Genomic DNA, 72,089 nt, shown 5'->3' with positions numbered 1-72,089 from the left:
ATTTATCTATTTTACATGTTTAAACTTTAATCCTATGTTGATAAAGGTTATGCAGTGAATAAACTTGCCTTATTATTTATAATAAATTTTTTATTATAAACCATAAATTGCATTAGATTACAATTATGTCGTGTAAGTGTTCAAATGATTAGATACTTTGTTAAATGTATGGCATATAGCTCAGCCCTATTTGACTTTTCAGGGACTGATGATGTGCCACCTCAGCAATGTCTTGAAGTGTGCATTTTGTTGTAGTGGGAAGTTTTGGTTCAAGAAAATTTTAGTTGTGGAGGCTTAAAGCTTTTGTGTTAAGAGTTTTGACTTTGTGTTGTTGTATAAGGCAATGCCCTGAAATTTTTGTAAACCTTTCAGGCAAATTTCTTTTATGTGTCCTCTAGCTCATTGAACTTGGTAAAGGGTCATGAAATGTGGTTGAAGTATAGACATTGGAGTTGTAATTTTGAACCCTAGTTCAATAAGAAAGATGACATTATTGTATATTACTATGATTGGCTGTGGTCAGTTCAAGCATGATATTTTGGGGCATTATAAAGACATATGTCCCCACTCACAATTGTGGTAGAATTTTTTTATAATAGACAAGTGAGTTCTACGTGGCTGTCTAAGAAGTACTTGGAGACATTAAAGTCCAATCCATATATTCTAGTGTAGTCATTCAAGCAAGCTGGTAGTCTTCACTAAACCCAAGCTTTAACTTCAGAGCATTGCAAAGGGTGAACAAGCTTACTTTCAATGCTGCAACTGGTAGTCAACCAAGCTTCGTAGTCTTCACTATACCCAATCTTTAACCCAGTCCAATCCAGTACTTGGAGTTCTACTTGCTCTGATGTTCACCTCTTGCAATGCTGCTATGAGCTAAACCCATCTGAAGGTCTATATAGTGGGTTAGCAACATATGTGTGAAGGGGACAAAAGTTTGTGACCTTGTCTTCACTCCTAAAACATGGACCAAATTCAAAGGGGAAACAGTAGTTATGTATTTTGCTTAATTTCAAACATTAGTGTTTTTGTGGATTTGACCTTTATGTTGTGTTGGGATACGTTGTTAGAATTAAGGCCAGGACATTTCAATGTTTTGTTGGATTTGGCCTTTTTTTTTTTTGTTTTTGTTTTTGTTCAGACATGATAAATTGTTTGGACCATGTTTTCTTTGTTTGTAGCAATTATGTCTGCCTATGTTTGCCAATATGTCTTGTTATAGGTTGTAGCATGTTCGCCAAAATGTGTGCCAACAGTGAAACAAAACTTTATGCACCAAGTTTGCAACAATGTTTGCCAAAAGTGAAACAAAACAATGCTAACAAAACGTTATAAAACAAAACAACCACCCAAATCAACTACAAATTAACCATTATAAAATAAACTCACAATATATATTACTAGTGTGATTCAAAAAAACATTGATGCAACTTCAATAACCAAAATCCTAACATTGATATAGTTTCAATAACAAAAATCCTAACAAAAATTCCAACATTTCCAGCTTGTATTTGCATACAATTACATAGCACTGGACTTAACAAAATAAAATCCTAAGCTCCATTCCCAGTCCAGAAGCTTCAATAAAATTTAGAAACAGTATAACAAAAGGACATACCAATCTTTTTTTCTATACACTTACACCTTATTGAGGACATCCCAAAATCCTTCGTCTAGGGCTGTTCTCCGACCAAGAAGTCTTCAACTAAGCTTCTATTCTGCATCGGCATAGTATACGGTCCATCTTCTTCCTTCATCTTCCATAAATGTTGGTGTCTGTATGTATATAATGGAGATAGAGACAACAAGTATGGTTTTGTAGGGAGCAACCTAGGGTTTGTGGTGAAAAGATGAACGTGCCCCTCAATAATTGCTACAGGGAGCATGTGAGGGACATGTGATGGCTTTCCGTCCATCTTTACAAATGGGAATAAATTATTGGACGAATTTGACACACCCCGTTAAGTTAAGGGGCAAAATCGAGCAAATTAAAATGACAGGGACCAAAATGACGCACAAGTCAAACTACATGGACTATTTGTGTGATTTTCCCTTAAAATTTATATTTATTACTGACCATACATTGTGACTTTACTTACAATTTGTTTTAATTTTGTTTACCACTCAATAGTAATGAAGTCTTATTGAGTAGTAGTTATGTTTGATTGAGTTGTAAATCAACTTTGATGGAATAGTAAGTGGAGTATCAACGAATAGTAAGATGAGTCTCATTGACTAGCAAGTGAGATTTAATTGAATAGTAAGCAAAGTTTAATAAAATAGTAAGTAGAGCCTCATTAGATAGTAAGTGTGATTTAACTGAGTAGCAAGTAGAGCCTCATAGGATAGTAGGCGGTGCTTGATTGAGTAGTAAGTTAAGTCTTGTTGAGTAGTAAGAGGTTTTTGATTGAATAGTAAGTCAAGTTTGATAGAGTAGTAACTAGAGTGTCAATGAGTAGTAAATGAAATCTCATTAAATATCAATCAGTGTTTGACTGAATAGTAAGTGAGATTTGATGGAGTAGTAAGTGGAATTTGATTGAATAATAAATCAAGTTTTATGGAGTAGCTAAAATAAAATTTAATTGAGTTGTAAGTAAAGTCTAATGAAGTAGTAAGTGGAAACTCATTAAATAGTAAGTGAAGTGTAGTGAAGTAATAAGTGGAAGATTATTGAATAAGTGAAATTTAATTGAGTAATAAGTAAAGTCTAATGAAATAACAAGCAGAAGCTCATTAATAGTAAATACGATTTAATTGAATAGTAAATGAAGTCTAATAAAGTAATAAGTAGAAATTCATTGAGTAGTAAGTGGAGTCTAGCGAATTAGTGAGTAGAAGCTTATTGAGTGGTAAGTGGAGTTTAATTGAGTAATAAGTCAAGTTTGAATGAGCAGTAAGCGGAGTCAGATTGAGTAGTAAATCAAATTTAATTGAGTAGTTTGTGGAGTCTCGTTGATTAGTAATTAAGATTTAATTGAGTAGTAAGTCAAGTTTGATTAAGTAGTAAGTGAAATCTCATTGAGTAGGATACTGTTGGCTTTTTTGGCTTTCGAAGGTTAATTATGTAATTTAAAGTGGGCCAGCAAGAATCAATAAGTCCTTACAGAATTTTTAATTGCTAGCCAATTATTAGACGATTGTGTTGAAGCTCTATTAGCCTCAATGAAGAGAACTTTTACTGGTGGCTTGTTTAGGAGAAACTTACAAACAATAACAAGTACAAAGCACTGTTCAGAAACTAAATTTCATTAAGCAAGTAAGAACTTACAATGAAATGACCCAGCCTTGAAAAGGTTTATAGCAACGACTACTTGAAACTACTCCTAGGAAATGAAGTGCGGTACAGAAATTTAAGAACTGGAAATGTAAAACTAGAAAGAAAATATGAAGTAAACGACTGGTTTCTGGATATGAGTTTAGGTCGTTCTTCTGTTGGCCTTCTCTTCTATTTATGCTCTCCAACTGTAACCGTCGAAGTGGACTTCTAACTATCAAAATACCCTTCCACGATCATTGGTTATGGCCCTAAACAATCTGCTTCCACGATGCCTTCTTTGCAGTTGGGCTTCCCTCTTGAATTTGAATTTGAATTGTGAGTAACTGTTGGTCTACGTCATCTCGCGCCTTCTAACTACTTCCATGTGATGTAGACCCACCATTACCAATATGAATTGCCACGTGCCTATCGCTGATTGGAGACTTGCATTAACTCCCCAAATTACCCTTTATGAGCCACGTGTTAAGCTGCGATTGGCCTGTACAAAATATATGGCCAACATTACCCCCGTACTAACATACCCAATACTTGGTGATATTAGTGGACTAGTGCACTTTGTCCACGTCCTAGGACATGCATGGACTTGGCTGGAGTATAACCTTGTTCTTAGAAATGAGGCACTGAACTTCATTAAATTCTTCCTTACGCTTTGAACATTCCCTCTAGTATTTGCGAATATGAAGAGATTAATACATCTTCAATGGCCAATCAAGCCTTTTCCTACATTAATCGAGCATATGAGGAGGTATTTGACAATGATGACTGACCTCAAAAGAACCTTCATGCATTTATTGGCTACATTTATCCATCCCCATTTATACAAGTTATGGAAGCTTTTGCACCGTACGAGCCTCTAGACCAAGCATTTGCACAAATGGATCTTGAAAGCTCTTCCTTTTCTCAAAAACCTTTTGCATGGGATGAGGTTGCTTCCTCTTCCTCTGGAAACATTGGCTGGGATACTTGGTCAACACCAGTTCAACCTTAAATAAGGGAGCGGATTCACCACAGAATTGTTGAATTCGATGATTCTCTTCTGGTGCCTCATTCTTTCTGAAGCTTAGTAGTATATCGCTACGTACCCATTGATCACCGTCGCTGTTTGGAGGACAACCTGCTCTCGGTGTGGTACACCTCTTCCCTGCCAATGAGAATAGTATAAAAAACTCGCAACCCAATTGAAGCATTGGGATTCAGTCCGTCATTTTTGGCTAAGAAGGCAAAATATTGCTCTTCTAATTGTCTGGAGTGTGTGAATGATCCCCAATTTCTTCATTCTTTTGGGATGGATCCTTCTGCACCCTCTCTTCCTGATAATCCCAATTGGATAGGGGAATTAAAATTTACTCTCTTTGAGGGTCAACATTTTTCCTCCTATCAACCTCCAGTTCCTCCAACTGCATTTCAACAGTATAAAGCTTAACTTCTGCTTGCCCTCTTCTCCTATCTTCCTTTCAAAGTCCTTGGAGATGATGTTCCTTATAGGAACTTCTTATGGGATTGTGATATTATATCTCGAGGTCATGCTCTTAACCCCATAGCCCAAACAGAACTCCATACCTTTTTGGACCAACTTCCTCTTCTACTCAACTGGCATAAAATCTCCTAGGCCACTAGTGATTCTTTGGATGAAATTGACGCCATTCGAATTCATACTCAGTATGAAGCAGAGAACCTCCTTGAAGAATATGATGCCTTCAAGAACAAGGACTCAGTATACTGGGATAATGTAGATATGGATGAGATGGATTAGAGTTTGAAGGAGACTGAGTTTGAAGTGAAGGCTGAACAACTTTTCCACCAAATAAGAGTGCATCAGCTGCAAAAACCCAGTTTAGATAAAACTGAGGATAGGATAAAGAAAGAACACAAGTTTATAAAACACTGCTGGACTAAATTCAATGAACTTGTTACTCTCTCTATCCCTTATCATTATGAAATTGAATTTGTAGCCAAGTAGGCCCTCCAATGTAAATATTTTATATATCAATACAACTGGGTTCTTCAAATTTCATTTGCATGATCTAGTCTTGTATTCCAATTGCATGATAAACTGTATGGTTAATGTGACCTTATTCCTTATTTTGTTCACAGTCTATGAATAGCAACTTGGAAGCAACCAATCTTGCTTTGAAACCTGGTTTTAAATGCTTCGAATCATGGAATTTCTTATAGGAGTGATAGTATTTGTCTTAGGTTTTCACATTCTAATTGTATAGTTAATATAATCTGTGTAAGCAACAATTTTGACTTAACCAATCTTGCTTTGAATCATAGTTTAGGTATTTCGAAGCACGAAGTTTCTCTTAAGAATGACAATATTTGTCTTCAAAAGGATCTGTTCTAGTTGGAAAGTTCACACTAGTTTCTGGTTCCTAAATTTCCACATTACTTGACCAAGTATTAACTTTGCAGTATTTACTTACTTTGAAGTCCAAAAAATAGGCAAGAACCATTGTAGCTCAACATTTTGTGCCCCCTTTCGGAAGATGAATAAGCCTTATAGTTTGGACTCCCGTGGTTCTGAATCTGATTCCACAAGTGCAATGTGAAATAGATAAACACCAAAGAGTCCAAATCCAACAAATCTTTTGGAAAATTGATTTTGAATCAAAATGCCAAAAATGGACTGCTTTTCCAAATACAGAGTCGCCACCTAAATATTTTTTTTAGAAAATTTAGGAAACCAATGACTTGTGCCAAAGGCCACGTGTCCGTCATCACCAAGATTGTCTTGACTCGAGAACTTAGGTACGAGAGGGGAATGTCATGAATTGAGCACCCCTGCTTGCCTAATCAAAGATCGGCCTCTACTAATCATGATGTGATTCTTATTTACATTATATGCTCTTGTTCTGATTTATTAGACTAACTTACTATGTGATGCACACACAAGTATAGATTATTTTGCAAGAATTGGAACATTTGATTTCATGTTTGTTTTGAAAAGAGTTTTGTGAATGTGCCACTTGAAAAAGTGGGCTCAAATGTACGTCAATCAAACTATCCCAATTCAAGCAACCAGCTTTCATCCACAGGCATTCAAACAGTTTATCATTTAAGCAATTAGCCTCATGGCAAGCATGCTAGATATGGCAACAACCACATTCATGTGATATGCTAAAACAAATAAAAGCTCACCTAGTACTCCAAGCCAAAAAAGATAAAACAGTTAAAATAATGTATGATCCTAACTATGCAATATGACTAATACAACGCATGCGATATACAATTACTAAGCTCGGCTACTAATATGGCATATGACTCAATTTGATAGCATGCGGTCTAAGCACATATTCAAAGAAGTATTTAACTAACAATGCAAGTTAGAATGATGTGCCGAGCCCAATGCATATAAGACAATGGATGCAAGGCATAAGAGATGCTAAATAAAACATGATGCCCTAAACTAACCATCATATGTAGGTAAATAAAAGGGAGAAAGACGTGGGGTTGGAAAACATACACATTATTACAATTGTGCCATCATACAGGAGGGTCCGAATAAACTAACTAGCTAAACTAATTAACTAGCTATTACAAAACGAATTAACTAACTATGCTAGCTAGTTATTACAACATCACAACTAATTAACTATTCTAGCTAATTATTACATATTGGAACTAACTAATTAATTACGCTAATTAATTAATTACAAATTCTAATTAGCTAACTAATTAATTACACACATGAAATAAAGTAACTAAATTAACTAACCAGCCCAGGGAAGTGAGGGATGCTCATGTATGCGCGGATTTCCACCCGAAAAGCACACAGTTCTGTTGCCAGAATGCTTCTGTTACATAGTAGAACATCTTTCACCTCAGCCACTACTCTGTTTTGTTCCAAAAAAGCTGCCACTCAATTTGACAAAAGTGGCCGACAGGCCAGAAATGGTGGCCCGCCGGCCACAAACGGTAGTCTGTCGTCTAGAAATAGTGGCCTGCCGGCCACTGAAGCTTTGTTCCCCCTGCTACAACAGAAGGCATACAGAGCACAAGCAGGGTATTTCTCAAGGTATGTTTGTACACCTTACCCCTTCTTATAATCAAAATAGCTCAAAGGAGTGGCAAGCTCAATTCACAAGTCATCAATCGATGCACTTTCATTGCATGATGGCCTATGAACCAAGGTGTAGAATTTCATTAAATGCACAAGAAAAGACTCTAAAAACCCCCTATCTATCATGGATTGATCAAGGGAAGTGGTTGACATTGACTCTTGAACCGTTTACATCACTAACAAGTATGAAACAACTAAAGACTCAATGGTTTCAATTAACGTCCAATTGAACCCAAGTTGCTTATTATTGTGCATCACTTTTAGTCCTCATTTTATTTCTCGATTTTAATTACCAACCATTCCTTAGTCAATTAAGTCCAAGAGTGAGTTTTAAGTCCTCTAATGGAAAGGAGCACCAAACCAAGAGTTGCTTTAGGCATGAGAGAAGTGTCATGCCGTTGGTAATGAACCCCCAAAGGGATTAAACCATTAAGCACAATACCTAAATCTCATGCTTAAACAAACAAGTACCTTGAAACAACTTTCAAAGCAAATAAAAAGCCAAGAAAGGAGGGAGGTTGCAGAGGTAATTAAAGGTGATCACACGTATGGAAAGCAAGAAATAAATGCTATCAACTCAAATAGGTTGGTGGCTAAGGCCTAAACCACTAGACCTATGAGGAAAATTAAACTACAAGCATGCAATACAAGGCTCAAATGTAATGAACAACCAAAAACAGACCTAAAACAATGCTAAATAAGTCCTAAAATATGTTAAAATTAAGACAAAGAAAGCTAGAATAATAAGCTAAAACATAGAGCTATGTAAGCTAGTGAACAAGACACAAGGAAGGGAAGCTAACCCCTCCAATTTTTGACTTCACAACATGTTTTTAGCCACTGAAATAACTTTGAAAATCAGTGTTTAAAAGTTCAAAAAAAGATATTGTAAAGGTGGAAAACACAAGAGTAAAGGCTAGAGAAGTAAGGTGGAAAGAAAGGTGAAACACCCTTCCACCCTTTAAGGCCTTAAACCACAAGTTTCAGCCCAAAAATACAATGTTTATATAGCTCTAAAACAGTAGGAAAAGAATCAATCAAAGCAATGAAACAAGCTAAGCCTTATACCTCTTGAAGAGAAGAACACTTTTAATTAATAATTCAACACATACACACCCTCAAGAGCTCAAGTTAGGCTCAAAAGTATCTCAGCTCAAAGATGGCAAGATTTGGTTAAGAGTGTATAGGTAAAAACTCAAGAAATATCAAGAGAGAGAGAAAGTTAATTTTGCTCTAATTTTTTTAACCCTAAAAAATGGAAGGGTAGGTCCTGGCTTGGGCCATCCTCTCGAACCACATTAACCTCCGCTGCTGTCGGTAATACCACTTCGGGTTTGGCTTGATCCATTGGCACAATGTAATGGCACGGATCATATACTCCCTCAGTTAAGTCCGCAAAGCTCTCAAGAAATGGACTAACACTCTCCTTCAAGGCTAACCTCCCTTCTTCTACCACTGTCACCACCACGGGTTCAGGTTGAAGTATAGACGTGTCCATCATGCACAAGTCCGTGCTTTCAGGAATGAACACAACCGGTTTGGGTAGGTGGGAAGGGGTAATATATAAGCTAGGGTCATATGGGATGGCCAGTGTATGTATTAAGTTTAAGTGCCGGGGTGGAGGGCCTTGGTTATGGGGTGGAAGAGGGTTGGTGGTTACATTTGGCTTTTGGGGTGGTGCTATCACCTTGTTATCGATGAGATCTTGAACCTCATGACGCAGCCTGTAACATTGGCCGGTGTCGTGACCGTGCTGCTGGTGAAAAGCGCAGTATTTGGCTGGGTTGTGTTTAGGCTGGAGAGGATCGGGTAGTGGGCGTTGTTCTAACGGCTTAAGTTGCCCCTTTTTGATCAGCACCCCTAAAGCTTTGGATAAAGGCATATAGAGCGAGGGAAAGACCCTTTGAGATCGGGCTTGGCTATTTGAGGTTTGTGGATTTGTACTGGCGAAAGGGTTAGCAGTTTTGGGTGTCGTGGTGACGACATTCAGATTAGATGGCTGTGCAGTTGTGCTTCCACTCATGGTTGCATTGGAACTGCGTGTGAAATGCCTCTTAGGCTGCTCCTTCTCATCGGTTATCAACCCCTGTTTCATTGCATCTTTAATCTGACTGATTGGTGATGAAAGTGTATTTAATCGCCAAAGGTATACACATTAGTTACTAAAAAAAATTTAGTCACCAAAGGTACACCCCTTGGCTACTTAAAAAAATTTGGCCGCCAAAGGTATAAACTTTAGCTACTAAAAAAATATTTGGTCAGCAAAGGTACATTCTTTAACTACTAAATATAATTTAGTCGGTATTTATTGTAGTTTTGGCAACTAGTTATGTTTCAGTCGTTAAGAATAGGATTTGGAGTGATTAAAAAAATAATTTGGTCCCTAATTGTACAATCTTTAGCAATTAAAACATAATTTTATTGGCATTTATTTCACTTTTGTCGACTAATTGTGTTTAGTCGTTGAAAATAAGATTTTGGGCAACTAAAAAATAATTTGGTCCCTAAATGCACAATTTTTAGCTACTAAAAATAATTTAGTCGGTAAATGTAATTAAAGTGTTTGAGGGAGGACTTAGAAGTTTGGAGGAATTTCTAAATTAATTTTATTTTTAATCTTTGACGACTAGTTAATTTGATCGATAAATATGTATTTTTCAGTGCCTAAAAAATATTTCATCAATAATAGAACTTGATTTTTTTTTTGTTTTGTTTTGTGGGAAGACAAAATATTACCACTCAAATTGAATTTTATGTTTAATTTTATCATATATATTTTTTATTTCTATGTATCTTTGCTCAGATATATACACCAAACACCAATCGAAGAAAAAAATAGAGAGTCGCTTGCTCTCTACTACCAATCAAAGATACGCGTATTAGGTTTTTGTTGGGCCAGGGGGAGCTACATATTGATGCAAACAAATACACACAAGATAGAAAAACAGAGTTTACGTGGTTCGGCAATTGCCTACATCCAGGGGCAGCGAAAATTTTATATATTTTGGAGAAATACAAATTCACTCTTGTTTCCCTACCACTCTCTTCTTTTTCAATTCAATATTTGCATATCAAAATACAATAGCTTACCTATCTATTTTTAGGCTTCCACCGAGGGTGAGATGCGTAGGCGGTGATGAAAACTTCACCGCGTTTCGAACGCGTTCGAGAAGCTTCCGTGGATGACCTTTACAGAGTTTCAATCCAAATTGAAGTTTGCTACTTGCTTTTGGATCATTTAGGAACTGCTGGTTCTTTCTTCAAGCTAGAGAAGAGAAATCATTCTTCACTTTCCTTTTTCTTTCTTCGTAGAGAAGTTTGAGCCAACTTCCTCACAATTCTCCAATCTTGGTGAAAAGATTCTCCATCCAACCTATATAGTGAGCAATCAACACTGCCATGCACCCGAAGGTGCTTACATTTGCTCCAAATGGATTAAGCCCAAACTCTGTTTGAACTTAACTCCAATTCTGTTCTTCTTTTGTTGGGTTTTCTTCTGCTAGGAGAGATGCACTGTGCTTTTGACCCTAACCCTCTCTTGGGGATTCTCCATCCCAAGACTCTTCTTTTGTGTAACCATAAAATGATTAGACTCATACCACTGCCGGGGTGATTACTTCATTTTGTAGAGAGATTTCTTCTTTCCAATGAAATTTCTTTTCTAACTACTCAAAACCTTCTAGGTTAAGATAAGAAATTTTTTTCTTTCAAATCATCATTCTTTTTAGTGAGTTTCCATTTGCAGCTGATTACCTTTTTTTGTTTGGCAATCGTTCCACATTCCAAGTCTTATTCTTGTGCAGATTCTGTATTTCTTCTTCTTCTTCTTCAGCTACATTTTCTTGCTTGGGGTTCTTCTTGGCTGCTTCAGTTGTTGAGATATCATTCGCAACTGTTGGAAATACACAAGATACCATATTTGTGTATCTTGCTGGTTATCTGGTCTCTCTATTCAACTTTCTCGTAGCAATAGACTCTGATTGCTGCGATATTGTTGTGACTGGCTCTTCTTCAATTGCACCTTTTTCAATTCGTTCTTCTGAGTCTACTGGTGCATTAAACTCCACCTATGGTGTTCCAATGGCTTTGTTTTGTTCACTAGAGTCTTCAGGCTTGAGTTGCTTAAGCATTTCAAACTCATTAAATATGACATCTCGGCTAACTATGACCTTATTTGATTCTGGGCACCAAAAGCTGTACCCTTTTACTTCATGACTAAAGCCGAAGAATACTTTTTTCTTGGCTCTAGGATCAAGCTTACTTCTTTACACACGATAGTAAGCCGGACTACCAAAGATTGCAATTAATCGTAGTCATTGGCATGAGTACCGAACCATACTTCCAAAGATGTTCTTCCTTCATTTGCAGTAGTCGGCAGACGGTTGATAAGACGGCTGGCATATGTCACAGCTTCAGCCAAAAATTGCTTGCCTAAACTAGGTTGAGCAAGCATACAATGCACCTTTTTCTAATGAAGTACTGTTAATTCGTTCTGCCATTTCATACTGTTGTGGAGTTCGTCTTTTAGTGATGTGATGTACTCTACATTTTTTTCTGACAGAGTTACTTCAATGGATCAATAATGTTCTCTCCACCATTGTCTGATCTTAAGGTCTTCAATTTTCCGTCAATGTGGTTTTCCATCATCTTCTTTCATGTTGTGAAGTTGTTCACAACTTCATTCTTATTCTTCATAGTGTACACCCAAACAAGATGAGAATATTCTTCAATAGATGTGACAAAACAGTGCTTACCTTCTTTCAATACAACTCTGGAAGGCCCCCATACATTGGTATGCACGTAGTCCATCTTTTCTTCCATACAATGTTTTACTTTCTAGAACTTGACTTTGGTCTTCGTGCAATTTGTGTCAACTTTGTCAACTTCTTCATTCTTTCTACTGTTGGTGGCTGCTCTATCCACAACTGTGCTTCCTTGCAAGAAGTATAGATTTTTATTTTTGCTCCCTTCATTATTACCTGAGTTCCTGATACCACTTCAAGATCTTCACCTTTCAAGGTAATCTTGAAACCTTTGGATGCTAAAGTGCTAAACGAGATGAGATTCTTCTTCAATTCTGGTACATACCGTAGTTCTTTCAGAGCTCGAATTGTTCTATCATCCAGCTTTAGTTGGATGCTTCCAATTCCTATTGTCTTACATGCGGCGTTGTTACCCATAAGAACTGTTCCATTATCTAACTTCTCAAAGTCAGAAAACCAGTCCTAATTGGGATAGATGTGGAAAGTACATCCATAATCCATAATCTATTCATCAGTATGGCACGAAAACGATGGATAAATACAAACACAATCTAAATCTTCATTCTCTTGAGCAAGGCTGACTATAGATGTCTCATTGTCATGATTCTTCAGACAATCAGCTTTCTAGTGTCCTTTCTTTAGACAAATGGCATATTCATCTATAGCGGGTATTTTTCTGGTTGACGGTTCCTTAGACATGGAGCAGGATCTATTTTTGCTACTTCTATATGAACCCCTCCTAGATTGCTTCTTCTTCTCTAATCTTCCTTGTACAACTAAGGCTCCACCTAATGTGTCTTGATAGTGCGCCTTCTTATCCTTTTTCCGATACTCATTTTTAACTAACGTGTTAGACACATCTTCAAACTTGATTTCTTCCTTTCCATAGAGCAGTGTGATAACCAAGTGCTCATATTCATCTGGTAAGGAATTCAGCAGCAATAAAGCCTTGTCTTCATCTTCAACTTCAACATTCAGATTGAGTAGATCGACAAGAATCTTGTTAAATTCATTCAAGTGTTCGGACATCGAACTTCCTTCTTTATACTGAAACCAGAAAAGCTTCTTCTTCAAGTATAATCGATTCTCTATGCTTTTCATCATGTGCTTGTCCTCCAACTTCTTCCAGAGATCTTTGGCATTCATCTCCTTCATGACAAAATACTTCTGATATTTTGCAAGACATAACCGGATAATACCATAGGCTAGCCGGTTGATCTTGTTCCAATTTTTGTTGAACATTTCCGCAAGTTTGTCCTCCAAAGCGATATCCAATTCTTGTTGGATGAGCACGTCTAAGACTTCGCATTGCCACATGCCCAAGTTAGTTTTTTCATCGAACTTTTTTACCTCGAACTTGGCATTGGAGATTGAACTCCTTCTTCCTTGGTTACTTGATGAAGCTATTTCTTCAACCATTCTTCTTCAAAATTCTAAAACCACTAAAATAACCCTTTTTCAAAGACAACTAAGACAGTTTGGAATATAACACCCTTGATAACCTCACGAAAATTCAAATTTGAATCTAAAGAAATGGATAACATGGTTGCATTCGGAACTGTTGATTTAGCTAAGGGCTACTCTCTCCACTTCAAAAATCGGCCTAAAAGTGCTCCCAAAACTGACCAGAACCTTTCAAGGAATATTTTGTTACAATAGAGAATATTCGGTCAGAATATTCTATCAGAGAGGGAATATACCATTTCTGATTGGGCTGCTGATGTGGCAGTCAACACTGACACGACATCTGATAGGCTGCCAGTGCTGACATGGCAAATGACATGGTGATGATGTGGTAGTGAGATAGAAGTGTGCTGGCTTAAGGTCAACGATGATGTGGCTCGGTCAACCTGGCGTGGCGTGTTGAGTGGCATGGAATATTTCATAGAATATTTTTCTTCAGCTTGGCTCGGCTTCGCGGCTTGGCTCGGTTTGTCTTCTTGGCCCGAACGGTTGACTTTTTCTAGCCAACTTTGATCGGCGATTGAGAGAGCTTCTGGTGTCCGTTTGAGGTGAATTTTTTTTTTCAAATTGCTCTACTCAACGAGATATATTCAATGGTATATTGAAAAGTTCATTTTCACAACTTTAAAATCTGGGCAGTGTTGAAAAATGCCCCTATTTTATTGAAAATTCACTCAACTAGGCTTTGATACCACTTGTTGGGCCAGGGGAACCATAGATTGATGCAAACAAACACACACAAGTTAGAAACATAGAGTTTATGTAGTTCGACAATTGCCTACGTCTATGAGGAGCAAAAATTCTATATATTTTGGAGAGATACAAATTTACTCTTGTTTCCTCACCACTCTCTTTTTCTTCAATTCAATGTTTGCATGTCAAAATACAATAGCTTACCTATCTATTTATAGACTTCCACCATGGGTGAGATGCGTAGGCGATGACGAAAATTTCATCGAGTTTCGGACGCATTTGAGAAGATTTCAAGGATGACCTTCACAGAGCTTCAATCCAAATTGAAGTTTGCTACTTGCTTCTGGATCATTCAAGAGCTTCTGGTTCCTTCTTCAAACTAGAGAAGAGAATTCATTGTTCTCTTTCCTTCTTCTTTCTTCATAGAGAAGTTTGAGCCTATTACCAATCAAAGATAAAAGAAAAATAGGTTTTCTTTATTTGTTCATATCTACCCTCTACATTGCCAGATTGAAATCGGTCTCGTCATCATTAATAGCAGTGTGGAGCACCATCTTTAATTTTCTTTGTTCATGACGCTCCTATTCCCCTAACTTCTTAGCCCAAAGATCAAACACAATTGGGTAGGCAATGCATTCTAGTAGTTCATTGCAATAGTAATCCATTTTCTCCCATGTATCCTTTCCCTATATATATATTATCAATCTTAACAAAAAAAATACACAATTTATTTATTAAATGATATATAGAACATTTACATTTATGATATTCAGTTTTATGGGTCAACGGACTGAATCAATCGATTTGTGGGTTTCCATCTTGAAAGCCTACTTTTTCATTTTCAATTACAATATCAATATCATTTAAAAGAAAAAATGTATACCATTAATAGTTTTAAAAACAGTTTTTTACCCCAAATCGATTAAATTTTGTGGAACGATGGGTTGCTTTGATCTGAAACAACAAAAAAAAAAAAAAAGAAGAAAGAAAATGTATTCACTCAGAAGAGAGATAGAGAGACATGGAAACAAAGAAATAGAGACACAGAGAGACAGAGTTTGCCTTGTTTCATCCTTTCACCATATTGAGAACCACCACTCCACCGGATTGGAGAATTATTGAGAGAGAGAGAGAGAGAGAGAGAGAGAATTCTTGCTGAGTGAGTGGTTCGTGATGTCACCTCTAGCAATTGAAGTATACTTATAGAAAGAGTTTTCGGTTAGGAACTGAGTTAGTTGGCAAAGGACGCGTAGGAAAAATGAAAAATAAAAAATATATATATACTTCTTATAATTTTACAAATTACATTTTGTCCGTTTGAGGTCAATTTTTTTTTTTTGCTTTCAAATTGCTCTACTCGATGAGAGCTATTCAATGGTGTGTTCAGAAGTTGATTTTGACAACTTCGAAATCTGGAAGTCTTGAAAAATGCCCCTATTTCACTGAAAATTCACTTAACCAAGCTCTGATAGCACTTATTGGGCTAGGGGAAGCCACAAATTGATGCAAATAAACACACAACATAGAAACACAGAGTTTATGTGGTTCAACAATTGCCTACGTCCACGAAGAGCGAAAATTCTATATATTTTGGAGGGAAACAAATTTACTCTTGTTTCTTCACCACTCTTATCTTCTTTAATTCAATGTCTGCATATCAAAACACAATAACTTACCTATCTATTTATAGGCTTCCACCGAGGCTGAGATGCGTCAGTGGTGACGGGAATTTCATCCTGTTTCAGACGTGTTTGGGAAGCTTCCATGGATGACGTTCACAGAGCTTCAATCCAAATTGAAGTTTGCTATTTGCTTCTGGATCATTTAGGAGCTTCTGGTTCCTTCTTCAAGCTAGAGAAGAGAAATCATTATTCTCTTTCCTTCTTCTTTCTTCGTAGAGAAGTTTGAGCCAATTTCCCCACAGTTTTGTCTTTACTACCAATCAAAGATAAAAGAAAAATAGGTTTTCTTTATTTGTTCACATCTACCTTCTACATTGCTGGATTGAAATCGGTCTCGTTATCATCAATTACAACGTGGAGCACCATCTTTAATTTTCTTTGTTCATGACGCTCCTGTTTCCTTAACTTCTTAGCCCACAGAGCAAACACAATTGTTTCGGCAATGCATTCCAGTAATTCATCACAATAGTCATCTGTTTTCTCTCATGTATCCTCTCCATATATATATATATATAAAATCAAAAAAATACACAATTTATTTATTAAATGGTATATAGAACACTTGCATTTCTGATATTCAGTTTTGTGGGTAGACGGACTGAATCAATCGATTTGTGGGTTTCCATCTTTGAAGCCTGCTTTTTTATTTTCAATTCGAATATCAATATCATTTAAAGAAAAAATGTATACCATTAATCCTGAAGCATTTGAATTTTGTGGAACGATGGATTGCTTTGATTTGCAACAAAAAAAAAAGAAGGAAAGAAAGAAATAAAGTGGATTTACTCAAAAGAGAGATAGAGAGACATGGAAATAGAGACACAAAGACACAAAGAAATAAAAACAGAAAGAGACAGAGTTTACCATGTTTCGTCCTTTGACCATTTTGAGAACCACCACTCCGCTGGATTGGAGAATTCTTGAGAGAGAGAGAGAGAGAGAGAGAGAGAGAGAGAGAATTCTTGCTGAGTGAGTGGTTCGTGATATCACCTCTAGCGCCTAAAGTATACTTATAGAAAGAGTTTTCGGTTAAGGATTGAGTCAGTTGGCAAAGGATTGTAGACACCCCATTTTTAACCGTTCTCAAGACTCGGACGTCACCGTTTGAACACTCGGTGATCATCCATGTTCGTGTTCGTTTTGAGATCCCGAAGGACTCGGCTGCACGCCTTGCCTTAGGATCTCTCAACTTGACTGTTTTGTGCTTGGTTGTGGACCAAGAACTTGTTTGTTTTTGCACCTGAGGGTAGGAGGTGGCTTGTTAGCCATCCCCTAAAATCCACCAGCCATGGCATGAAGCAACCGGCCTTGCTTTTTCTGCTACCGACCAAATATTTGGTCAGTCGGCACTTCTGTTAGGTGTATCGGCTCTTTGAGTGGTCGACCGACCATTTATTTGGCCGATAGTCTCTCTCTCTAACTGATACCTCCTTTTTGCCTTTTTCAGGCATTGTGCATGCCAGCTGTGCCAGCTGGAGTGCACGGACCTCTCCTCCATACACAATTTGTACCCATTGCACCTTTTTGGTCTAGCTTCTTGAGGAAGCTTGGACCTTTGTCTTAGCTTCCTCAAGAATCTTGGACCCCTGTCTCAGCTTCCTCAGGAAGCCTTGGCCCCTTAGCCTTAGCTTCTTTAAGAAGCCTTGACCCCTTTTGTTTAGCTTCTCTTGGAAGCTTAGGCCTTTGCCTTGTCTATATAAGAGGGCCCTCCGTTTCCTTTGAGGAGGTTGAACAAAAATCAGACTTATACATCTGATATATAATATATATCACTCTCTCTATATATATATATCTCTCTCTCTACGTTTGTGTGTGTTAGAGGGCTGAAAAGTGTGTTTTGGTCTTAATTTTGCACTAAGACACCTAGTGTTACACCTTGCCTTGGTTATTGCGCTATTGAGAGGTTGTTCTTGGAGCTTTTGAGTTGGTTTTGATCAGAAAAGGGGGCTGGAGTTTTGGTACTTCAAGTGTTCTTCAAGGGTGAGCACTATTGCTTTATATTCCCCATTCTTGCACTAGCTTTTAACCTACTTTGCATGCTGTTTTGAGCTTTGTGTATAACATATAAAAGTTCTATTTTTTTGTGTTTAAGATACTTCATTAAGGTCACTTTGGTGTTGGGGGTCGTCCACTCCCTCTTAGGCCTTGTTTGGCCCTTTTTGTGCTTTCTTTGTTGAGCTTCGGGAACCTTCGTGTATTGGCATCCTCACCACTGAAATCCAGAGGATTTTGGATTTTCAGTGGTGAAGAAGAGGTTTTTAGGTCTTGCATAGGGGAGAGACACCCCTCTCCCTTTGTCTCTCTTTTGCTTATGTTTTTGGCTCATAAGAGTAGCATGCATGCTTAGTTGTTTTTAGCATCATTTCAGTAGGTATTTGGTTATATTTGGTCATATTATACCTTTGTTTTTAGTTGGTTTGATGGCCCATTTCATGCATTATATGCTTGCCTTGTAATCTCATGTTTTGGCCTAACATGTATCATGTTGTGAGATGACATTTTAGCATGATTTTGGTTTGACTCCATGAAGCTTTTAGTCCTATTTCATCATGTTTAAGGTCTGTCTTGGGTCTTTAGAGTCATGTTTGCCATGTTTTGTATAGCCCCTTTGCATTCTAGCTTGTAGGCCTTGAGTGTGTGAGCCATAAGCATGTTGTGGTTGGGTTGCTTCAGTGATTTGGAGTCATTTCCCATGCTATTTCAGTCCATAATCCATGCTTGTAAGCTTGCATTCATCATCCCTTTCATGCTTTGAAGAGTCGTCCTTTCGTGCCTTGAAATGGGTCATAGTGCATGCCTTTTGTTTAAGTCATTTGGGATGCCATTCATGTGGATTTTGGGGTGTATTTTGACGCACTAAAGCTCTGTTTTTGGTTGCATAATCCATGCCATGTGTGGTCATGATAGTTGTAATGGAATGCTCCCTTTTATGCCTTAGTTTTAGGCCCATTGGTGTGCGTGTTTGCATGAGCATTTGTCCATCATTTTTAGTATGTTTGGTCACTGTTTTGGGGCATGGCTAAGGCCTCCAATTTCAGTTTAAGTCCATCCTTGTATATAAATTGCATGATTGACATGTTGCATTACATTGGTTACATGCTTACATTGTATCATGTTTGCATGTTGTTTAGCTAGTTGCATTACATAGTCTCGTTGTATGCTTGACATGTTCATATTGCATTAGTTTGGCTTGCATGGTTAGGTAGTGTCATGTTGCATTAGCTTAGCATACTCATATTGCATTGCATTAGTTGCATTACTTCGCATTGCATATAGCATACATACATAGCGTTGTGTTTGGTTTGGGTGTCAAGCCAAACATGAGGAGTGAGGTGTGTTCGTACTCAAAGTGACGAAACACGTCTCAGCCCTCGGTCGCCGATGCCCTTGATCTCAACATGATAGGGCGTGAAGCATTCATTCGTTTTGTTGTATTCATTTACATTGATTAGTAAACTTGGTGCCTTTGGCCATCATGCATCGAGATGCGTGATTGGTGGCCCAAGGACCAAGGGCCACACTCCCTTGAGTCCATAACATGATAGGGAGTGTGGCCATGCACACATTGCTTTGAAATTTCCTTGCCATGCACTGTTTGTCCACAACTGCAGTAAAAACAGGATTCTGCAGGAATATATGGCCGGTCGGCCACTTTAAGTGCCGACCGACCATCAGAGTCCAGCCGGTGACCCAATTTTTGGTCGATGATCACATTTACATGGTCGGTGGTGCTTTTAATTGGCCAGTGTCATTCCAAAATGATCAGGGAATGGTTCAGAGGTGCCTCAAGAATTTTCACATCCCTCAAAGGTGCAGAACAGTGCAAACAGAGGCAACAGTGGCATGGTAACGGGTTTCCGAGCAAGGCAAATCGAGCATGCATCATCCACGCATTCCGAGACAGAGCTGCGGCGGTCTCTTTAGTTTCATATTTAGGCTGTTTTTTGTATTTAATTTTAATTAAATAGAAGTTTTGTAATAATTAATTAGCTACGATAGTTGATTCATTATTTGGCCTGTATTATTCTTTCGGACCCTCCGAGCGAGGGCAATTGTGTAATAAGTATATGTGAGTGTGTGCTTGTCTTCCAACCCCCACTTTTTTCTCCCTTTTATTTATCTTCTTTCAATGGTTAGTATTAGGGCATATTTAAATTAGCATACCTTATGCTGTGCATGCGTGCATTCATTCATCTGTATTGCATGGATCGGGCTCGGCGCATCATACTAACTGCATGGTATTTCAATTCCAAGTTGAATACATGTTATCTGTTACATTTCATATGCCATGTTTAGAATAGCCGAGGCTATCTAGGTTGCATTTTTGCACGTGTTGCATTAAGCATTTCAGCATAGTTAGGATTCATGCATGGTCACTAACTAGTTTCTGTTTTGGCTTGGAGTACTCGGTAAGTTTTTATGCTTTAGCATGCTTGCATGCGTGTGAGTGTTGCCATGATAGCATGCTTTACCATGAGGCTATGTGCTTATGTGATATAACTGCCTGAGTGCCTGTGGGTGAAGGTTGGGTTATTTAAATTGGAACAATGCATTGATTGCGAGTTTTAAGCCCACTTGTGAGTGGCAAATCACCATGTTTTCTAAGCCCACTTGAGGGTGGCAAAATCCACCTTTTAGCCTACTTCCGAGTAGCAAACTACTTTCAGAAACAAACATGAGATGTTTTGTTCCAACTCAGGCGATCCAGTCTATACTTGTTTTGCTGTGTGCATCACATAGTAATTCTAGCTAATTAACCAGAATAAGAACACATGTGTTTTTAAAAACAAGATATCATGTTTAGTAGAGGCCGATCTTTGATCGGGCGAGCGGGGGTGCTCATAGCTGACCTTCCCCAATCGTACCCAAGTTCTCGAGCCGAGGTAACTTTGGTGATGACGGACACATGGCCTTAGGCAAACGAGTCAGGGTTTCCTAAATTCTCCCATAAAAAAATATTTAGGTGGCGACTCCATATCTGGCAAAGCAGTCTATGTTTGGCACTTCTTTCTAAAAATCAGTTTTCCAAAACGATTTGCCGGATTTGGACTCTTTGGTGATTTATCAGTCTCGCATTGCACTTTGCGAGATCAGATTAAGAACCGTGACAATTTGAGTTCGAACTGTAGTGAGCCCCAAATGAACAGAATGGGATTCCCTCCCGAGGCGTTCGGGGACATCTACAGTTTCTGGCGACTCTGCTGGGAAGTTTGGAGAACTTAACTCGAACTCATGATTTCTTGGCTTGATTACACTTATGTGTTTCTTTGCATTGCATTTGCATTGGTGCGCCTAGGACACCGTGTTTGCCATCTGCTATTCCTGAACGGTTTGCCGAAGGCTCGCTTTGTTAAGCGTGCCATAAGGCTGACCGGTTACGGGCTCTGCCACGATGGGAACACAAACCCCGATTTTTATCAGGGCACCCTTTTGACCATTCGACCTAGTGCATATTCGGAATCCATAGTGACCATTCCAAGCTAGGACAGGTTACTTACCCGATTATAGGTTGTTTGAAACCGCTGCGTGCGTAGTGAAACCCTAGCTCCTGACGAAATAGGACAGGGAAACCCTATCTCAATATAGGGGTGTTTTGGCTCCCTTTTACTTGCTATGTGCTTTTAGAGTGCGTCTCTACAGGAATGCATGTATCAGTTCACAAGTTTGGGCATCAGGCTTGCGGGCATCAGTTCAGTATCTTGAGAATCAGTTATCTGCGGGTTTTAGATTCAGTTTTGGGGGCAGTGATTTGGGGAAGAATGATCAGTATTTGAGAACAGTCTATTCAGCTTATCAATTGTGTGTTGTGATGCCCAACTACGTGCTGTGTGTTTATTTACGCTGTTGTGCTGTCTATTTGTCTGGTTATTTATTTCCTTATTATTGCTTTATTTATCTTTTTGCTAGGTAGTTTAGCACAATTGCTTCAGACCATGCAGATATTCCCCAAGCTCTCTAGATTAGAGGTCGCCGACTTAATCGATCTGAGGATCTGGTCGACGGACAACTAGTGTTTTATTCCTTACCCCCGGTTATCAGACGGAGGTCGAGAAGACGCAGTGTATCAGTACCGAAATTGCCAGATCCGTGGTCTTTGAACAGTCGGGTTGAGATTTCTGAATCTACTATAGAGGCAGATACACCAGCAATTCAGATAAATCAGGACAGTATGTCAGGGATGGAAGACATGGTGTGCCAGCTCCAGGAGAGCATGAAAGCCATGCAGGAGGACGCTATCTGCCAAGTAGAATTTTCCAAACAGCAGGCTGCAATCATGGCCTAATAGACAGAGCTAATCACCCGGTTACAACAGCAAACCGGAGCATTTGCTTCATACTAGGCTCCTCCCCCAACAATAGTCCCAATACCTGAGGAGATGACGAACGTCCAGAATGCTCAAGAGGATATAGACATCCCAACGGGGCTGGCTCCACCCCCGATTCTACCTCAACTATCCAAGGCACCTACGCTTATCAATCAACCGGACTCTCCCTTTGAGTTCGAGGTGGACCCTACAACATTGAAGTTGAGCAAGCTCGAGAAGTTGTTCAAGAAGTCCCAAGGGGTAAAGTCCATCCCAGATATCGAGGACGGGTATACCGATGCGGCTGTGACGCTGCCAGATCGGTTCAAGATGCCACAAATCGACCGCTTTGACGGGTCCGGGGATCCCATGGTGCATCTACGTTTGTTTTCGGATATACTAAGGCCGATGGGCCTCACCAGACTACAGAAGCTTTCTTTATTCGGCCGGACCTTGTCAGGTGTAGCGGCCATCTGGTATGCAAAATTGGAAGACGATGTCATGAGGAATTGGGATAAGATGGCCGAGGCTTTCGTCGTTCAATACTCCTATAATACATAGATCGAGATTACAACCCGTGATCTTGAGACAACTAGGCAGGAGCCTAAGGAGAGTTTCTCTGAATTCGTAACCCACTGGAGGGCCAAGGCCTCAATGATGACCATAAGACCGATGGATACGGATCAAATACGAATGGTTGTGCGCAACCTCCAACCCAAATTAATACAGAAAATGATCGTGCTTCCCTTCCCTACCTTTTCAGATCTGCATGAGATGGGAGTACAGATCGAGGATGCCTTGAAGCAGGGCTTGATTGACAATGACAGAGAGCAACCCAAGAGAACCTTCAACAACCGCAGTACGAATGCAGACACAAGCAGTGCTGCAGCTGCCAGATCTCAGGAAGTAAGCATGGTCACCACCAACACCCCAAGAACCATTGCAGCTATGCCATTCACCGGTGCATCTGGTAGTAGTTCGCAAACAGCTAAATACCCACCCAAAAGCCAAAGAACCTTCGCTCCATTATATATGCCCCTGTCCAAAGCACTGGGGGTTTTAATCAAAAAAGGGCACTTAAAGCCCCTAGAGCCGCAGCCATTGCCGGAAAAACTCCCCTCTTCCCATAACCTGGCCAAATACTGCTCGTTTCACCAACAGCACGGTCTTGACACTGACCAGTGCTTCCGATTACGCCATGAGATTCAGGATCTCATCAATAATGGAGTGATCGTGCCTCTAGAGAAATCCAATGTCACAACCAACCCTCTCCCGCCACACAACCAAGCTCCACCCCCCAAACGTATCAACTTTATCTAGACCGGGGTTACGACATACGACCCTAGCATATACATCACTCCTTTCCATCTACCTAAGCCAGAGGTGCTCCCTTCTGGCTGCACTGACTTGTGCATGTTGGACATCTCCAGAACCCAACCCGAACCAATGGTGGTGACTGTCGAAGACAGAACAGGGGAGACTTCAGTATAGAGTGGGATTGTTGAGTCAGAACATGAGGAATCTGGGAGTTTTGCTGAGGAGGTATACAGTCCGAGTGACTACATTCTGTCAATAGGCCAGGTTGGGCCAAATGTGGAATTGCCGGCAAGGGCAGAGCTTTGTGTGGTGCAGGGGGATGGATTTGGTCAAAGGATAGATGACTTGGCGGCTATGGAGGGGGATTTTGCTGACCTCCAGTTCTTCAATGAACAAGATCTAGAGGGCATGGCAGTCAACTGGTCTGATTTTGAAGAGTCAACAGAGGTTACCAGATGGCTTGATGACTTACCAGACGTCGTCGAAAAATCTCAGTTGGAACAAGGCCAGGCAGGGACAACGACATCAATTGTGGCCAGAAAGGCCGGAGATCAGAATACATCACCGGAGAGCGCTGGTGTCGATAATTTCGCTCGGGATTTGGGCATTTTGAATGCAGGGATTGTTGAACAACAAACTGTATTGATGGAATTAGAACAAGAAGGAATCGAAGAGTTTGAGAGAATCAGGAAAGCCAAAGCCCCTGTGGAGACTAAAAGTGCTGTATGCACAGGAACGGAGGCTGTTGCGAATGTGTGGACAGAAGGTACCATGAGTACAAGGACGGTGGTAACAGAGCCGGACAGGTGTCTGTTGGCTGCCAATGGAATGTGGTGGGAGGACGATAATCTATGTCTTGCCCACACGGATGAGGACTGGGGGAGCAATCAACCAGACGATACCTGGTACATCGGTGAAGTCGATCATATGACCAGGAGCGGGCGATATTTCAAGCCCCCGCATTAGACCAATCAGAAGCATCTGGGAAGGACAAGGAGGCAGAGAGAGAGAGAGAAGTAACTCGAAGAAGAGATTGTACTGAAGCAGTTGAAAAAGATACAAGCAGACATCTCTATCTGGGGACTGCTTATGGCTTCGCGAGTACATAGACAGGCCGTCCTATCGGCAATGGATAAGGCCAAACTCTCAATAGAAACCACACTGGAACAGTTGGTGGGATTGGTCTTTCCGGGAGGAGCTTCCCCGATGTTGACCTTCTCCGACAAAGAATTACCACCCGAGGGCGCGAATCACAACAAGCCACTTTACATCTCTGTGGAGTGTAAGAGCAAATGGATACCCATGGTACTTGTCGACACAGGGTCCGCCATCAATGTGTGCCTGGCAAGGACTGCATATGCAATCGGTTTAAAGACTGTGGGCTTTGTGCCAACAGCCCAGGTGATCCGGACATATGATAACACAAGCAGAGAAGTAATGGGGACAGTGAAAATTCAGACCAAGGTCGGGCCGGGACAACATGAGATAGACTTTCACGTCTTAGAAGTTCCTACGACCTTCAATCTACTTTTGGGGCGGCCGTGGTTGCACCAAGTAAAGGCAGTTTCGTCCACCTTGCATCAGATAGTGAAATACCCCCATGGGAAGGGAGCAGCCATCGTTTTTGGAAATTCGTCGATCCATCCACCGCCAGAAGTATCTACGCCAGTTTTGGAAATTGAGCATGGTATGGAGGATGTGTTCATGTTGGGTTTTACCCTGGCTGAGGCCCAGATCGTGCAGAATATCTTAGCTGTTAATGAGGAGGTGTATGTTAGCGCACAATCAGTATACCTTATGAACAAGCTTCAACACATCCCCGAGATGGGATTGGGAAAGAGTGGCCGGAAGGGCGTCGTTGTATCGGCCGAAGTGCTGCACAACCCGCATACCTTTGGTTTGGGTTATCTGCCCACCAAAGAAGATTGGGTACAGAAAGGTAAGGAGATGGCTGGGAAAGCCAAAGCAAAGAAGGCCGGAAAGCCTTTTGAGTTGATGCACCGGCCCATCCAGGGTACCCTAAAGGGATGCTTTGTTCGGGAGGGGGAGGACTTTCCATTTTGTGGCTTCCCAGAGCCGTGGATAAGCGCAGAGAGGAAGCGCATGCCAGGGTGTGAAATTTTCTTTGACCTATAGTTATCCGGGGATGACGTTGCCGAAGAGCAAACGGACCCATTAGTTGAGGCTGAGCAGAGCAAGAAAGTGGAGTCTGAGGATGCCGAAAGTGAAATGGGGGTAGCGCTGGCATGTCTACTTTCAGATCCTCCGATCGAACAGAAGTGCTTGGGGGATAACTTCTCGGTGTCCGTGATCGAGAATGAAATGGCTGCGGGCCTACCATCAAACATTTTGGATGCATCCATCGCAACCTCTCTCATTTGGCAGTATGAAGAGGGATTTTTGTCAAGCAGCACCGAGTCAGGTAGTGAGTCGGAATCTGATTTCGCCGAATTTGTTGAGTCAGAATCAGGTTCCAGCTCAACTGAGTCTGAGTCCGGTATTCCTGGGGGTGACAACCCAGATGCCACAGTCCTGTCTAGGTCGTCTTTTTCTTTTTCTTTTGAGTCTGTTGCAACCGAAGAATCGGACGATTTGGATGTGCTTAATGAGAGTGATGTGGCTGTGGTTTCTGAGTACTTTTTTGTGCCCTTGATTTATTGCATTAACTCAAACTTTCAAAATTTTGATGAAAACGACGAGGAAGAAATTCCTCCAGTTTTGCAGCCCTTAATTGAACAAGAGCAGGAAAGATTTGTTAAACCCTTAATGGATGAAATCACTACTGTGAATATTGGTACTGAGGAGGACCCACGGCTGGTCCAGATCAGGTCCACGTTGTCTTCAGAGGAACGTGAGCGCTTAGTCACTTTATTAAAAGATTTCAAAGATGTTTTCGCGTGGTCGTACGAAGACATGCCTGGAATCGATCCTAAGATTGTAAAGCACCGGATCCCTTTTGACCTAGAGGCCCGACCCGTTAAACAGAAACTCAGAAAGATCCGCCCGGACTGGGCTATCAAGATTAAGGAAGCGGTCACCAAGCAAATTGACGCAGGTTTCCTGCTGGTATCCGAATACCCAACGTGGTTGGCCAACATCGTTCCGATGCCGAAGAAGGATGGTAGGATCCGGGTATGCGTGGATTTCAGGGACTTGAATAGAGCTAGTCCGAAGGACGACTTCCCTTTGCTGCATATCGATGAGTTAGTGGACTTCACAGCGGGACATGCTTTGCTTTCGTTCATGGATGGTTTCTCAGGCTATAATCAGATTGTAATGGCACCCGAGGACTAGGAGAAGACTGCTTTCACCACCCTGTGGGGGACTTACTATTACAGGGTGATGCCGTTTGGGTTGAAGAACGCTGGAGCTATATATCAACGGGCCGCGACTACAATATTGCATGACATGATCCACAAAGAGGTTGAGGTGTATGTGGACGACATGATCATCAAGTCCAAAGAAAGAGAGGGCCACTACACCGCCTTGCAAAAGTTCTTCCAAAGGATCAGGGAATTTCAGTTGCGGCTGAATCCTCAAAAGTGTACGTTCGGTGTTACAGCAGGGAAAATGTTGGGGTTTCTGATTACACAGAGAGGTATCGAAGTCGACCCTTCCAAAATCAAGGCCATCTTAGAAATGCCACCACCAAGGACTGAAAAGGAGGTGCGAGGCTTTCTAGGTAAAGTGCAATTCATAAGACGATTTATCTCAAAATTAACCTTGACTTGTGAACCACTTTTTGGCCTCCTGAAGAAAGGAAAGAAGTTCCAATGGGACGGCCGATGCCAAGCTGCTTTTGAACAGATCAAGGAATACTTACAAAACCCGCCTGTGTTGTCACCGTCAGAGCTGGGGAGACCGTTGATTTTGTATCTTTCAGCGACTGAGACCACAATGGGCTGCATGCTCGCACAAGAGTTTGAGGACAAGGTGGAGAGGGCTATCTACTATCTGAGCAAGAAGATGTTGGAGTATAAAACCTGCTACACACCATTGGAAAAGGCTTGCTTAGCCTTGGTCTGGGCTACCAGGAAGTTGCGGCACTACTTGTTAGCTCACTCTGTAATGTTGGTTTCAAGATTAGATTCCATCAAATATCTCTTCGAGAAACCGGCACTTACGGGTAGGCTAGCTCGCTGGTTGCTTTTGCTTTCCGAATTTGATCTGAAATATGTGACGCGCAAGTCAGTCAAGGGAAGAGCGGTAGCGGAGTTCTTAGCCGATCATCCAGTTGAAGGAGGTGAAGCAGTTGAGTACTTATTCCCAGATGAGGCCATTTGCATATCGAAGACGAAACTTGGACGATGTACTTTGACGGAGCGTCAAACCAATACGGGTATGGGATAGGGGTGTTGCTGATAGCGCCTGACAATTCCCGTATTCCCCTAGCCTTCAAACTCCATTTCAAAGTCTCGAACAACGAAGCAGAGTATGAAGCATGCATTGTTGGTTTAGAAGCGGCCCTGGAACTAGGGGCAAGACGATTGGACGTCATTGGGGACTCGAACCTTGTGGTATCCCAAGCTAAGGGGGATTGGAAAGTTAAAGAGGAAAAGATGATAATGTACCACCAGACCTTGGACTTGCTGATTCCTCGGTTTGAGAAGCTAAACTTCACTCATCCACTAAGAGAAAACAACAGGTTCGCAGATTCACTAGCAACTCTATCTTCCATGATAGACATCCCTTCTGGAGTCCGGATGCATCCGATCATTATTGACCCGAAGTTTACACCGGCCTACAAGTCAATTGCCGCCATAGAAAAAGTTCAAGACGAGAACCCTTGGTATTACGATGTCTGGAACTTCTTGGAGAAAGAAGCATATCCGCCAGGGGCAAACGCTAAAGACAAGAGGGCAATCCGAAGGATGGCTGCCCAATTCATCATCTGTGGAGGAAAATTGTATAAGAGAGGTCATCTGGGAATGCATAAGCTGTGCGTTGAGGTTGAAGAGTCAAAGCGCCTAATGGAGGCCATCCATGGGGGAGAATGCAGAGTGCATATGAACGGGGTAATGCTGGCTCGAAAGATCCTTAGACAGGGTTACTACTAGTCCACCATGGAAGAGGATTGTGTCGGCTTTGTTCGGCGATGCCACAAATGTCAGATCCATGCAAACCGCATGAACATCCCGCCGTCGAAGCTGTACAACATGACTTCGCCATGGCCATTTTCAGTTTGGGGAATTGATGTGATCGGAGCTGTTACTCCGAAGGGGTCAAATGGGCATGAGTTCATCCTGGTCGCGATAGACTACTTTACAATGTGGGTCGAGGCCCAATCTTATGCGGTGTTAATGGCGTCGCACGTTGCAAAGCTAATCAGAAACAACATCATCTGTCGTTATGGGGTCCCGAATGAGATTATTTCAGATAACGGTTCCCACTTCAAGAAGGAAGTGATTGACTTGTTAGAAAAATACAACGTGGCTTTTCATAAGTCATCCACATACTGACCGCAAATAAGAATATCAAACACATACTGCAGAAGATGGTGGAAACCTATCGGGACTGGCCAGATAAGCTACCGTTTGCTCTGTAGGGCTACCGGACTTCAATTACAACTTCTACTGGGGCGACTCTGTATTCATTGGTTTATGGGATGGAGGCCGTTCTACCTATTGAAATTGAGGTTCCGTCTTTGCGAGTATTGGCTGAGTGTCAGATAGCCGAAGTAGATTGGCAGCAGAGCAGATTTGAAGAACTCATGCTCTTTAATGAGAGAAGACTGAAAGTACTATACCATGTTCAAGGTTATCAGCGCAGAATTGCCGGGGCTTTCAACAAGAAAGTTAAGTCCAGGAATTTGAAAGAAGGAGATTTGGTGCTCAAGGACAACCGAGCTCCCACGATCCTAGGAGCAAGTTCAGACCCAATTGGACTGACCCTTACATCATTAAGTCTATCTGGTCAGGTGGAGCTTCTGATGGACCTAGATGGCCTAGAGTTCTCCCAACCGATCGATATGGACAAATTGAAAAAATATTACCCCTGAGTGGCTCGCTAGGCTGAAAACTCGAAAGGGCGACCTAGGCAAAAGTTAGAGCACAGAAAATTTGAAATTACAAAAACTAAGCTCGCAAGGTTGAAAACCCGCAAAGGGCGGCCTTGGCAAAAGTTAGAGCGTAAAAGGAGAGTGAAAATACTCGAGTGAACCCGAGCCTGAACTACATAAGGTTTGATTCCCATTTTTGGGATACGTAGGCAACTTCATCCTAAAGTTCAGCCATAAACTTTTCCCCGATCAACTTTGTCCATTTGATCATCTCGGTCATCTTTGTCTATTCAGCATTCAAAAACTCGATTGTGATCTCCGGTGTTGTACTTTTCAGACTAGGGGCAACTTTCCAGTTGCTGGGATCCGGGGTTGTGCATCTCAGGGATAAATCTCAGGCGTGTCCAGTTCTGATCCATATCGAAAATGATTTTAAAAAGTTTTAATAAAATTTGATTTTGCTCAAATTAATCTTTTTTTACAACTTAGACCATTTTTGGACCAAAGCGGAAAATTTTCAGTACCCACAACCTTCAATTTTATTGATTTCAATACAGAGTTCTCTTGCTCTTGTATACAAATTGAAGTTGTTTTTCATTACATTCATAAAGAAAACTTGAAAGTTCTGATTAAAGCAAATAAATCTGAGGCATAGATGAGTCAGGTGTTCCTGCGTCCCCTCCCAGAGTTGGTCGAAGCCTCTGATGCCAAGCTGGGCCCAATTTGTGCCTCTTCATTAAGCCAATCTATGCACTCATCAGATAAGGTGCAACTGAAAGTGGGAGCGGGGGCCAGGAGTTCTCTAGTCCTCCATGTAACGGCATGCCGGGCAAGCTGCGCACCTCGGACCGGGAATGCGGCTGGATACTCCATTCCCTCTACTGGGCAAATCTGATCATGGCCAAACTGGCGTTGAAACCGAAACAAGAAATAGAATACATAGCGAGTCAAGCCAATCAACTAAATCCCGGTCTGCTAGGACATGCTGTAGCTCATTGCTGGTAGGTTGAGCCAGGGACATCGCCAAGCAATGCGGTCTGCAGACAAATTGCACATCCAGTTGAACCACCATCCCTCATCTAGGGCGTCAACTAGACCACATCAGAAGAAGTAGCCGCAAGCTGAGTATGCTGGGCAAGAGTCCACAACCCGTAACTTATCCATCAACCACACCTGGGGAGGGATGAAAAATGAGAGAATAAAGAATAGAGAGGTGTACGATGAGAGAAAAAGTAAGAAAAGGGTTTTTGTGAGAAAAATCGAGCCTGAGGGCCGAGTGATGTGAGCAATACATATGTGAGAAAAGGGTGAGAAACATTACCTGCAACAGTAGTGGACTCCCCCGCAAACCTGGTCGTCTCCCGGCGATGGAAACCATCCAAGCCCATCAATGTCTTGGCCAATGACATGGCAATGTAGCTTTTGCCTTCCCTTAGGCCTTGAACAACCTCGATCAGCCGGACACTAGATCCTCTGGATCTTGAGGCAAGCAAGAAATGAGATAGCATGCATAAACAAAGGGCATGTCGCCGAAAGCCTTGCCAATGATGGTTATCACGGTCACCGGCATCGGAAAACTGACAAATCAAACTCGGAATATCCAGCATTCTGTCATAAATCAAAGATCGAGCATCGTGCATAGTGAGTCCACACATTCGCCTCAAGGCTTGGGCGTAGCCGAAGCGAAGTTGGGGCAAGAATTCCTCGTTGCACACGGATTCCATCAAAGCTTGGAAATCTTCGAAGGTAGGACACACCTCTTGCCCGCCAAAGCTAAAGACATGTGTTACCGGATTCCAAAACCTTGCCGCGGCATGGAAAAATGGAAAGTGCAGCGGAGTGCGACTCAGCGTGAATAGTGCATTTACGCCAAAGGCCCGGAAATTCAGCTTTTCCGAGCCATCCAAGTTGGCAATCCAAGCTGTGAGATTTTGGGCAAGAAACTCTTCCATTTGGAGCAAATCAGTGTTGAATTGAGAAAAACTACGAAGCTGAGGCTTTTTGTAGGGGATAAGGTGTGAGTGGAAGACAGATGTCAGCATTCTGGTGGTTCTTGCCATTTATGGCCAGCCGGCCAAAAATAGTGCCGACCGACCACCATTTTTGGTTGAAGGGCCAAAAATTTGGGCCGATGGACATTTGTTGAGGCCGATGGCCTTCCCCCGTGGCCGGTGGTCTTCCTTCTTGTTCCTTGAGCTGTTTATGTGTTGAACATGCTGGGAATTTGGGACTGGCACCACTTCCAATGCCCTCCGGTGATTATTGTGACGAGGCCACGCCCATTTGCTTATCGGGTTATATGTCACATTCTTTAAGTTTTTGTTTTTCTTATTGAGTTGTACTCGCACTTGGTTAGCTTATCCAGCTCTTTGTTTTGACTATCGAGTTGTTTTTGTCCTTACTTGGTTCACAACCTGATTATTACATTGCAAATGCTTAATTTTCAAACAAAGGTTCAAATCTCTTTTACATTGTTGTGTAATGCAATGCGACGCGATGCATAAAATATAGCACTTTTTGAACAAAATAGATGTTTCATTGCCATCATGTCTTTTGTAAAAAAAAGAGAGTAAGTAAAAGTAGTTTTGAGAAAGTAAGAACCTGCCTGAGGCAGTGCAATGTGCTTAAACTACCAGTAAAAAGATAAGTAGAGCAAAAGGGGAGCAGGGCAGCAGAGTGTCCAGATTAACACTAGTAGCCTCCCCATGTGGTCGATGCACCTCCCACGCCCTTGTTCGGGTCAATTATGTGGTTTGGCACCTTCACTACTTAAGACAATGCAAGGAATTGCACTCTTGAAACCTTAGTAGAGCCTCGTGCTGACCTCGAGCCGTGTCTTCTATGAGCGATGTTCGGTATGTGCGAGGAGCATCCTTTCCCGTGTCCTTTTTGTCTCTTATAACTCCCACAAATCTCTTCGATTATGTTGTATTATGTTGCTTCACTTTGGCTTTAGTAAAGCACGCTCGTTACGTGTCTTGCGTTGAGCGCTGCCTCGCCTTGTTTCGAATTCGCATCTCAACATCATGAGTAACATGCCTTTACCATGCCTCAGTTGAATATCCACCCTTTTCGCATTGCTTTACACATTGCGTACGTTTCCACGTATGCTTTACTTACATGTGTTTATACACCCCTTCATGTTCCTTTTTATACACATTGCATGCGTTGTCGCGTATTGCTTTATGTATATGTGTTCAAGTTCCTTTTTATACACATTGCATGCGTTGTCGCGTATTGCTTTACTTATATGTGTTCAAGTTCCTTTTTATATACATTGCATGCGTTGTCGCGTATTGCTTTACTTATATGTGTTCAAGTTCCTATACGCATTGCATGCGTTGTCGTGTATTGCTTTACTTATATGTGTTCAATTTTTTATACACATTGCATGCGTTGTCACGTCGTGCTTTACTTACATGTGTACATTTCAAGTTCCTATACACATTGCATGCGTTATCGCGTCGTGCTTTACTTATATGTGTTCAAGTTCCTTTTTATACACATTGCATGCGTTGTCGCGTCGTGCTTTACTTAGATGTGTACATTTCAAGTTTCCTATACACATTGCATGCGTTGTCGCGTTATGCTTTACTTATATGTGTTCAAGTTTCTATACACATTGCATACGTTGTCGCGTTATGCTTTACTTATATGTGTTCAAGTTTCTATACATATTGCGTACGTTTCCATGTATGCTTTACTTACATGTGTACATTTCAAGTTCCCCATTATACACATGGCATGCGTTGTCGTGTATTGCTTTACTTACATGTGTACATTTCAGGTTCCTTTATTTTCACACATTGTACATGTTGTCGCATGTGCTTTACTTACATGTGTATACACTTCCTCGCCTCTACACATTGTACACGTTGTCGCGTGTACTTTACTTATATGTGTTTATGCCTTCATAGCATTGTTATGCCTATTTCCAAATTGCATTGTTATGCACACACTTGGATTGCGTTGTTATGCACCCCTCTCACCCGCATTGTCATGCACCCCTTCACTTGCGTTGTCATGCACCTTTCAATTGTATTGTTATGCATGTATCTAACAATACTGTACCTGTTAAGTTTTCTTTCTCTTACAGGCACGATATTGTATGTACAGTTCATTTGAAGTTGGACCGACGAGACGAACCAGACAGGTATTGTATTCTCCGTGTGAGACGTAGCGAGAATAACATAATTCTCTTACATTCTTTCTGCATTGTAATGTAGTTTGGCTTTCGGCTTGCTTAAAACTGTTGCATGTTATGCTTCGTTACATCTTTATTTGCATGATCATAAGTTATGCTCGGCTTTGTGCACTGTCTTGCATTTTGCCCTTGCCTTCAGGCGCATATCTTTGTTTGTAGCTTGTATGCTTGGCCTAAGTCTTCGGCCTTGTCAAAAATGGATCGTCTCTGGGCTTTGACATTCACTCCCGTCATTGTTATGACTTTCGAGTTCTGTCAAAGAGGGGCAACTGTAGACACCCTATTTTTGACCGTCCTCAACACTCGGATGTCACCGTTTGAACACTCGGTGATCATCCATGTTCGTGTTCGTTTTGAGATCCCGAAGGACTCGACTGCACGCCTTGCCTTAGGATCTCTCAACTTGACTGTTTTGTGCTTGGTTGTGGACCAAGAACTTGTTTGTTTTTGCACCTGAGGGTAGGAGGTGGCTTGTTAGCCATCCCCTAAAACCCACCGGCCGTGGCATGAAGCCACCAGCCTTGCTTTTTCTGCTACCGACCAAATATTTGGTCGGGTGGCACTTCTGTTAGGTGCATCGGCTCTTTGAGTGGTCGGCCGGCCATTTATTTGGCCGATAGTCTCTCTCTCTAACCGATACCTCCTTTTTGCCTTTTTCAGGCATTGTGCATGCCAGCTGTGCAAGCTGGAGTGCACGGACCTGTCCTCTATACACGTGTATGGAGGAATTTGCACCCTTTGCACCCTTTTGGTCTAGCTTCTTGAGAAAGCTTGGACCTTTGTCTTAGCTTCCTCAAGAAGCTTGGACCCCTGTCTCAGCTTCCTCAGGAAGCCTTGGCCCCTTAGCCTTAGCTTCTTTAAGAAGCCTTGACCCCTTTTAATTAGCTTCTCTTGGAAGCTTAGGCCTTTGCCTTGTTTATATAAGAGGGCCCTCCCTCTCCATTGAGGAGGTTGAGCAAAAATCAGACTTATACATCTGATATATAATATATATCACTCTCTCTCTATATATCTCCCTCTCTCTCTACATTTGTGTGTATTAGAGGGCCTAAAAGTGTGTTTTGGTCTTAATTTTGCACTAAGACACCTAGTGTTACACCTTGCCTTGGTTATTGAGCTGTTGAGAGGTTGTTCTTGGAGCTTTTGAGTTGGTTTTGATCAGAAAAGGGGGCTGGAGTTTTGGTACTTCAAGTGTTCTTCAAGGGTGAGCACTATTGCTTTATATTCCCCATTCTTGCACTAGCTTTTAACCTACTTTGCATGCTGTTTTGAGCTTTGTGTATAACATATAAAAGTTCTATTTTTTTTGTGTTTAAGATACTTCATTAAGGTCACTTTGGTGTTGGGGGTCGTCCACCCCCTCTTAGGCCTTATTTGGCCCTTTTTGTGCTTTCTTTGTTGAGCTTCGGGAACCTTCGCGTATTGCCCTTCTCACCACTGAAATCCAGAGGATTTTGAATTTTCAGTGGTGAAGAAGAGGTTTTGAGGTCTTGCATAGGGGAGGGACACCCCTATCCCTTTGTCTCTCTTTTGCTTATGTTTTTGGCTCATAAGAGTAGCATGCATGCTTAGTTGTTTTTAGCATCATTTCAGTAGGTATTTGGTGATATTTGGTCATATTATACCTTTGTTTTTAGTTGGTTTGATGGTCCATTTCATGCATTAAATGCTTGTCTTGTAATCTCATGTTTTGGCCTAACATGTATCATGTTGTGAGATGACATTTTAGCATGATTTTGGTTTGACTCCATGAAGCTTTTAGTCCTATTTCATCATGTTTAAGGTCTGTCTTGGGTCTTTAGAGTCATGTTTGTCATGTTTTGTATAGCCCCTTTGCATTCTAGCTTGTAGGCCTTGAGTGTGTGAGCCATAAGCATGCTGTGGTTGGGTTGCTTCAGTGATTTGGAGTCATTTCCCATGCTATTTTAGTCCATAATCCATGCTTGTAGGCTTGCATTCATCATCTCTTTCATGCTTTGAAGAGTCGTCCTTTCGTGCCTTGAAATGGGTCATAGTGCATGCCTTTTGTTTAAGTCATTTGGGATGCCATTCATGTGGATTTTGGGGTGTATTTTGATGCACTAAAACCCTGTTTTTGGTTGCATAATCCATGCCATGTGTGGTCATGATAGTTGTAATGGAATGCTCCCTTTTATGCCTTAGTTTTAGGCCCATTGGTGTGCGTGTTTGCATGAGCATTTGTCCATCATTTTTAGTATGTTCGGCCACTGTTTTGGGGCATGGCTAAGGCCTCCCATTTCAGTTTAAGTCCATCCTTGTATATAAATTGCATGATTGACATGTTGCATTACATTGGTTACATGCTTACATTGTATTATGTTTGTATGTTGTTTAGCTAGTTGCATTACATAATCTCGTTGTATGCTTGACATGTTCATATTGCATTAGTTTGGCTTGCATGGTTAGGTAGTGTCATGTTGCATTAGCTTAGCATGCTCTTATTGCATTGCATTAGTTGCATTACTTCGCATTGCATATAGCATACATACATGGCATTGTGTTTGGTTTGGGGTGTCAAACCAAACACGAGGAGTGAGGTGTGTTTGTACTCAAAGTGACGAAACACGTCTCAGCCCTCGGTCGCCGATGCCCTTGATCTCAACATGATAGGGCGTGAAGCATTCATTCATTTTGTTGCATTCATTTACATTGATTGGCAAACTTGGTGCCTTTGGCCATCATGCATCGAGATGCGTGATTGGTGGCCTGAGGACCAAGGGCCACACTCCCTTGAGTCCATAACATGATAGGGAGTGTGGCCATGCATACATTACTTTGAAATTTCCTTGCCTTGCACTGTCTGTCCACTGCTACAGCAAAAACAGGATTCTGTAGGAATAAATGGCCGGTCGGCCACTTTAAGTGTCGACCGACCATCAGAGTCCAGCCAGTGACCCAATTTATGGTCGATGATCACATTTACATGGTCGGTGGTGCTTTTAATTGGCCGGTGTCATTCCAAAATGATCAGGGAATGATTCAGAAGTGCCTCAAGAATTTTCACATTCCTTAAAGGTGCAGAACAGTGCAAACAGAGGCAACAGTGGCATGGTAACGGGTTTCCGAGCAAGGCAAATCGAGCATGCATCATCCACGCATTCCGAGACAGAGCTGCGGCGGTCTCTTTAGTTTCATATTTAGGCTGTTTTTTGTATTTAATTTGTTAATTAATTAGAAGTTTTGTAATAACTAATTAGCTAGGATAGTTGATTCATTATTTGGCCTGTATTATTCTTTCGGACCCTCCGAGCGAGGGCAATTGTGTAATAAGTATGTGTGAGTGTGTACATGTCTTCCAACCCCTACTTCTTTCTCCTTGTTATTTATCTGCTTTCAATGGTTAGTATTAGGGCATATTTAAATTAGCATACCTTATACCATGCATACGTGCATTCATTCATCTGTATTGCATGCACTGAGCTCGGCGCATCATACTAACTGCATGGTATTTCAATTCCAAGTTGAATACATGTTATTTGTTGCATTTCATATGCCATGTTTAGAATAGCCGAGCCTATCTAGGTTGCATTTTTGCACGTGTTGCATTAAGCATTTTAGCATAGTTAGGATTCATGCATGTTCACTAACTAGTTTCTGTTTTCGCTTGGAGTACTCGGTAAGTTTTTATGCTTTAGCATGCTTGCATGTGTGTGAGTGTTGCCATGATAGCATGCTTTATCATGAGGCTATGTGCTTATGTGATATAACTGACTGAGTGCCTGTGGGTGAAGGTTGGGTTATTTAAATTGGAACAATGCATTGATTGCGAGTTTTAAGCCCACTTGTGAGTGGCAAATCACCATGTTTTCTAAGCCCACTTGAGGGTGGCAAAATCCACCGTTTAGCCTACTTACGAGTAGCAAACCGCTTTCAGAAATAAACATGAGATGTTTTGTTCCAACTTAGGCGATCCAGTCTATACTTGTTTTGCTGTGCGCATCACATAGTAATTCTAGCTAATTAACCGGAATAAGAACACATGTGTTTTCAAAAACAAGATATCATGTTTAGTAGAGGCCGATCTTTGATCGGACGAGCGGGGGTGCTCATAGTTGACCTTCCCCAATCGTACCCAAGTTCTCGAGCCGAGGAAACTTTGGTGATGACGGACACGTGACCTTAGGCAAACGAGTCAGGGTTTCCTAAATTCCCCCATAAAAAAATATTTAGGTAGTGACTCCGTATCTGGCAAAGCAGTCCATGTTTGACACTTCTTTCTAAAAATCAATTTTCCAAAATGATTTGCCGGATTTGGACTCTTTGGTGATTTATCAGTCTTGCATTGCACTTTGCGAGATCAGATTAAGAACCGTGACAATTTAAGTCCGAATTGTAGTGAGCCCCAAATGAACAGAACGGGATTCCCTCCCGGGGCATTCGGGGACGTCTACAAGGATGCGTGGGAAAAATAACATATATATACTTCTTATAATTTTAAAAATTACATTTTTTCTTTATAATTTCATAATGAATGACGGTTGACTTTTCAAGCCTACTTTGGCTAGCGATTGGGAGAGCTTTCGGTGTCCGTTTGAGGTGAATGTTTTCTTTCAAATTGTTCTACTGGACGAGAGCTATTCAATGGTGTGTTCAGAAGTTGATTTTAACAACTTCGAAATGTGGGCAGTGTTGAAAAATGCCCCTATTTCACTGAAAATTCGCTCAACCAAGCTCTAATACCACTTGTTGGGTCAGAGGGAGCCACAAATTGATGCAAACAAACACACACAAAATAGAAACACAAATTTTATGTAGTTCGACAATTGCCTACATCCACAGGGAGCGAAAATCCTATATATTTTGGAGAGATACAAATTTACTCTTGTTTTCTCACCACTCTCTTCTTTTTCAATTCAATGTCTGCATATAAAAATACAATAGCGTACCTATCTATTTATAGGCTTCCACCGAGGGTGACATGCGTAGGCGGTGATAGAAATTTCACTACATTTCAGACGCATTTGGAAAGCTTCCATGGATGACTTTCACAGAGCGTCAATCCAAATTGAAATTTGTTACTTGCTTCTGGATCATTCAGGAGCTTCTGGTTCCTTCTTCAAGCTAGAGAAGAGAAATCATTATTCTCTTTCCTTCTTCTTTCTTCGTAGAGAAGTTTGAGCCAATATCCCCATAGTTTTGTCTCTACTACCAATCAAAGATAAAAGAAAAACAGGTTTTCTTTGTTTGTTCACATCTACCCTCTACATTGTCGTATTGAAATCGATCTCATCATCATCAATAGCAGCGTGGAGCACCATCTTTAATTTTCTTTGTTCATGACACTCCTATTCCCTTAACGTTTTTGCCCACATATCAAACGCAATTGTTTGGGCAATGCATTCCTGTAGTTCATCACAATAGTCATCTGTTATCTCTCATGTATCCTTTCTCAATATATATATATATTATCAATCCTAACAAAAAAATACACAATTTATTTATTAAATGATATATAGAACACTTACATTTCTGATATTCAATTTCGTGGGTCAACGGACTGAATCAATTGATTCGTGGATTTCCATCTTCAAAGACTACTTTTTCATTTTCAATTGAAATATCAATATCATTTAAAGAAAAAATGTATACCATTAATAGTGTTAAAAACAATTTTTTACCCCGGACCAATTGAATTTTATGGAACGATGGGTTGCTTTGATCTGAAATAGCAAAAAAATGAAAGAAAGATAGTGGATTCACTCAAAGAGAGACAGAGAGACATGGAAATAGAGACACAAAGACATAAAGAATCGAAGACAGAGAGAGACAGAGTTTACCTTGTTTCGTCCTTTCACCATTTTGAGGACCACCACTCCGCCGGATTAGAGAATTCTTGAGAGAGAGAGAGAGAGAGAGAGAGAGAGAATTTTTACTGAGTGAGTGGTTCGTGATGTCACCTCTAGCAACTTAAATATACTTATAGAAAGATTTTTGGTTAGGGATTAAGTCGATTGGCAAAGGATGCACGAGAAAAATAAAATATATATACCTTTTATAATTTTAAAAATTACATTTTTATTTAATATTTTCATAACAAATGATTCTTTTTATTAATAAATCATCAAGTCAATTAATAATTTTAATAATGTCAGAAATTTATTTCAATTAATAATTCAAGTAATTTTAATATTGTATAAGAAAGAAGTTACAAATTTTATTTTTTAGTTAATTTTCTTAAATATTTTTTAATAAGAGGATGTTTATAATTTTTCAAATCATAGCGGACAATCCATATTTTAAATATATCTTGGGGAGTATATTTATACATATACATCAGGGCCGGCCCTGAGTTCGATGGGGCCTAAGGCGAATTTTAAAAATGGGGGCCCTTTTATGTTGAAAAAAAATTCATGAATAAAACAATAAGTTACAATTTTTTTTATTTGTTTGTAACCATAAAAAAATTTCCTTCCACATATAATTATTAAAATTATAAATAAAACAATTTAATAAAACAAAATTAGAACAAAAAAATTAGGAAAAAATTATTCAATTAAAATTGATAAAGACCTAGGTAAAAAAATTTGAGCAAAATTATTTATTCCACTAAAATCTAATAGATAAAGAAGGTAAAAATAAAAAATAAAAAAATAGGGCCCATATGTTGTCTGTATTATTTTTCTTAAGTCCAAACACTTTTTTTTTAATATATATTTTCATTTTAATAAATATGGACCAAATTACACTTATAAATAAATATGGAGTAAATCATACATGGACCTAAAAAAATATTTTGGGGCCCTTTAAATTGATCCTAAAACCCAAGAAAAAAAACATTGAGCCTATAATATTTTGCCAATTTTAGAGGCCCTATTTTTGGGCCAAATTTAGGGGCCCTATGTTATATATGTTTATACGTTTTACCAAATTTAGGGCCCTATTGTTTTTTATTTATTTATTTATATATTTTTATTTTAATAAATATGGGCCAAACACATTTATAAATAAATATGGACTAAATTATACATGGGCCCAATAAAACATTTGGGGCCCTTTAAATTGATCTTAAAACCAAAAAAAAAAAAAAAAAAGATTGAACCTATAATAATTTTTTAAATTTTGGGGCCCTATTTTTGGGCCAAAATATGGGGCCTAAGGCACAAGCCTTACCTGCCTTAGGGCAGGGCCGGCCCTGATATACATATACATATTTTGTAGGCAGGGTAGGTATCCCATATTTAACGATGCAAAGATTTACTATCTCTACTTCATTGTCGGATCGCATATACCCATTGTTGAATTGTCTTTAAGACATCAAATCTTTGAAGGTAAACAGCATTTGCAAGGAAATCACACGATGACTAGTTATGGAAAACGGGAGACCCTTATTTAACTCATTGTATTCATACTGGAAAAATCATAGCAATCTTAGTTCCATCAAGTAAAAAATGAGTAGTATCCTATTTCTTGCTATTGTGGTTTACGCTTGGTAACAATAAGTTCTTTTAGTCAATGTTGCTGATATCTTCTCTAGTTATTAATTTTTTTGCATTATTAAATCGCTGTCCCTTCTTTATGAACTGTCTACATGCTTTAGCTGGATTTATGCCTTCTAATATTTGATCTGTGGTAGTGGCTTTTTCTCAATGGCTAGGTGGCATCCCCTACTCACCCACACACCGAAAAAGGGGGGGGGGGGGGGGTGGGACGGGGGCGGGGTGTGGTGAAAGGAGAGAAGCCTCTTCTTGTCTAGATACAATTTTTAATGTTTAGGATATCCACTTGCATAGGTTGACAACTTCCGTCTTCCATATTTTCAGATTTATGTTGCTGACTCTTTGGATCGAGAGAGAATCAGAAAAGCAAAACAAGAGTTTCAGGTCATATCTTTTATATGGTTTTTGACTAAGGAATCCAGTTGTGAGTGTGGTTACTCACTTGGCTTATTCTTCTTTCAGGCTATCATAAGAGATCCATTTATGCTTAACAGCATCATCCTGGTGTTTGCAAACAAACAGGACATGGTATGTTAGATTAGTTATTTCCAAGTCGTCTTTTCATGTTTATTGTACGGGGAGGAAATAATTCTCCTCGTATAATCCTGTTGACCAAGTCCACGCTCCTCCGTACGACGTCGCTTTGTCACCTGAAAACACAAACGTGAGCTAGCCGGCGGGTGTGTGCCGGAAACCTCTCCGATGCCTAAGTCAGAAAACTTGACAAATAGACAAAGCTCTAAGTTCTCAGAAAGATTATGTTCAATTACCCCCTCCAAGGTGATGCTTGTGAGCTTTTATAAGTTTCATATGGCACAATCCTAGTAGGACTTGTATTTCTCCATACAGAGTCCTCCTAGGATTCAATCTCTTAAGGATAATGCTTATCCTTTTACACCCTCCCCCACTGCTTAAACCAAGTGGGATGGTTTTCTTTACGGCCGAACTTCCTTTTGACCGAAGTAAACTTGGCTATACCGAGCCACAGAAGGCCGAACTATCCTTAGTTCGGTCTTCTCCTCCAACTCTTTACTTCGGCTGCCCTGTTCGACCTTGATGCGCTTAGATCAAACTTCCAGATAACAAGTTCGGACCGACCTAACCAATGTAAGTCACGACCGGACTAATTCCGACACCGGTCTTCTCAGAACATACTGCGACCGGACTAACTCTGAGTTGCCTCCAGACCGGAGTAATTTTACTCTTCCTTGGGCCGAAGTAACATTTATTTCTCCCAGCCGGAGTAACTACGCTTCTCCTGGACCGAAGTAACATTGCTCTCTAGGCCGGAGTATCCTTTACGGCCTTCTTACTTAGTCCTTCGCGTTTTGGGCCTCAAAGCTCAACTTGCAGCTCGGCCCAATCTTTCCCAAAAATTACCCTCTCATTTATGAAGTAATATGTCTGTATATTTAGATCCATCGAATGAGGATGCAAAACTGGTGCATGGATTTGAACTCTGAAGAATCTGAAACGCTACCTGCAAAAAAATAAGTCATGCTAAATCATATATTGGGGATAACAGTTTTATACTTGGTGTTTGATCAATTTTGTCATAGATATATATATATATACACACTAGTTTAAAAAGCCTATGCAAGGCACGGGCTATTATTATAGTATATTTAAGTTTTGTATTTTGACAATTCTTTAAAAATTAAAATATTGTTCTATAAAACTGAATAGAATAAATCATTAAATATATGATAGAATTATGTGATATGATATGTATTATTTTTTGATTTGTTATACACCTAATGATGTAGACTCTAATTCTATTACCATACTATTTTGGGTAAATTTATGAGTCTTTAATATTTCTTTCGAATTTATAATTTTTTTTTTATAGTGTGTAGATTTTCTCAACAGATAAATATGAAACAAATAGATAATTTTTCCATCTAAAAAAAACTACTAAGATAATTCACTGAACTAATAAAGAAGCAAAAGAAAATAAATATATATACAAATGACTAATTTTATTAATACATAAATCATACTCGCATAACAAATGACCAATTCTATTAATAAGTAAATCATTAAGTAAATTAACAATTTTTAATCATATGAAAAATATTTTCTAGTTAACCATGTTGTTAATAAATAAATCATTAAGTCAATTAATAGTTTTTAATGATATGAGAAATATTTTTTAATAAAATTTTTTGATGATTTATTATTGCATAGGAGAATAGTTTTTTTTTTTTCTTTCCCCTGAGTATTGTGTTAAATGAAAATTTATAACAAACAATGGTTGCAATTTCTAATATTATAGGACCGATTCATATTTGAAACAAACCTTATGGGTGTATTTGTAATTTGTTAAAAAATAAAAGATTTATGTTTTATAGTTGACCAAAAATGTTTGCGTAATTATAAAAAAATCTATTTCATAATTGATCAAGAATATTTGCGTAATTACGAAAAAACCTTCACTAAACATATAGGCCACCATTAGTAAATTATTCAAAATGAAAGAGTAAAGTCAGATAGAAAAGACGAATCTCAAGCAGCTAAGCGGTTTTTATATATATAGATAGATTAATATAATTGTTGTGTTTCCTTCTGTTAGCAACAAGGCTTATTTGTTAAAAAATGAAATTTAGGAGTATGGTGTATAGGTACTCTTATGATTGAGACTAAGATACCCATTTTTGTATATTTCCAAATTAGAGTAGAATGGAGATGTGGAGAAAAAATGGAACCTTGAATGCAACTGTATAGTCATTCTGCACTACTACAAATATCTGAAATTGTGGTCTCAATTTGTCATTATTGTGTTGAATCAATGTTGTGTTCACATCCATGCTACATGGAATCAGATGCAGTGGAACACGTATAACCATCCAGTGAACCCAACAGCCCTGATGAAAGCATTTATATGGAACATGTGCTTGTGTTAAATGTCATTAGTGATGGTGCCATTAATCTCCTTGCTTCTTTGTAGATATCCATTGGTGATAATGTCTTGTTCCTTGTAATGTCCTTGTAATGTTATGCTCATATGATCTATATATGCATTTTACCTGAATTGAAATGCTCATAGTTAGTTTTTTCCAAACTTTATATTGATCTTTTCCCTTTTTTTTTTTTTTTTTTTTTTTTTTTCTGAGTATATGTATCCTTTCTTTTAACATGTATACACAAAAAAAATAACTAAAAGACTCTCTTAAAGTTTATCCCCTTAAAGAGGAATCTCATGTGAATTTGGAAGTAAACATGAGAAGTCTTTCCCTTTGTATAGGGGAGGGTTTTCTTCAAAGTTGCCAAGTTCCCTATGTGGGATGCAACAAGACATTTTCTCCCCAAGTTGACAGGACAAGGTTTCAGTTTCCCTCCTAAATTATCTTTTCACTTAGTGGTATACCACGTGTTTTATAACAGGTCAATAGACACACGAGTTTAAGTTATTGGAAGTACATATTTGTTTTGCCCCACACCAGAGAGAAACCAACTTCAATGTGTACGAAAAAATGTGACCAAGCACGAGCAGTTCAAGGAGTAACAGCACTATTAACAGAGGGTAAGTTAGTTAAAAACATTGGAACATGAAGAATGGATGAGAGAAATTTATGAGGATCAGTGAATAGAACCCTTCCCTGATACAGAGGACAAAAACCATCAGCAACTCTAATCTTATCCTTACCAGAACAAGGAATGTAATGTAGAAATAGAAAAGACCAGAAGAACCTATTAGAATAGGTACCACGTACACTAACAAGAATACTTGTGTAAGCAAAGTTGGAAGAGGAAGTAGAAGCTATAGGAGTCGAGTGTTAAATCGAGCTATTAGATGCCGGAGGGTTAGCACCTCATCCTGAGAAAGGGCATCAGTGTTACTAGAAGTGCTAGCAGAGGTCCACCACCTCAACCCCCAAGTGCGGTGACCATTTAACTTCCAGTAATGCTGCTTATCATGCCGCTCTTTCCTACTATAATCACACTTCAACAAATCACAATCAATTGAGCACCCCTTACTCCCTGACTTAGTCTAACCTGGTTTTTATTCGATGGAGTAGTAATAACAACCAAAGTAGAGTAGTCCTTACTAGAGAGATGCATCATAGCACTATGCCAACTCTCCTTCTACTGAACCATGGCATAGGGCCTCTCTAAGGGTGGAAAAGGCTCTCGACTCAACCAATGAGAAAATCATAAACTCATTCATTTTTCACCTTTGCTGAAATATGACCGCATCTGCGGAACAAACAGCCTAAAATCTCTGGTAATAGTCAAGCCCCTGCCCCAAGTTACTCAACTTGGAAGAGTACACAGCAAGAGACCAATCCTTCGTATCCAACTCGCAATTTTTTCCCCATAAAATTCACATGCCTATTACCCTTCTGAAAGTAGTTTTGTGTTGCTGTTGTTTAAATCTTATGTGCTATGTCCATCAACAAAAAAGTATGACTAATAGTGGGATGTATGGAGCTAATCAACCAGGTCATGACAAGAGCATTCTTTGAAGGCCACTTATTTCATGCAGGTCCATCTTCAACAGGTTCCTTGAGGGCCCCAGTATGAACCAGTCAAGAGATGAGCGATAGTAGGCAGACAACAAAAGAACAAGACCTTACAAAATAAGTAGGATCATCCAACTTAATAGGGATAATCTGAATAGATTGGCTATTACCAAGAGTCCCAACACAATTCAACCCGCTCTCCCCGACAATTGATTCCTTTTCCGGAATTTTACACTTCCGCTGCTTGTGGAGACCTTTTTTTTTTTTTTTTTGATCAGCAAAAGAAGCTTTATTGATGTAAAATTAGCACAAGGTACAAAAACAATACACCAATAAAGAGAGTTGGTGAGAAACCAACAAGGAAGAAGGAAACCAAAACAAAGAGAAAAAAGGCACCAGCTGCAAACTCCACTTCTCTCACAAACAACCATACCACAGAGAGCATAAGACTCCAAAGCAGGACAAAGACCAGCAAACAGGACAAAAAACCAGCAGCAGACCACTGGGCCATTCCTAATGCAAAATTATACTGCAGAAACCTTGATCCACATCTTGACAGCCGAAACACCAAACCAGGACAGGTTCATCTGGATGATCTTCTAAGGCACAAACCAGATGTGACTCCAGATACACCTACAGCCAACACCTACAGCCAGCCCAACAGCATCATCAAAGGCACAAACCAGCAGCCTACCAGCAACATAACTTCTAGCTAGAGACCTGACCACACACAGCATAACAGTGCACCAACCTGCAGCTGCCACTCACCCTTGCTTCAAGGCACAAACCAGCAGCCAGCAGACCTTCTAAACAGAGCAGACAGGAAGCATACAGATCAAACCACCAGCAGCATACCAGCAGACTACCCATTTCCAACCCGAATCTCCTGAATGTTGCAGATAATCTGCTGCACTGAGTAGCAGCAATCCTGGTTGTACAATTTGGCCCACAATGCAATCCTTGTCTTGATTAACTCACACAGCTCCTCCAATTGCATTTGGCTATCACAGAATAGTTTCTCATTCCTGAATTTCCATAATGACCACAACACCGCAAATGGTATAATTCGCCAGATCTTATTGAGGTTTTTTCTCCACTTGAAGCCCCTCCACCAATCAAGAATCCCTTCCACTGTTTGTGGAATTACCCAAGTCAATCCCCACCACTGTAGCAGATCACACCAAATTCTCCAAGCAAATGGGCACCAAATAAGAAGGTGAAAAACAGATTCTAGCCCGTCATTACAAAACACACACAAAGCAGAGGCTTCCGGCTCCAACACACCAATCCTCTGAAGAAAACTAGCTGTTTTTAGTCTCCCCTTCCATGCTAGCCACACTAGAAATTGAACCCTTGGAGGAGAAAAATTATTCCAGATGAACTTAGTTACTACTAGTCTAGTTGAAGGCACAGCCAGAGAATATAAAGATGACACCGAAAACTCAGCAGATGGAGAGGCCAACCACCCAAGTCGATCCTCCCTATCCGAGAGGCCAACCATATTCTGGTCCACAAAGGTACTCAATCTTCTAAGCTCATCATTCTCCCAACCCATTAACCTTCTTCTAAACTTGAAAGTCCACCTAGGAGAAGCTTCCTTCCTCTGAAGCACCAACCTCAAAGACACCTCCTTTTCAGTTGTAAGACTATACAACCTAGGAAACTCATTCTTGACACAGCAAGCCCCCAGCCAGTAATCAGTCCAAAACTGAATTCTAAACCCATTTCCCACCACCACCCGACAATTGTCCAGAAAAACACTCAAAAGCTGTGGGTTAGATTGACCTAAGCTAATAATACCATTCCAGATTTTTGAATAGGGGCCAGAGAATGAAGTATTAGGCAACCAATTACCACCCACTGACCCGTACCTACTACACAACACTCTTTTCCACACAGTATTTGATTCAGCCCCAAACCTCCACCACCATTTAGTCAGCAAGCACTCATTAACCATCTTGACTCTTCTAATACCCAAACCTCCATTATCTTTACTTTTGGTTGCTTCCACCCAACTGACCAGATGAACTTTTCTCTTCAAGTCAGACCCTCCCCAAAGAAAATTTGCTTGGATACTTTCTATATCCTTAGCCACAGATACAGGAATCTTGAAAATAGATAAATAATAGATAGGCAGACTAGATAACACAGATTTTATAAGGACCAACCTCCCACCAAAGGATAGGAATCGTCTTTTCCAAGAAGCTAATCTACCTCTGCATTTTTCTATGACTGGTTTCCATGTTTTTCTTAACCTGGGATTAGCCCCCAAAGGCAGACCAAGATACGTCATCGGAAGCTTCTGGCTGGCACAATGGAGTCTTAAGGCAAACTCCTTCACCTCTTCATCTGACACACCAAGACCACAAAGGGAACTCTTATGAAAGTTAATCTTCAACCCTGAAACCAGTTCAAAACACCTCAGAATTCGTTTAATAACCATGACCTCCTCCATATTGGCTTCACAGAAAATTATTGTATCATCCGCAAATTGGAGATGTGAAACCACCACATTATCTTTGCCCACTACAGCTCCCTTGACCAGCCCCAGAGATCTGGCTCGATCCATTAACATATTCAGCCCTTCAGCTACCAAATTGAAAAGGAATGGAGACAACGGATCACCTTGCCTAAGGCCTTTTTCAGGAAAGAACTCAACCGTAGGGGAGCCATTCACTAACACAGACACTCTGGCCGATGTTACACATTCCTTGATCCACCCTCTCCACCTAGCCCCGAACCCAAAATTTTCCATCATAGATACAAGACACTCCCAGCTGACAGAGTCATATGCCTTCTGAAAATCCAGCTTGAGAATCAACCCTTTTCTCCGCCTCCCCTTCCACCAATCAACAATCTCATTCGCAATGAGTACACCATCGAAAATGTTTCTACCTCCCAAAAACGCTGATTGAACCTCTCCAACCACCCTAGGCATCACCTTCTTGATTCTATTAGACAAGACCTTAGCTACAATCTTGTATAGAGACCCAATGAGACTAATCGGCCTAAAGTCTGATAAACCAGAAGGACAGTCAATTTTTGGGATCAGAGTGATGAAAGAATTATTCACGCCAGCCCCCAATTTCCCATACTCATAGAATTCTTTGAAAAATAGAAGGACATCAGACTTCACAAAATCCCAGCACTTCTGAAAGAACAACAGGTTAAAGCCATCAGGACCGGGAGACTTATTCCCATCACAACTCCTAATAGCACTCCACACCTCATCTTCAGTAAAATCTGCTTCCAGGATTCCAGCCACTGGATCCTGACCAATGGATTTAAATTGGCCCATCAACTTTGGCCTATTCCTCCAATTTTCAGAGAACACACCTTTAAAATGCTTTAACACCTCCTGCTTCACCAAAATAGGATCCTCGAAGAGTACCCCGCCCACTGTAATTGAATTCAGCAAATTTCGATTCTGTCTAGAGGATGCAATGATATGGAAATACCTTGTATTCTTATCCCCCTTCAAGTTCCAATCTAGTCTTGATTTCTGAAGCCAAAGCCACTCATCCCTCTTCCTAAGAGACCACACCTCCTTTTTGACTTCCCTTCGTCTGGCAATCTCAGTCTCTGACAAGTCTCTCGCCTCGGCCATCAGATCAAGCTCATGAAGTTCCACTTCTGCTTTTTTGAGGGAGTGGGAAATAATACCAAACACTTCATCATTCCACTTTTTCAATTCCAACTTGAGATATCTAAGTTTTGAAGCGATGACAAATCCTGCCCACCCATAGACATTTGAAGTCTCCCAAATTTGCTTAACCACAACTAAAAAGTTAGGATGTAACAACCAAGCATTTAAGAACCTAAATGGCTTTGGCCCCCAGTCCCTCTCATCCTCCATCAATACCAATGGACAATGGTCAGACACGCCCCTTGGAAGGCCCCACAGCTTAAAATTAAACCTACTCAACCACTCAGGCGCTAGAAGAACTCTGTCAATTCTACTCCACTTACCCCCCTCTTCTGAATTACTCCAAGAAAATTGCCTGCCATGCATTGGGACATCATACAAGGCTAACCCTTCAATAAATTCGTTAAACTCTACCATCCCTTTATCCCTTCTTAAACACCCTCTTCTGTCCCCTAAATCTCTAATTTCATTAAAATCCCCTCCTACACACCAAGGATCTGGAAATCCTAGATTGAGACTAGAAATAACATTCCACACTTGCCTCCTACTGACTACATCATTAGGCGCATAAACATTAACCAAAACACACCTAAAATCTGGAAGCAGTGTACCTGACAGTAGGAGAAACCATCTTGAACCACAGCACTGAGTTAATGAGAACACTGAGGGCTTCCACAAACACAGCAGCCCACCGGCCGAACCTTCCGCATCAACATACATGTACTCCAATTCATCAACATGCCAAATCGACCGAACCAAATCCTCTGACATACTCTCTTTCTTTGTCTCTTGAAAAAATGCAAAATCAATTTTTCTCTCCTTGAGTAGAGACCTGATTCTTCTTCTCTTTTCCGGCCTTCCAATCCCCCTAATATTCCAGGACAGCAACTTCATTAAAAACCTCACAAAAAACACCTAAATCACCCATGAAAACCGTCTAAATTAAGACAGTTTCATCCATTATAGCTGCCCTCTCCACATCATTTTTTTCCAGCTCCATGATTCTGTGGACTACTTCCTTTTCCTTCCCTTGAAAACTGATGCCCAAAGCTTTACCCAACTCCACTGTCTTTCGGGCTTCCTGAGGACCTTGATCTTCTTCCTTCTCTGCCACACAAGCCGAACTTGACCGAGATAAGACAGCCGCAGCAACTCTGAATGCAGGTCCTTTATGCCACACTCCTAGAGCAGATGGTCCGCCAATTCGACCTCCCTTTCCCTCTTTCCGAGCTAGCTTACCACTGTCTCCCTTCAACCTGGGCAGCAGAGCTTTCCCCTTCCTTACTGACTTGCAATGTTGAAATTTCATCCCCCTCCGATCCACATTCTGGCCCACCTTCTGGCCTATATCCATCAAGTCCACACTCACAGCTTCTGGGTTGGGCCTAGACACAACCTCTTTGTTTTGGGCCTCCTCTAAAAGTACTTGAATTCGAATCCCAGGCCTCTCTAATCCAGATCCACTTATACTTTTCATAAACCCAGGAGTCACAATTTCCTCATCCTCTCCCTCCCTCTCATTACACCCCCTCTTATCTACCGATGCAATATCAATATCTTTTCCACTGTTGCATGCTTCTGCCACTTTTACATTTCCCATACTTGGAATGATTGTTTCTCCCACTAGCGACTGGGATGAATCGACCCCCTCCCACTCACCTGACCCGTGTATGCCATGCGTCCCAACAACCTTCTGCAAAGCTGCCATGCCATTCCTCTTCCGGACAGTCTGCTCAGCAGTATCTGCCACTGCAACATGCAACTCTCCTTCCACCTCTGCCACCTCCTCTGCTACTGGTACACCATTGTTGCCATACCTGTTCTCCATATTGTTTGAGCTACATCTTTCATGAAGGGAGCACTTACAGGTTTCTGCGATAGTTTTAGTTACCCTAACTTGTTCCTCACAAACTCGAACTGGATAATCTCTTCCAGAACACCTCACCTGAACCACTGAGTTTATATACCCCATATAAGAGGTAACAATTTTAATTCTGCCACATTTGAAGGATAACTGGTTGGTTGTCTCCTCATCCAACCTGATTACCTCCCCCCATAAACTCCCAATCTTGTTAAAAGTGTCTGGGCTCCATAGATTAAGTGGAACACCATAACAGCTCAACCAAACTCCACGTTCTTGCACTATGTGCCCGAACTTCTTCCATACTGAAACTGATTCGCACCAGTCATGCAAGCAGTCCTTTAGTATTGATGTATTCTCCTTCATATCTTCAGGTGATTTAAATGACACCACTGCCATTCTTCCTCCCCCCCTCCTAACCAGAATTTCTGCTGATCCTTTTTCCATGACTGCTTGTCGGAAATTTGAAAATGAGTAATAGCTTTTCAACTTGACAATAAAGCTATCATATAGCCATCCATTCCCTGCCTCATGGGCTACCACCGAGGGACCTGCACTTTTCTTGCTATCTCCCAGCTGCACAGCTTCTGCATATGACCGATAGCCTATGTTTGTTTGAGCTTTTTGGCCCTTTTGCCACCGAGAGCCTCCCTCCTCTCTTCCAGATCCGTTCCCTGGTTGCCCATCTTGCCGTCCTCTGCCACCTGCTGCTTTCTTTTCAAACTCTGCTTTCTTAACTCTCAAGGCTTTATCGTCACACCACAGGCCATTAGCTTTTTGGATTGCCACTTCAGCAGCTACAGGACAGTCATACCTGACAAAGCCAAACCTGGACCGCGTAGATTTCCTTAACTTATTTGGAATGAATACATCTCGAACAATTCCAAACTTCATAAACAGAGCATTGAGCCCCTTCGAGCTCAAGGATGAGGGAATATTATCTACAAAGATTGTATGAGTACCAGCTCGGCCTCCATCATGGCTCTGCGAATGCTTACCCTTGCCATATAGCACTGGTTTCCACCCTCCTCCTACCATCGCATGGATGATGCTAGCCTTAGTGGAGTTCTAGATTAAATCTACAAAAACAAAGTTGACGTGATAAGAATTTTAAAAAATGGTCTCCACCAGGGATTAGGAATTTTTATTTTTTATAAAAAGTATTGCTTGTGGTTACTGTCCCTTCTGCATGTCCATAACAAAAAAACTACTACCCAACTGATTCAAACATTAACAAATCCAACAATCCCAAGTAATCCTCACAAAAGCAGACAAATATCAACAACAAAAGGCACATTGAAACGCTTGAGGGGCCATCTAAGTTGGTAAGTGGGTATGCTTCCCATATTACTTATTACCTTCCTAGGGTGGGTTCACAGGGTCTTGTCCAAGATGGGTTCTCGATTATTTTTTTTTAAAAAAAAAGAGCCTATTGAAGGATAAACAACTTACATAACTGAAGAAACCCAGAAGAAAGAAGTACTGTCTGGCAGAGAAAAACCTCAGTCGAATCCTTTTGCGAAAAATATCATAAAACTGCAAACAGGTATGGGTACGCTCCAGAAACCCCAGGCATCACCTACTGATAGTGCTCCACAAACCTTGGTTCAACCAAAACACAACCTGATCGAAGATTTCTGAAAAAGCGTCTTTTTTCAAAAATAAAGAAAATAGAAAAGGTATATTAAATGAACTAGAAAAATTTTAAGAATGATATAGTAGAGGAGAAAGAGAGAAGACGAATAAACTATACATGGCTATTGAAAGAAAACCCAGAATTAAGGTTCCCTCCCATAAACATGTTTTCATATTAAAGAAGTCCAAAGTACATAAATACCTCTAAACAGAACATCTAACCAGAAGCAACCTAGACTGTGAAGATGCTCACTCCTTTACTGAAGCAACCTTGGTTAGTGTTTAACTGCCAGATATTACCTAATTGTTGTTTCATGCCTGTTTTATTAACATTAGATGAAAATTCCATCCATCTTCAAATGGTTTTCAAAGCTTAGTGAAACAACCTTGGTTAGTGTTTAACTGCCAGATATACCTAATTGTTGTTTCTTACCTTTTCTTTTGGGACCTGTTTGATAATTCTCATAGCTTCTTGAATTTTGTAATGCTGATCTTTGCAAGTCCTTGATGCTGTATGTTTCCCGTATTCTCGTAAGAGATAATCACACATAACAACTGCCTCTACTATGTTGTGAAAAATCTATCGTCATTTATGCTATCTTCTTATTAATGTTGTGCATTTGCATGGTGAAGGAAAAAAGTGAGTTCAAATTTTTGCGAGGAAATCAACCAATAACAAGTATCAACCAAACGCTACTCTCCTCTTTTCTTTTCTTTCTTTTCTTATTTTTTATTTTGATCATATATATAGTGACGGATGAAGCTAAAAAAAAAAAAAGTCACAGGATCTTATTATATTTCCCTCTGTATTCAGAAAGGAGCAATGACACCAATGGAAGTGTGTGAAGGACTGGGGCTTTAAGATCTTAAGAACAAAAAATGGCATATACAGGGGACTTGCGCTCTTAAAGGAGACGGACTTTATGAGGGCTTGGACTGGTTAGCAAGCACTCTCAAGGAGTTAAAAGCTACTGGATATTCATCAGTGGGCACTTCATCATTCTAATTAACCTTGTTGGAACTCCTCGTCCCTAAACTTTGCCATGTTTAACATCAAGGAATTGGAAAATCATCTGCGTCATTTCAATGTATTTCTTATTTTGATTTCTTTCACAGGCTTACTCGAAGCCCTGATGTTTGCGGATGAGCTGAAGACCAACTACGCAAGATGATTTTCTTGGGGTTATTTTTGTAAAGCTATTGAAGTCTATAAGGTGCTTACTCCTGGCCTAAGTTGGCACTTTAATCTATCACATCCTCCGGTGTATATTAGGACACGCCCCGACTACTGGGGATTAATAGGGGATTTATGGATGCTTTGGAAGTCCCTATAATACTGTTGACACATGGTCTATAAAAATATGGGTGAAATGTAATTTTGCACTCTCCTTTTTTCTCCCTCTCTCTGACACAACAGAATTATTCTCTCTCTCTCTCTCCCTCCCTCCCTTTCTCTCCATGGCTGTATTTGTGTTTGTGATTTTTTTTTTTCCTCCTGTACTAGACAAATGCTAGAGATTGCAATTCAGGAACACCCTTTTGAGAAGCAGCTAGGTGGTTGTGCAAGTAGGGGAAGATAATTGGATGAGTTTTTGCAGGAAAGAGGTCCACTAGTCCATATTGGGTAATTATTCAGTAGTGATGTTGTTCATGTATTATTCAAACTTACTGGTGGGATAATGTGAACTCACCTTTGTTAAGAAGTTGAGAGACAATGAATGATTAGTGTTTTGTAGTTTTGCATTTGTTAGAATTACTTAATAATTTTCCATATTATGGACTGACTTATATATATAGGTCAAGCTGTGGGTTTTGGACCATCAATGCTATAAACTATTATCTGGGCGCAAAAGCTAGCTTGGCAATAGCATTTGAAAATTATAAGGGTCATTTAAGAGTTGTAATTTAAGTGTCATTTCAAGGCAATACATGTTTTGAGAAGTTTGCATTTGAGAAGAAACAAGGGGAATGGAGAAACAAGTATTTATATTGCCTTCTAAATGGGAATGGGGACAAAGTCGGGCCGGTGGGTTTGTGGTGAATAATGATTGAAAAATGAAAAGAGTTGGAAGATATAAGGTGAAAAATAAAAAAATAAAATTGCATGTTAAATGTAGATTTTTAATGTTATAATCTTATTATGTTTAAAAAAATTGAATTACATATATTATATGAGTTCCAAGAAATTTAATAAATAGAGGAACGCTTGACTAGAGGTATTATTTGGCCTTTATGGGCCTATCATACGGCTCACCTTAATGATTTAAATTGTGAAGTACCAATAAATTTTACAGTGTAATTTTGTGAATGGTTTAATTTCTTTCTTTTTTTCTTATGAATTCAAAGATCCCATTAAAGTAAAAATTACACAAAAGGTAGCTACTTACATGTTTGGGTTAAATTTTTTAGAGATAAAAGTGGGTTTTTCTAAATGTAAAATTACACATTTGGACAATTTACACTTTAGAAGTTTTGGATTTTCCCTCCACATTTCTAACAAAAGCATAGCACTCTAAAGTTACACTTTAATGTAACATACTAAAAAATTCTTTGGTGTATTTTTTCTAAATGTAAAAACGCAAAACTAAAAAAAACTCCCCAGTGTATTTTTTTTCAAACATAACACTCTAATGTAATGCAAAAAAAAAAAAAAAAAAAAAAAACTCTTTCGTATACTTTTTCAAACATAACGATCAAATCAATGTAATCCCAAATGTAATACTCCAATGTAACACACACAAAAACATTAAAAAACTTAGTGTACTTTTTACAAACTTAACACTCATAGTTTGAAATTATAAATTTGCCCAAAACTTACTAATTATTTTTTTTACTCCTTTTGGAATGGTTTGAAAAAGCCCATATCCTTTTTTTGGAATGTTACATTGAAGTGTCACGTTTGAAAAAAGTACAGTAAGGGGTTTTTCTGTGTGTTAGAGTGTTACACTATGGAGGTTTTTTTTTTTTTTTTTTTTTTTTTTTTTTGAGTGTTACATTTAAGAAAAGTACACTAAGGAGTTTGTATGTTATATTAGAGTATTACACTAAAAAGTTTTTATGTATGTTACATTAGAGTGTTACACTCACTACAAGAAATTGCATTTTTGACAACTACTTTTGGTGACGACGTCAATTTTTCATAGCTAAAAGTATATTTTTGGCAACACAGTGATGAATTTCGTTGGTAAAAGTAGTCCTTTAGCGACGCAATTTACTACCGTCGCTAAAAAGCCATAGCATTCACTAAGCGTCAAAATTATTGGTTGGCGCCAAAATTTCAAAAATTTTAACTACGAGGGTTATTTTTTAGCAACACAATGAGCGTTGCTATTAGTGTGATTACTTTTGGCGACGACAAGTTGGCGTGGGCAAAGAGTTAAATATTTAGCGATGATAATGCTATTCGTTGGTAAAAGTTTTGCTAGTAAAATGAAGTGATTTAGTGGTTTGTGTTTTTATTATAACTTTTGAAAGAGTTTTAAATATTCTAGTTAAAATTAAAGTGATCATTGAATTAGATCACAAAATGAACCCATCAAACCCAATCATATTCTTATGTTGAGATGGCTAATTCGAGATAATTTAAATTTTTTCAAAGAATGTGGTTGGATTATCAATTTCAATATATTTGGTTTTATTTTCAGAAATTAGTTTCAAAATTTCTATTTCTAAAAAACTAAAAAAAAAAATTGGGTGAAAAAATAAAAAATTACTTATTACACTACTAGAAAAATGGGTATATGACATAGAACCTTTTGCGACAGCATAATTATTCGTCGCAAAAAGTAACTTTTTGCAACGATTAATATCTTGTCACCAATAGTCACTTTTTGCGACAACAATTACTGAATCAAAAAGAGGAAAAAAAGGTAGTTTTTTTTTTTGGCCATAGCCTTTGTTGTGCGGTCGCTAATGGACCAAAAAAAAAATAAATAAATAAAAATAAATAAATCCTCCTTTTTGTCAAGCCCTTGGTGCCCAAAATCCCCAAATTTTATGATATCTTGGTTCCTTTGATTTTTCTTTTCATTTTCACGCTCAACTCTCTCTCCATCTGCATCTTCTATCTTTGTGCGACTCATAATCACCCTCTCTCGCTCGATCCGAAGATCGGCCTCTACTAACCATGATATCTAATTTTGAAAACGTTATGTGTTCTTATTCCGGTTAATTAGCTAGAATTACTATGTGATGCGCACAGCAAAACAAGTATAGACTAGATCGCCTAATTTGAAACAAAACATCGCATATCCGTTTGTTTGGAAAATGTTTTGAAATTTGCTACTCGTGAGTAGGGCAAAACACAGATTTTGATGAGTTGTTCCAACTCAAGCAATCCAACCTTCACCCACAGGCATTCAGGCAGTTCATATCACATAAGCATCTAGCCACATGGTAAGCATGCTGTCATGTTAACATTCATACTCATGTGAGATGCTAAAGCACAAATATTTACATTGTACTCCGTGCCAAAACAGTGAACTAGTTAGTAATTATATGCATGATCCTAATTCATGTTAAGGTGGCTAATGTATCTCATACAAAATGTCACTAGAATAGGCTTGGCTAATCCTAGGATGGCATGTGGAATGCGCAAATAACAGATATTCAAGTTAGATTTGAAATATATTATGCAGTTAGCATGATGCGCCGAGCTCGGTGCATGCAATACTGATGAATGATGCACGCATGCATAACATAAGGATGCTAAATTAAATATTCCCTAATACTAACCATCAAAAGCAGGTAAGTAAAAGGGAGAAAGAAGTGGGGGTTGGAAGACATGCACACACGCACCCACATTTATTACAAATTTGCCCTCGCTCGGAGGGACCGAAAGAATAATACAATTTAACTAACTATCAAGCTAATTAAATATTACAGACAATTAACTAGTTAAGCAAATTAACTAAGCTAATTAAGCAGTAAAAGCAGCCTCGGGAAGAGGGCCCAATGTATGCGCCCTCGGTTCCGCTCGGAAGTCGACTACCATGCACAAGTTGCCTCTGTTTCCTCTGCTCTGCTCCTCTGAAAATTGCACAAATCCCAAGGTATGCTCCATGGACACTATGGATCACCACCGACCAAGTGGAAACCCCACCGACCATGTCCGGATGGTCATCGACCATTTGTTGAGCTCTCGGCCATCAATAATTGGTCGGTCGGTAGTATAGATGGCCGGCCGGCCAAAGCTTCCTGCAGCAACCTGTTTTGACAGCAACAGAGGACAGACAAGGCATGACAATGCATTTCAAAGCAAATGTTTGCACAACCACACTCCATATCATGTTTAAGACTCAAGGGAGCATGGTGCTCGACCCTCGGACTACCAATCGCGCATTTCATTGCGTGGTGGCCCAAGAAGCCAAAGCATGCAATTCAATATTAGAATGAAATGCATACAAACAAACAAGGGGCCCAACCTCAATCATGGTTAATCAAAAGGCAAGGCATGCATGCCAAATGCAACCTAGGCATGTTAACTAAGTATGCAGCATGGGCATGCAATGCACAATGCATACTAGGCATACAACCTATGCAAGCAAGCATGCAAGGCATGAGGCAATACAAACCAACAAGTGTGCAAGATGCAATGTGGATGTTCAAACATGCAACAACACATGGAGCAAACATGTTAAGCAACCTAAACATGTAATAACACACAAGTATGCAATCAACACACAAGGTGAGCATGCAACAACATGTCCTGAACCAAGTATCCAAACATACAATCATGCATGCAAACATGGTTCATCACTTAGGCATAAAGAAGCAACTTCTAAGCACACTTAAAAGAGGCTAAACATGGGCATATGGCAAGCAATATAAGCTCTGAAAATCATGAAAAGAGGTGCCAAACCAACTAATCAAAACAAGCAAAGCATGCATAAAAGCTTGGAATTAGCCCAATGACTTAAACCATGATCATATGACACATGAAACAAATGATCGAAGTGAATCAAAACAGTCTCAAATTATGCAAAAGTAGGCCCCAAAAACCACTTAGATGGCATCTAAATGAATTTTAGAGGCATACACAATAGCACAAACATGGAGCATGAAACACCAAACCTCTAACACATTAAAAGGGCATCAAATGCAAGCATACAAGCACACCACATGGACTGAAATGGCATGGCAAGTGGTTCCAAACCACTGAAATGATGCAAGGATGACATGCTAGAGGGGTTAATGCTTAAGGCATACAAGAGAGGTTACATGGTAGCTATACAAAGCAAGGCATGGACAACCCAAATGACCAAAAACAAACCTTTAGCATGCTAAAACAAGTATAAAAGCTTCACAAAGCTAAGCCAAAAACATGCTAGAAACAAGGCTCAAAGCACAAGGCATGTTAAGGCAATTCATGGCAATACAAGACATGTATGCTAAGCAAGCATGGTGTGTCTAAACCAAGTAAAAACAGAGGTAAAGCATGGCAAAATACTACCAATTACCTACTGAAACATGGCCAACATGAGTTCAAAAATGTGTGAAGTAAAAACAGAGGTAAAGCATGGCAAAATACTACCAAATACCTACTGAAACATGGCCAACATGAGTTCAAAAATGGTGCTCACACATGAGGCTTAAATGGCACATTTTGAAGACAACAAGGAGAGGGGGTGGCCCTCTCCTTCTTAGGACCTTAAACCACCATCCCCACCACTAAAATTCCTCAAGATTTCAGTGTGAGGAGGCCAAAACAAGGTGGTCCCGGAGCTCACCAAAATAGCACAAAAATGGGGCCAAACAAGCCCTAAGAGGGGTCAAACAACCCCAAAGGTTAAAACACTCTTAGACAACTATTTAGAGCATGCAAAAATAAGACTTTTATATGTTATATACAAAGTCTAAAAACAGTTACAAGATAAGTTAAAAATCTATGCAAAAATGGAGAATAAAGGGTGAAGTTCTTTCCCTTGTAGACTTTCTTCACAAACAATGCTCCAGCTGGTTCTTTAAGCTCAAAACCAGTCAAGAACTTCAAGAACAGCTCCCTAGCACCTCAGTAGCTAAGGTAAGGTGTAATGGTGGGTGTTTGTGTGCAATAATAAGACCAAACACACACTTATACACAAAAGAAAGAGAGATATAGAGATGGGGGATATGCAAACCCTAACCCTAATATCAGAGCCCTTTGAAAAAATGTTGTAACCCTAATGGAGGGACAAGAGGCTCCCTCTTATAGACAATCCCTCTTGTAAAGCTTTCCAAACAAGCTAGTCAAGAGGGAGATCCCTCCACACACGTGTATGGAGGGGAGCAAAGTGTATGCCAGCTAGCATAGTTGGCATAAAAATATCTGCAAAAGTAGATGAACAGTGGTTGGCCAGCCAAAAATGCAATTTGACCAAAATAGATGGCCGGTCGACCATCTAGAGTGCCGGTTGGCCAAACATTTGGCCGATGGCAACAAAACACAGCCGGTGGCCTCAAGCCATGGCCGGTGGAGTGTGGGGATGGCTAACAAGCCATTCCCTGCCATCCAAAGCAAAAACACAAGTGTTTGGTGCAAAACTAAACACAAAACAGTCGAGTCGAGAGATCCTGAGGCAAGGCGCGTAGCCGAGACTTCCGGGAATTCAAGACGAACACAAATAGGGATGATCACCGAGTATTCAAACGGTGACGTCCAAGTCTTGAGGACGGTCAAAAATGGGGTGTCTACAAATTTGGCTTTAGTCAAATTGTTCATTGTGGGTGGATAGGTGAGTGGGTGAATATGAAAATTGTAGAAAATCTTCTGGGTAGGTACAAAGAGTTTAGAAGATATGAAAATGATGGGTAGGTGAATATGAAAATTATAGAAAATCTTGTGTCATATTTATAGAGAAAATTGTGGGTGGGTGAATGATGGATGGTTGTTGGGTGGGTGGGTGGATGAATAATGGGTGGTTGTTGGGTGGGTGGATGAATGGGTGATTGTTGGGTGGGTGGTTGTTGGTGAATGAATGCTGGGTGAATAATGGATGGTTGTTGGTGAATGAATGTTGGTAGGTAATTGGTGATTGTTTATTTTTTATATGTAGTTAAAAAAAATTTATTAAATATGTAGTGATATGTTTTTTGGTGGGGTGAATTATATTTAATTTTTTTTTCCAATTTTTCAATTTTTTTCAATTTTTCTATTTGTCTAGTCGGGAATAATATAAATATATAATTTTTTTTACAAAACAGTTAAAAAAAAGTCACAAAAGACAAAAAATAAACAAAAATAAAATCACAAAAAAATGATTAAGGCCGAATTGTGCAACACTGAGGCCGTTAATTAGGATCTTTTAACTTTACTTGCTTTTCAAACTATATATGTTATGTTTGTTTAATGTCAATCAGGTTGTACACAGTGGGAGCATAAAATGAGCAAAAATACAGGACTTGTGGAGAAAAGTTCTTTTCGCATGTGCGTTGACTTTTTCCAGCACGTGTGTTGACTTTTTCCGTACGTGCGGCAGCACCTCGAAAATTGTGTCACTCTTTTAAACCTGTTTGAAAGACAACAGAGGTATAAAAAGGCAGAAAAGAGGCTGGAATAGGGTTCTGAAATATTCTAGGGAGAAAGAGGAGGCTAAGGTTTATAAAAAGGTGATTCTCAATTTTCAAAGCAAATTCCCATGGAGACTTCCATCTCTTCCACCTCTTCTTAGTCCTCCATGAGTGGCTAGGCTTTTCTTTTCTAGGGTTTTGATGATACCCTAGATATGTAATTAGGTTTTCTTTTTAGTTTTTGATTATGTAAAGGTTTGAACAATTGTATGGTGTTTTAGAAGTTTCAAATATATATTTTCCACTAATTCTTCAAGTATTTGGCTTTCTGTGATTGCTGAATGCTTTCCATACAATGGTTTTCTTCTCTTTCATATTCAAGGTATGAGACGAGCCACACTACGATGGACGAGTTATTTGCTACCCTAGTTTAGAGCGAACGACTTGTATAACTTAAGATGGTTCGTTCCCGTACATTAAACATGATAATTTTCTTGGTAAATGCTCCGAACTTGTATTTGCGAAGTATTATTCCATTTGAACCGTAGCATAATTGATTTCAAATTGAAACCTTATTTACGTAACTAGTGGTGAACTCATTGCCCTAGGTTTTTCCCCAAATCTGTAAATTCATATTTATTTATAATTGCTAGTTTATTCGCACATTCAATTTAATTATTATCAAGTTATGAACAATCAATCTTTTTTATCAAAATTAATTGAGGAATTTAACAATTAAATTAGTTTAATTTCCCAATTGTCCCTGTGGATCGATACCTGGACTTACCATTATTCTAAGGAATTTGGTATAGTTTAGTGTTTAATTTTGGTGTGTGAAATGACCCATCACCTATATCCAAACAATACCTACAAACTTGGAGAAAGTTGGTTAAGATTTGCCAAAATAACAAGTGACCATTGGAGCACCATTGCTATAATTTGGCAAGATAGCACTATTCATTGCCAAAATATAGCAATAGCAATGGCAATATAGCAACAACCATTGGAGATGCTCTTACCTATCTATTTATAGGCTTCCACCCAGGGTGAGATGCGTAGGTAGTGAAGAAAATTTCACTGCGTTTCGGACGCTTTTGGAAAGCTTCCTTGGATGACCTTCACAGAGCTTCAATCCAAATTGAAGTTTGCTACTTGCTTCTTGATTATTCAGGAGCTTTTGGTTCATTCTGCAAGCGAGAGAAGAGAAATCATTATTCTCTTTCCTTCTTCTTTCTTCGTAGAGAAGTTTGAGCCAATTTCCCCACAGCTTTGTCTCCATTACTAATCAAAGATAAAAGAAAAATAGGTTTTTTTTGTTTGTTCACCTCTACTCTCTACATTGCCGGATTGAAATTGGTCTCGTCATCATCAATAGCAGCGTAGAGCACCATCTTTAATTTTCTTTGTCCATGACACTCCTGTTCCCTTAACTTCTTAGCCCACAGATCAAACGCAATTAGCTAGGCAATGCATTCTAGTAGTTCAGCGCAATAGTCATCTGTTTTCTCATGTATCATTTCCCTATATATATATATATATATATTATCAATCCTAACAAAAACAAAAGACACAACTTATTTATTAAATGATAAATAGAACACTTACATTTCTGATATTCAGTTTCATGGGTTGGCGAACTTAATCAATCGATTCGTGGGTTTCCATCTTCAAAGACTACTTTTTCATTTTCAATTCAAATATCAATATCATTTAAAGAAAAAATGTATACCATTAATAGTGTTAAAAACAATTTTTTACATTGAACCGATTGAATTTTGTTGAATGATGGGTTGCTTTGATTTGAAACAACAAAAAAAAAAAAAAAAGGAAAGAAAGAAAGTGGATTCACTTAGAAGAGAGATAGAGAGACATGGAAACAGAGACACATAGACAAACAAATAGAGATAGAGAGAGACAGAGTTTATCATGTATCATCCTTTCATCATTTTGAGAACCACCACTCCGTCGGATTGGAGAATTCTTGAGAGAGGGAGTGAGAGAGAGAGATAAAGAGAATTCTTGCTGAGTGATTTGTTCGTGATGTCACCTCTAGCAACTGAAATATACTTATAGAAAGAGTTTTCGGTTAGGGATTGAGTCAGTTGGCAAAGGTCGTACGAGAAAAATCAAATATATATATATATATATATATGTACTTCTTATAATTTTAAAAATTACATTTTTTCTTTATAATTTCATAACAAATGATTCTTTTTATTAATAAATCATCAAGTTAATTAGTAACTTTTAATAATGTCAAAATTTTATTTCAATTAATAATTCAAGTAATTTTAATATTGTATAAGAAAGTAGCTACAAGTTTTTTTTTTCAGTTAATTTTCTTAGATATTTTTTAATAATGGGATATTTATAATTTTTCAAATCACAGCGGACAATCTATATTTTAAATAAATCTTAGGGAGTATATTTACATATATACATATATATTTTGTAGGTGGGGCAAGTATCCCATATTTAACGATGCAAAGATTTACCATCTCTATTTCACTGTCGGATCGCATATATCTATTGTTGGATTGTCTTTAAGACATCAAATCTTTGAAGGTAAAAGCATTTGCAAGGAAATCACACCATGACTAGTTAAGGAAAACAGGAGACCCTTATTTAACTCATTGTATTCATACTGGAAAAATCATAGCAATCTTAGTTCCATCAAGTGGAAAATGAGTAGTGAGAGGGTAATTTATGTGATTAAATTGGGCCGAGATTCCGATATTTGTGGCAAGTGTTTGGAAAGCGCGGTCCTAGACCGTTTAGGCACCAAGCTAGCCAGAAGTAGGTTGCTAGGGCCTTGACCTAGCTGTCCAATGCTAAACCCCGTAGAGGGCCGAGGTGTTAGTAGGGAAACGAACCGAGCTAAAGGTAGCTCTGCAGGGTGCCATCCTGTAGCAAGCACTACAAGAAAAAACACCTTTAGTGACCACCTATTTTTAGTTGGTCACAAAAAGTATAGTAATCTGCCACCAAAATTTATTTTGGTCACGGATGATGGTGTTTTAGTGACCAACATTTTTTTGGTGGCTAATAGTTAAGTATTTGTGACCAAATAGAAAATGTGGTCGCCAAACGTGATGGCGGGAGCGCGAAAAAAAAAGGCGGGACATCAAATCTTTTGGCTACCAGCAGATGTTGGTCGCGAAAAGGAAAAAAACTACGTCGTTTGAAAAAAAAATAAATAAAAAATGTTTCCTGAGCCTTGATCTTCCCTCATTGTTGCCCTCTTCCTTAATAAAAAAAAGTTTCCTATTTCCTTGAGCTTCCGATCGGTTCATCAAACCCTACCCACCATCTCCTCACTTCGTCCCTTGGGTTTGCCGCTCTTCATCTTCGCCTCCGCCTTGTACTTACCAGGTTAGTGTCTCTCTCTCTCTCAATCTCTCTCTCTGTTCATGTATATATATATATATAATCGATCGATTTATGGTCCCCTGTGTTCCTGTTTTTCGTCGTTGCAACTCCATCTTTGGTTTTTTTAACAATTCCACTTCGGTCAATTCTGAAAATCCCAAAAAATTGTGCATAATTATACATTGGTAAAAGAAAAACATTTTCAAAATTCATTTGGGGTCAATTGATCACACTCACCTCCTTGTAGCTCCGCCCATGTCTATATGTAGTCTCATTATTATCATATTATTATTTTTGGTTACTTTATGTGGTTTACAAGCAGATTAATGCTTTTACACATCCTTTAATTAGTCATATAAATATGGTAACCGTGGATGCCTGTAAGTTGCAAAATTTTCTTTTGTTGCTAAGTATTGTTTTAAACCTAGTCTGTTTATTTGTCAGCCTTAAAGGAGGCTTGTAATTGATGGTCAATCTGGTCCAGTTGAATATTCTAATGGAATTCTATTACTACTATGAGTACACAAAAGGAATTATCCACATTTTCTGCTAAATTTTGCATTGATACACAATTGTTACATTAATAGTGTTATGTAGTTGACAAGATATTATGGAAATTTTTAATAGAAAGCAACCGTAGTCTTTTTGGTCCAATGTTAAGGCTTGAGTCAGATCTTTTGAATGTATGTTTGTACTTGAACTTTTAGATTTAGCAAGACGCAATGCCATGGAAATTTATTGGTCATGCTTTATTCTCATTAATCATGGACATCTTCATTATCATTTTTTAAAATTATTGTTTCTAAAAAGTTTGTTATTAACTTATTACAGAGCTCTTGACCAGGCTTTCCTTGTAGTTGTTAAAGCTGCTGTTGTTACATGCCTTCGTTGATTTAGTTGGTTTCCCTTAGTGCCAGGACGCCCAAAATTACCTACAACTTTGGCTAGTGATTTTGGTATTCATCGGGAGCAACTTGTTTCAATTACAAGGGATCGTGATTTTTCTGTTCTGGAGCAATTTGAAGGGGCAAGTCTATTAGCAGCTCATTGTTTTCTTTTTCTTTTTTATTTTATTTTTTATTGTTAGTTCTTAGATCATTTCCTATGCTTCTTTTGCATATCTGAATGTTTGTGCTACCCCATCAGGTTAAAGGAGTTGCTGATATTTTAAAAGTAGATGAACAGAAGGGATTACTTGGAGATGATGATGATTTATTGAAACGAAGGAATGCATTTGGATCCAACACATATCCTCAAAAAAAAGGACGGAGTTTTTGGGTATACATTGCCAAGATTACAACTTTTATGGTCATTGTTATATTCTTGTTGATTTTTCACTGTGTGTGAAAATGGAAAAGGTGCTGCTATACTATTTCTGTGCCTATGTCTTGCAGAACTTTGTTTGGGATGCTTTCCATGATATAACCCTGCTCATCTTGATCATAGTGGCAGCTGCTTCTTTGTGCCTGGGTGTAAAGTCAGAGGTGAGCATAGAGTGGAGCTTATCATTATATAAAAGACTGCAATTGTAGTAAAATCTTGTACCCACTCTAGAATTCTGTGCTTCATCATACTATTTAAATTATTGATATGTGAATCCCCCATATTTCCTTGCCTTTCTCTTTTCTGCTTTAATTCACTGTGAAATCGTAAAGAAAAATGACGGCGGTGTATGTTGAACGGTATATATGCTTAGTTGTCTAAACTGGGTTTTAAGCCTTGAGACTGACAAGCAGTTGCTTGAAATTTATAGTGATTACCTAATGTATCTGCTGCATGTTTTAGATAGTTTAGTATATATAGATAATCTAAAATGAATTAAACTTAATATGGGCATGATTTTTTTTTTAAATTGCATAAATTAAGCCTTGAGACTGACAAATATGGGTTGTTTATCCATCCTTTTAGGGAAGTTTTAACTGAGTCCATTCTCAATCTTGTTTCATCGAATGCTCTCTGCAATTTGTCAACTCACTGCCCTCATTTCTATTTCTAGTGAAGAATCCATATCTATGTCTATGTCTATATCTATATCTCTATCATTTGAGTTTCATACATACTTTCTGATTTATTTTTTTTTAATATCTATCATTTGATTTTCATACATAGACTTTTAACAATTTAATAATTAGATGTTTTTAATTTATTTAACTTATTCTTACCTCCTATGTTGTAAAAAAAATTATCACTTCGATAATTTCTTTAAAAAAAAAAACAAATAATCCTATAAATTGTACATAACAAATAATTTATTTGACAAATCTATAAGATGAAGATATGGTTCATTGAATATATCTGTACACTTTATTAAAAAGCATTCCCACCATTCCTTTCTTATGTATATATTGGATATTCTCTTTTCTCTCTCCCTATTGGATATCCATAGTGTTGGTCCTAGGTGATCTATTCTCTTTTCTCTATTCTCTTTTTTCTTTTCAAATAATCCATATCTATTCTCTTTTCTCTTTTCAGTTAATATAATTTGGTTCTTTGTGCTGTAGCAGCAGCTTCAAGCTGTAACAGCAACTTCCTGTTGGTTCTTAATATTTTTTTTCTTCTTTTCTTGGCAGCAGCATTAGTGTTCAATATTATGCTTATTGAATACTAAAACAACCATAATGGAATCAATAACTATTATAGTTGAATAATATAGGAAGGAATGTGAGATTTGATGCTTGCCTAAAGCGTATAAATAACTTTTTCACCTTATAACAAAATTAACCTCCAAAATAGGAATAAAATTCATTTTTAGTTAATTGGTTTTTGCTTTATTCACCTAACATAATCTTCACTTTGTAGGTCACCAAATATGGACAAGAGTTGGATGTCAATTAGGAATAGATTGAGTTCGGAGTATAGAGAAGGGGTTAAGTCATTTCTCCAATTTGCAATGACAAATGTTGGCATAGATAATAGAATTCGTTGTCCGTGTATGGATTGCCTAAATTTTGAACATCATACCTTTAAGGATGTGGAATATCATTTGATCCGAAAAGGGATATCACTTTCATACAAGACTTGGGTGCACCATGGGGAAACTATTTCTGTCAATCAACCTTGTGTGTGGAATAATGACAATGACATTGAAGGTGTTGGTGATGAAGGGACAACCAATGAATGCCTTCACGTGGAAGATGAATTGTATGATATGTTAGATGACTGTCACATGGCGCATATTTTTGATGATGATGAAGAGGGTGAGCAGAATGATAATGAGCAAAGAGAAGATGGACGAAACTTTGATAAATTGTTAGAGGATGCTCGTCGTCCATTATACCTTGGCTGTCAGAAGTTTACTTTGTTATCATTTGTCGTTAAGATGCTTCATATAAAAGTTTTAAACAAGTGGAGCAATAAGTCTTTTGACATGTTGTTAGGCGTATTGAAAGACCTTTTACCAGAAAGTGATCAAAAGGTTCCATGGACCCTTTATGAAGCGAAGAAATTTTTACGTGATTTGGGTTTAGGATATGTGCCTATTCTGTGGGGCCTACTGAGTTGAAATTTTCTCATCTGCAATTTGCTGATGATTCAATAATATTCTGTGAGGCGGCCAGAGGTGAATTGGTGCACATTAAGAGAATTTTGCGCTGCTTTGAGGTGCTTTCCGGCTTAAAGATTAATTTCCACAAAAGCTTGTTGTGTGGTGTGGGTTTACCTGATGGTGAGGTTAACCAGTTTACCTCCATTTTCAACTGCCGTAGTCAAAAGCTCCCTTTTAGTTATTTGGGTCTACCTCTAGGGGCTAATCCCAGTAGAAAAAGTACATGGCAACCTGTGATTGAGAAGGTGAAAAAGAAGCTAGCTAACTGGAAGAGGAAAGTTTTGTCTTACGCTGGTCGTTTAACTTTGATCAGGTCAGTCCTCTCTTGTATGCCCATTTATTTTCTATCAATTTTCAAAATCCCTGTGGGAGTAGCTAAACAGATTGAGAAGATTCAGGCAGCATTCTTATGGGGCAAATCAGAACTTAAGAGGAAAGTCCACTTGGTGAAATGGGCGGATTTAACAGTGGATAAGTCACAAGGGGGTCTGGGGCTTAGAAATCTAAGAGAAGTCAATGATTGCCTCTTGTTAAAATGGTGGTGGAGGTTCGGTGTGGAGGACAAAGCTATATGGAAACAAGTAGTGAGGTGCAAATATGGACAGGGTGCTGGTGGCTGGGTACCTTCCATTCCAGAGTCTTGCTCAGTGTCAAGAATCTGGTCTGATGTTGTTCATCTTGGGGCATCTAGTCCTGAACTGATGGAGCACTATTTATCTAATTTTAAAATTCTTGTAGGAAATGGGCAAAGACTTCTTTTTTGGGAGGATAAGTGGTTAACTAATCTATGCCTCAAGGCAGAATTTCCCAGACTATACAGGCTGTCAGTGGAAAAGGGTTGTTCACTTTTACAGATGTATCATAATAGAGGGTCGGCACTTGAGTGGAAATTTCTGTTTAGTAGATCTCTGTTTGCTTGGGAGGAGGAGGAGGTCGCTAGGTTGCAAGGGGTTCTAAGGGGCACACTTGTTCTTACAGACCAAGCAGAGGACTCTTGTTTATGGATGGCAAATCCTTCAGGATCCTACTCAGTGGGTGTGTCTTGGAAGTGGTGGATGCTGTCAAAAGGTCCATTCGTAAGTGTCACCGATATGTTGTGGAAGAACTCTGCTCCACCTAAGGTGAAATTCTGCAGCTGGTTAGCTTGGAAAGAAAGACTTAAAACTTCTGTGCTTTTGAAAAGGATTGGTGTGTTGAATCCTGAAGCGAACACAGTGTGCCTGCTGTGTAAAACAGAGGAGGAGTCTTTGAATCATCTGCTGCTGTCGTGTCCTGTGGTTTGGAAATTATGGTCAGACATGGTTAAATGGTGGAATCTGGTCTGGGTGGTTCCAGGTTCAGTTGAGGGTTTGCTGCATTGGTGGGCTGGATATAAATTTAAGAAGGAGATCCAACCATTGTGGAAAGTTGTCCCCGTAGCAGTTTTGTGGTCAATCTGGAAAGCTAGGAACGATTGTCTTTTTCACCAAAAGAGTGTTGAAGGTTTTGATTTGGCTGAGTTGGTGAAAGTGAGGATAGCTTTATGGTGCAAGCATAGCTGTGGAGGTTTGCAGTACTCTGTCGAGGACATAGTTTTTAATCTCGACAGTATCAAAGTCTGAGTGTGGTTCGCAGGTTTGCAGGTTTTGTGAGTTGCAGAGTCGTAGTTTGCAGGTTCTGTGTTTGCTGGTTTGCAGTATTCTGCAATACTGTGTTTTTCTGGTTTCTATGTGCTCCAGGTTTGCAGGTCTTGTTGTGTTGCCGCAGTGTCGCTAAATGCTGGATCACTGGTTGTGGGCTGTAGTGTAGTTTTGTTATGCTCTTGTTATGCCCTGAATTTGGGAGGATTGTATTTCAACAGATCACTGGTTGTGGGCTGCAGTGTAGTTTTGTTATGCTTGTATTTCAACAGATTGTGGGTCTCAGAAGTCTGAAGTTGGAGTCTGCTACTAGGTAGCTCCTTTGCTGGACTGCTTCTGTTATGGTCCGCTTAGCTGTGTACTTGCTGGGTGTTTCATTGGGTCGAATGCCAATGTGTTAGGGTCAATGGGTTGCAAGCACATGGGTTGATTGGCAATGGGTTGAATGCCCATCAGGCTCCTACCTGGTTTTTGGTGGCAGCACCTTTTGTTTTTGTAGCAGCACCTTTTGTTTTCCTTGTTGGTTCCTCACCAGCAGGCGCTTAGAGCTTCGTGTTAGCTCTAAGCTCCTCTTTATTGATGTATCCAATCATACTTTGTATGTGTCATCAATAAAGATTTATTTGCCGATCAAAAAAAAAAGTATGATTGTGCTCTTTTTTGAAAGGAAAATGCAAATTTAGAAAATTGTTCGATTTGTAAGGAGCCTAGATACAAAATGAATGAAGGCAAAGGTAAGAAGATACCTCATAAAATTTTGAGATATTTTCCGTTGACACCAAGGTTGCAAAGATTATACATGTCGAGAAAAACAGCTGGAGATATGCGATGGCATAAAGAAAAACGTGTTGATGATGGCATCTTAAGGCATCTAGCCGATGGTGAGGCGTGGAAGGATTTTGATAGGCAACATGTTGTGTTTTCCCAAGAACCACGTAATGTGAGGTTAGGGTTGGCCACCGATGGTTTCAACCCTTTTGGAAATTTGAGCAACTCATATAGTATGTGGCCTGTGGTAGTTATGCCTTATAACCTACCACCGTGGAAGTGTATGAAGCAACCATTTTCCATGATGTCATTGCTTATTCCTGGACCGCAAGCACCCGGGAGAGATATTGATGTTTACTTGAGGCCATTAATTGACAAGTTGAAGGAGTTATGGGAAGATGGTGTAGTTACTTATGATGCCTCAACTGGGGCAAGTTTCCGAATGCATGCAACTGTTATGTGGACTATTAATGACTTCCCTGCATATGGTAACTTGTCAGGGTGGAGTACAAAAGGATATTTGGCTTGTCCCAATTGTAATGAGAATGCATTATCACAACGGTTAAGAAGTAAGATAGGATACACTGGTGCTCGCCGATACTTACCTGAAGACCATCCTTGGCGAAGAAGTAAGCTGTTTAATGGTAAGGCAGATGATCGAGCAAGACCTTCGGAGTTGTCAGGGGAACAAATTTTAAATCAATTGGATTCAGGAACATTTAAACCATTTGGGAAGCATCCAAGCAACCAAAAAAGAAAAAGGGATGAAAATATCGTCCTGAATTGGACAAAGAAAAGCATATTTTTCGAATTGCCTTACTGGAAGACACTCAAGTTACGACATAACCTCAATGTCATGCACATAGAGAAGAACATATGTGATAATTTAATTGGGACTTTGTTGAGCATTGATGGGAAGAACAAGGATACGGAAAAAGCACGCATGGATTTAGAGGATATGAAAATTAGGAAGGATTTGCACTTAAAGAGGCGCGCGGATGGGTCCTTTGAAAAGCCCATTGCATTGTTCACATTGTCCCTAAAGGAAAGACAAGGTTTTTGTGAGTTCTTAAAATCGATTAGGTATCCTGATGGGTATGCAGCAAACATCTCTATGTGTGTGAGCACAAAGGGCGGCAAGTTATCCGGTTTGAAAAGCCATGATTGCCATGTCCTTATACAACGACTTCTTCCTATTGGAATGCGTGGGTATCTTAACAAGGACATTTCTATTGCATTGTTTGAGTTGGGAAATTACTTTCAACAGTTATGTTCAAAAACAGTGAGGGTGAATGATTTGGAAAAATTACAAGAGAGCATAGTACTCATACTTTGCAAGCTAGAAAAAATTTTTCCACCTGCATTCTTTGATGTGATGGTTCACTTAGCTATTCACTTGCCTCGCGAAGCCATTCTTGGAGGGCCAGTGCAATATCGATGGATGTACCCTATCGAAAGGTATTTTTATGCTC

General features: G+C 39.5%; 1 long non-coding RNA gene across 1 annotated transcript; it reads left to right on the top strand.

Moving 5' to 3' along the window:
* Positions 1–41,581: 41,581 nt before the first annotated feature.
* On the top strand, positions 41,582–54,570 carry LOC145797472 (uncharacterized). The gene is made up of 2 exons (XR_014339014.1): positions 41,582–41,753; positions 53,645–54,570. It is a non-coding gene; the product is annotated as an uncharacterized LOC145797472 (long non-coding RNA).
* The last annotated feature ends 17,519 nt before the right edge of the window (positions 54,571–72,089 follow it).

This window comes from Camellia sinensis, chromosome 1 (genome assembly GCF_055761805.1).
Source record: "Camellia sinensis isolate YWXY chromosome 1, ASM5576180v1, whole genome shotgun sequence".
In the NCBI taxonomy this organism is placed as follows: Eukaryota; Viridiplantae; Streptophyta; class Magnoliopsida; order Ericales; family Theaceae; genus Camellia; species Camellia sinensis.
Note: the sequence above shows the minus strand (reverse complement) of the source record. Positions and strands in the feature narration are given on the sequence as shown.